Source organism: Labeo rohita, chromosome 19, assembly GCF_022985175.1.
Source record: "Labeo rohita strain BAU-BD-2019 chromosome 19, IGBB_LRoh.1.0, whole genome shotgun sequence".
NCBI lineage: Eukaryota > Metazoa > Chordata > Actinopteri > Cypriniformes > Cyprinidae > Labeo > Labeo rohita.
In genome coordinates this window covers 26,564,027-26,636,115 of record NC_066887.1, presented here as the reverse complement: position 1 = coordinate 26,636,115, position 72,089 = coordinate 26,564,027, and the positions used below count along the sequence as shown (strand labels likewise).

General features: G+C 35.3%; 3 protein-coding genes and 1 long non-coding RNA gene across 9 annotated transcripts; 3 read left to right on the top strand and 1 right to left on the bottom strand.

The window, feature by feature from the left end:
- Positions 1 to 5,606: 5,606 nt before the first annotated feature.
- LOC127181394 (uncharacterized) lies at positions 5,607 to 7,970 on the bottom strand. Its single transcript, XR_007829772.1, has 4 exons — positions 7,900 to 7,970; positions 7,640 to 7,726; positions 6,268 to 6,308; positions 5,607 to 6,013 (listed from the first exon to the last, which is right to left on the bottom strand). It is a non-coding gene; the product is annotated as an uncharacterized LOC127181394 (long non-coding RNA).
- Positions 7,971 to 16,399: 8,429 nt separating this feature from the next.
- On the top strand, positions 16,400 to 34,241 carry tuft1b (tuftelin 1b). Of its 2 annotated transcripts, none has more exons than XM_051136118.1 (11): positions 16,400 to 16,458; positions 23,770 to 23,865; positions 26,819 to 26,951; positions 27,036 to 27,107; positions 27,259 to 27,348; positions 29,760 to 29,864; positions 29,969 to 30,189; positions 30,588 to 30,693; positions 33,030 to 33,113; positions 33,198 to 33,289; positions 33,440 to 34,241. In XM_051136118.1, the coding sequence occupies exons 3-11, from the start codon at positions 26,919 to 26,921 to the stop codon at positions 33,510 to 33,512; spliced, it is 876 nt and encodes a 291-aa protein (XP_050992075.1). In that variant the 5' UTR covers positions 16,400 to 16,458; positions 23,770 to 23,865; positions 26,819 to 26,918; the 3' UTR covers positions 33,513 to 34,241. The 2 variants fall into 2 exon arrangements, with proteins under 2 accessions (XP_050992075.1, XP_050992074.1); XM_051136117.1 differs by having other exon boundaries at positions 29,754 to 29,864.
- Positions 34,242 to 36,454: 2,213 nt separating this feature from the next.
- ubap2l (ubiquitin associated protein 2-like) lies at positions 36,455 to 62,926 on the top strand. 5 transcript variants are annotated; one of them, XM_051136062.1, is made up of 30 exons: positions 36,455 to 36,505; positions 38,254 to 38,391; positions 40,071 to 40,148; positions 40,583 to 40,693; positions 41,152 to 41,326; positions 42,130 to 42,225; positions 42,307 to 42,352; positions 45,083 to 45,127; positions 45,472 to 45,578; positions 45,718 to 45,777; positions 45,864 to 45,916; positions 45,994 to 46,079; positions 47,249 to 47,429; positions 47,712 to 47,913; positions 47,997 to 48,322; positions 48,420 to 48,598; positions 50,161 to 50,281; positions 50,381 to 50,420; positions 50,858 to 51,053; positions 51,137 to 51,203; positions 51,773 to 52,109; positions 53,881 to 53,969; positions 54,111 to 54,164; positions 54,247 to 54,328; positions 54,433 to 54,653; positions 56,950 to 57,055; positions 58,180 to 58,326; positions 60,486 to 60,553; positions 60,634 to 60,828; positions 61,853 to 62,926. In XM_051136062.1, exons 2-30 carry the CDS (start codon positions 38,296 to 38,298, stop codon positions 61,946 to 61,948), a joined length of 3,660 nt encoding a protein of 1,219 aa, XP_050992019.1. In that variant the 5' UTR covers positions 36,455 to 36,505; positions 38,254 to 38,295; the 3' UTR covers positions 61,949 to 62,926. The 5 variants fall into 5 exon arrangements, with proteins under 5 accessions (XP_050992019.1, XP_050992018.1, XP_050992020.1 ...); XM_051136061.1 differs by lacking the exon at positions 36,455 to 36,505 and adding an exon at positions 36,516 to 36,686; XM_051136063.1 differs by lacking the exons at positions 36,455 to 36,505; positions 45,083 to 45,127 and adding an exon at positions 36,516 to 36,686.
- Positions 62,927 to 65,052: 2,126 nt separating this feature from the next.
- Positions 65,053 to 71,577, top strand: hax1 (HCLS1 associated protein X-1). The gene is given in 8 exon segments (XM_051136115.1): positions 65,053 to 65,224; positions 66,972 to 67,231; positions 67,380 to 67,522; positions 67,524 to 67,601; positions 67,680 to 67,743; positions 69,854 to 69,975; positions 70,119 to 70,236; positions 71,452 to 71,577. Coding segments are annotated over 8 exon segments (915 nt in total). The 5' UTR covers positions 65,053 to 65,153; the 3' UTR covers positions 71,511 to 71,577.
- Positions 71,578 to 72,089: the final 512 nt, after the last annotated feature.

Genomic DNA, 72,089 nt, shown 5'->3' with positions numbered 1-72,089 from the left:
AGCCATTTCTTGCTGGAGGAAAGGATCAGCACAGTGGAACAGAGCAGTGATCAAATCTAGTGGATGGATGCCCTCCTGATTATCGTTAAGATGTCTAGATGCCTCTGATATTGATGCTATTCTCTTCACATGTTTCAGAGTTACAGTTTGAAGCACATTTTATAATTCTGGCTGATGAATTGACCATCATGAGCTTTCTGAGAAAAAGCCACGGCAAAGATCTAAAACTGTGTGCAGTTTCAACCTCATCTGTGGGTTTCCTCAATTCCAACACAGACTTTAAAGTCAGTTTATTCTTCAGGTAGTTTTGTAGCCCCAGATCTCTTAACAAAGATTCCATATTTATGTCTGCAATGAAAAGTTATACAGTTTATATATCTGCTTCAAATCATGATAAGAAATTATTGTGTCAAATGATTCTTTCTCTGCTGAAAAAGACCAGCATTGTATATATGCTTACTAGCTAGTTTTCTTTTTAAATTCACATGCATTCAGTCCTACTTATTTGACACATTCATTTTCTTGGGGATTGAAAAAGATATTTTGAATATCTTAGTATTAAACTGTCTCTCTACCTAGCTAAACCAGCAAACCAACCAAGATTATATGGATGTTCATTTGCTGGTTTTTACATCATTCAAGGTCATACTGGTCTTTTCAGCATTTGTAAGCAACAACAAAAAAATAACTCACTTGTGCGATGTGTGATTTTTGCAGGAGTGCTCTCAGTTTTGTACCATTCAACTACAGTCCAGACAGAGAAGGAATATTCTGTTCCTGGTTTTAAACTTAAAACATTAATTTCTGTTTCATCTGTAAAAAATGATTCTGTTGTATTGTCTTCATTACTGTAGACCACCTGGAATTTGTGATTGATATTGTGAACAGTGTTGGGATTCAGTCCATTTCAGATAAACTGAAGTTGCACCAATATTTTTGTCTGCAGGTTTTCAGGTGGGAGTGGCTCTGTGGAGTAATAAAGCACCATATTGTTTTGTCTATAATAAATGAATTTCTATATTAATATATATCAATATTATGACAATGTATTAGCTATAAATGAGAAGGCATCTAAAGCAGCCACTTACTTGTATAGATGATTAAAGCAGCTGGTTCACTTAGTTTGTCATTATTCAGTTTTGTGTTTAATACAGCTAAGTACTCAGTGGCAGGAAGAAAAGTGGCGTCCAATTTAATGATACAGATGTTGGGTCCTCTGAGACATATTTAAAATTCTCAGGCACCGGAATATCTTTAGGGAAAAATAATGAGTCAACTCAATATAAATAATTCTATTCATGCAGTTCTCGGCTGAATATCTAGAGTCAGTTTTCATTTTTACATTCTCACCCAAGTTGGAAGTCTTAAAGAACTTTTTCACAAACTAAAATTATAGTGTTCAGCCTGACAACAACCCAAATTGCGTTTTGCATGGGCAAGGACCACTCACATTTCCTTTAGAAAATGTAAAACTCTAGTTTTAGAAGCGGTTTAAAATTAGCCATTTTGATCTGTCACTAAGTTTTAAAGCTGTTAAGCTTAATGTATACAAATATGTATAGTGTACATTAGTTTAGTTAGGATAAGTGTACATTGAGTAGGAAAAGTTCTTGCTCCCTGATTAAAGCAGAGTGCAGTAAAGTACTATTCAGACTTGTGATCTGCCCCTATTATGCTATTTTTAAGGTTCCTAATATGTGACCCTGGATCACAAAACCAGTCATAACGGTCAATTTTTTTAAAATTGAGATTTATACATCATGTGAATGCTGAATAAATAAGCTTTCCATTGTTGTATGGTTTGTTAGGATAGGACGATATTTGGTCGAGAAACAACTATTTGAAAACCTGGAATCTGAGGGTGCCAAAAAATCTAAATATTGAGAAAATTGCCTTTAAAGTTGTCCAAATAAAATTCTTAACAATGTATATTACTAATCAAAAATTAAGTTTTCATATATTTACAGTAGGAATTTTACAAAATATCTTCATGGAACATGATCTTTACTTAATTTCCTAATGATTTTTGCCATAAAAGAAAAATCTATAATTTTGACCCATACAATGTATTTTTGGCTATTGCTACAAATATACAGCGACTTAAGACTGGTTGTGTGGTCCACACTGAAAAAAATAAAAAACACAATTTGTTGAGTCAGCTTAAAATAATTTGTTACCCTGCTGCCTTAAAATTTTAAGTACTAAAATAAGTTTAGTCAACTTGAAATGTTAAGTTGTACTAAGTAACAACTTAAATATTTGTGTTTGCTAAACTTAACACATGGGTAAGTAACCCAGCTGCCTTAAAATATTAAGTTGATTCAACTCAAATATCTAAGTTGTCACTTAGTATAATTTAACATTTGAAGTTGAATAAACTTTTTTTGAGGTTGAAGGCAGCCAGGTTACAAATTATTTTAAGTTGACTCAACAAATTGTTTTCACAGTGCAGGGTCACATATTGTTTTGGGAGTCTCCAATGATCTATGTGCATGAAAGGTAAAAAAAAAAAATGCCTTTGATTTCTTAAAATATGCATTAAATATCACCTCATTTTCCAATGATTCTCAAACGATTTGTTCGAAGTGGGGCTGCAACGATTACTCGATTCTATTCAAGTATTCGATTTAAAAAAAAAATCCATTCAACATATTAAACCCATTTAAAAATCATAAAAATGCATAATGCTATTAAGAATTCACAAGCACTACGATTTAATTAAATGAATATAATATATGCGCTTTAATTATAAACATGCGTGTAGGTATGTCAGAGCTGCTCCGTTCACAGTAAATGCTGCTATACAAACTCATTTACATGGAGCGTCTCAAACTCCATCTCTGCATATTGTTGTGAGCTTGAGTTTATTATAAAGTTCATCTGGGAACACAACATGCGTTATTTTATCAGATTTGTAAGGTAAATCATTTATAAACCTACACAAACATAGAATACATCATTATTATTATTAGCATATCCCAATATGCTAAATGTATATCGCGATTTCAAAATAAAAGTTTAAACCCTTACTCTGAGTTTACACGATCTGATGTTCACAAATTTAAGAAATTACAGTGGCTGTAGCCAATTTTCTATCATAAAGAAATGGCCAAATATTAAAGAAGTCCACTTCCAGATCAAAAATTTACAGATAATTTACTCACCGTTTGTCATCAAAGACGTTCATGTCTTTCTTTCTTCAGTCGTAAAGAAAGTATGTTTTTTGAGCAAAAAATTTCATGAATGTTCTCCACTATATGGAGAAAAATCCTGAAATGTTTGCCTCAAAAAAAAAACAATTTCTTTACGACTGAAGAAAGAACATCTTTGATAATAAAGGGGGGTGAGTAAATTATCTATACATTTTTGTTCTGGAACTTCTCCTTCAAAGATTAAATGCTGTTCAGTCAATATTAGATTGATATTAGATTGTGCAGTAAAGTGTAAAAACAGTCGTCAGACCGTTGGCGCCCTCTGCAGGCGTTTGTTATAATGCATAATGCACTTTAGTCTATTGTTTAATAAAACCATATGATTACTTGCTGTTGATTCTTTATTTGAACTAATTATTATTGCCTCATTGCTATTATATATGCAGGGTTGCCAACTCTCATGCTCTCACTCTGCCCATGTAAATCTCACGCAAAATTGGTAACCCCGCTTGCGATTTGAAACAAAGTCTCAGCTTTCAAATGTTGTAAGTTTTACTAAATTTGTAAATTGTAAAATGTAGCGCTTCAGTCAAAGCCAGAGCCTTTGAATATCAGAGTTGCCACAAGCTTTGATGTCACCGCCACAAGGCCATGTGGTTCATTTAACTCTTCAAACAAAGCAGTTTAAGTAGGATAGACGACAGCTTCGCCATACAGGCAGCAATTTTTAGTAAACATTACAGCATATTATGCATTTATTATTACGTGGATGACATTTACAGTATCATTTTATTCTGGAGAATAAAATCTCACACCAAGCTGAATTTAAAAGTTGGCAACCCTGTTGCTATTATATATGTATTTTAAGTCATTTTAAAGGCTATTACTCATCTAGGTCTATTTTTATTACTACAAAAAATGAATGATAATTATCCAATTACTCAAATAATCGTCAGAATAATCAGCAGATTACTTGATTACCAAAATAATAGTTGAAGAGTTCAGATGCAAAACCAGCTAAAAGCCATCTTGGCCAAAAATGAGATAATGATACTGAGTGAATGCTCCTGACACATAGTTTACGTCCATCAAATACTTTAGACTTGCTAAATTCCAGCCTCAGCCCAATCAGAAGTACAAGTACTTGCATAGAAACCTATACAAAGTATCCAGAAAGAAATGCTCATTTTAAAGAAAAATGTCAGATGGATTTAGAGGCTTTTGCATCTGAACTCTTCAGTTAGTGACAGCCCTAGTTCAAAGCAGTTCAAAGATTCAGTCTTGCTAAACCCCTCCTATCCGTGAGCCTTCTCTGCTCTGATTGGTCAGATGGCTCAGTCTGTTCTGATTGGTCTACTGCGTATAACGGTCATCATCATAAATCTTTGAACGTTTTTCATATTTTGATTTTTTTTTTTTTTTAATGTATGCACTTTTATAGCACTATACTTTGTATTATATCACATTTTCATCAAGTTGTTCCCTCTTCTGACTGCCGATATCAGTCTTTTTCATTTTTTTCCTTTGATTGAAAGTCGTGAAAACACTATCGTGGAGTTTTTCTTTTGCTATTTGAGCAAATGTAAAAAAATATATTTGTGGTACTCTCCTATTCACTGCTCTCTGATTGTACCTAAATATGACAACTTCCGCTATGAGAAACCCGGAAATGTGAGAAAGGTCCATATGCCTATTGCCATAGTTATGTATTTTGAAGGCTCAATAGAAAATACAAACTTCTATTATGTATCATTTTAACAGCTTGTGATTCAGTGGAGTCAGCTGGTTCAAAAGAACTGGTTACTGAGCCATCTTTCAAGAGTAAGTAAAATAACCGTCAGTAAAATAACCGGAACACAAAAAATATTGGGGCTATACTGCTGTGGTAGAAAAACAAGAATTTTAACCACTGATTCTTTGCAGCCTCCTCTTTCAGAAGTAAAAATAAAACAAATTTACTTTCACAGCGGATAATACACTATGATCTCGACATTATAGGTGTGTTCGACTTGGTTGCGCAGATCGACTGGTGTATGACATCAAAGTTTCAAGTAGAACACACCTTATGTTTACCACACAAATAAGCCACATAGGCCGGCATTAAACATAGGCGGGCATTAAATAAATGTATTACACCGTGATGTGTAGCCATCACGGAAGCGGGATTCGAATTACTAACAGCTCATTTCGGCTGTTCAGAGTTGATTCTTTCTTTTGGGAGACTAATTTTATTTATTGTGTACTTTGCAGATTTTTTACATTCACATACAGCTACACTGCATATTGCATGAAAGGGGCATAATAGGGGCACTTTAAAAACACACTTCTAAAACTCACCCATAAAGATATTTGAAGAATGAGAAACACAAGTCATTGTATATCTTTTCATCATATTTGTTTACTTATTATGCTAATTTAGGGATCAATGCATCACATTTTCTTCTGCTGTCAATTTACTTTTAATTAATTTAGATATGCTGCTTTTTGTAATGCTCTTATATACTGATGTTTTACTTTTGGTACCAAGGAGTCATTGAAGAAAATGGCTAAATTTGATCATATATCATATATTTTGAACATAATATAATGTAAATGAGCAGTATTAGCAGCAATAATTTTACCTGTACACACAGATTCAGAGAAACACTTGTTGTCCTCAGTTCCCACAACTGTGATGTTATATGTTGTGCAAGGTGAGAGATTTGTTATCTCATAATTATTTGCTTTTGTTGTGTAAGAATAAGTTACTACTGCAGACTTCCATCTGATTTTGTATGCTTGTTGTCCACACATGTCCACAGCTGGTTCTCCCCATTCTAAGCGCACAGAGTATGGGCCAACATGAGTAAATCTAATATGACCTGAAGGAGGGGAAAAAATGGAGAAGAGTTTATTTGTTAAAGCTGAAGTGTGTAATTCTCCACTTTATTAAACAAGCTGCACAGATTGAGTTTATAATCTAATTATCAATTAATAAAAACAGCAGGTATTCACTGGTGGCTGCTGAAATATTTATATCTTCGTAGCATTTTTGAGCTTTGGCAATGAGCCTTTTGAAGAGAAAGGATGTTTACTGTATGAATACATGTAAATTACACAAATAATGTTTCCATACCTTCAGTTCTTTCTTCATGTGTATGTACATATCTTGTTTCCCTGTTATTTTTACACAACACACACACTTTGTCAAAACTTGTCCATTCACAGTAAATTATTAAATAATAATAATAAAATAATAATAAATATAGCTGCAAGCAGTGATTACTGGGGTTAAATCACTTAAAGCATTTAAGCATATATGGAAAAAAAAAACATTATATATTATAGCAAGACTGTACTCACCTAAACGAATTTTTAAAAAGCAATTTTGGCAAATCCAGGTAATTTACCATAGAATAGGGTGACCAGACATGCCACTTCCTGGGGACACGTTCAGCACCGAAAATAGCTAGGTGCTGGTTGTTGGTGCCGATTGGTTGTTGTACAACATCAAAGTACCTAGAGAGCAGAGCAGATGGTTCCATGCTTTTGAATCGCTCTCACGGTTCTTTGATGTCAACACCTGGTTATTTTAGGCAATTTAGAAATCCTGGAAGTGGCACATCTGGTCACCCTACCAGAAATATGATGTTTTTTAATGTTTATGACTGTTATAGCACCAGCTGTGGTCCGATCTCCTTAAAACTTTGCATGCTTGTTTAGAATCACCTGTTGCATGTGCTCAGCAGATTTTGTGAAGTTTTGAGCTTTCCTTTAGGCTTTATAGAATTTTGGGTAAATTTGGACAGGCCCCTTTTCTAAATCAACCCCATTATAGTTTCCCAAAGGGTAAATTTCAACATTTTTTTTTTTTTATAATTATTAGCCTAGAGAGTCCAGAAAATTGCACTGCAGTGTTTTTTCCAGATTGAGTGAAAAACCTAGGACTAGTTGACAAAAGTAAGTTTTTTTTTTTTTACTTCTCAATCATTTAACAAACAATTTGATTGACAGCAGTGGTTCCAGGGGCAAAGTTGTCTGGAATGAGAAAAATCTTTCCTGTATGACAACATAATGCGTATGTGCAAAAAACTGCATGACTTACAATCGTTTATGACCTTGAAAAATGCTAAATCAACCCCCAGTGGTTGATTTATTTCAAATTTCTCTTAGACTTTTGGGGCCATGAGTCGAACAGGCCCACAGAGTTTCGTTACGATTGGCATCCGTTAACCTTTTTGAACAGGTGCTCAAAATTTGTCTGCCAATGGTGGCCATTTTTTTTTTAAATATGCAAATGTCCTTGTAGGCACCGTGCGCACCAATTTTCATATTAATAGGACAAATGGTTACGCAGTTATAGCCATTTTTATGCTTTTTTCCTACTTATAGTACCAAAAACTAGTTTGCAAAAGTATGTTTTTTAAAGAATCCGAAATACCTAGACTCAGCACTATGTGCTTGAACCCCTACAAATTCTTTCCATGAGAGAGTATATTCTCATTTACCTTTCATCTGGGTCCTCCATGTCTTTCTTCAGAGCCTGGCAGTTTTCTTTGAGGTGATGGTAATGATAAGTTTAAGACTTATATTCTCTATAAACATCATATAAATTACATTCAGTGTATTCAATTTACAAAAGAATCTTTTGAAACTAAATATTTAGATAACATTAAGAACATGGTTACATTTTAAATATAAAAAATAGTACATACATTTTTAAAATGTTCAGAAACACTGATAAATTCTAATAAATTATAATACTCACACGATGATTCATGTATTGTAGCTTATAAGAGATGCATCTACCTGAGACTTAACAGACAAAATGATTTAGTCCATTCCCATGCACTAAACAAGAGTTAAAGGAATACTTTCACTTGTGAGTACATATGTCTAATTCCTGTCATGGGTGGTGAGCGAAATGACGTTTTTTTTTTTTTTTTTGACTGTTTTGAAAAACACATTTAAAGTACAAAATTAATACGTTCACACTGAGATTATTTGTTGTTGTTCTTAGTGCACAGTAAATTGTGGTTAAAGAATGTGCTCTTACAACAGTTTATCAGGGCTGTATTCATCTGTTGGACTCACCTGGGTTGTCTCAGTGACGTGTGGTGTTTTACTGAGTAATGAGGTAAATCAGATTCATTTGAGGTTATATTTAATGTTTGGTGTTGGTTGTTGTGATGATGGACAGAAGGAAAGCAGAGGTACTGCCCACTTGCCTAATTTTATACTCTAGAGAAGCACTTGAAAGAGATGTACCAGAGAGTTGTTTTCATTTAACAAGGAAATTACGTTTTCAGCATGGTTCACTTTCTTGAAATGCTTGAAAGAATTTTCTTTGTCATTTATCATTAGGCTGTGATTAAAACCCTTTTGTTACAGTTTGAATGTTAGCTATGAGTAAAGTGTACATCTTGGGAAAGAAGGGTAAGATTAAAATTAATTAGGAAACAAACAAACAAAAGAGTCATGCAAGAGCATTTTAGGCTGATGCAGAGCAGTTCTGGCATGAACACACAGTGAAAAAGACAGTGTAATTTCGTAACCTGAACACGTTTAGGTTGCAAAACACGTTTAGGTGTGTCCTGACTTGATAAACACTGACAGGCATTTCCCAAAATTAACCAAAAGTGACCCTCTCTCAGTGATCAACAATAATATTGTGGTGACTAAAACAAAATTTGGGGAGATTTTATGATACGCAATATATGCAATATTGACACAATTTATGCGAAGGACTTGGGGTTGATGCAGGAACTGCGCACGGTGACTGACTTTGCTCCGTGAGTGACAAAGGTCACGGCGTGTCGCTCGGTCAGGTGATGTCCACCATTGTGGTCCAGGAGCACCATCTCTGGCTGAACCTAGCTGAGATGCATGCAAGTTTGCTTTCTCAAAGCCCCCGTCTCCCAGGCCATCCTCTTCAGCAACACTGTCGAGGACTTTCCTCAGCAGTTCTTGGCTGTCCAGAAGCAGATGGAAGCCCTTAAACTCCGAACACCAAGTCGCAGAGGGCCAGGTCTTCTTCTGCCCATTGCCGAGGGCGCCCCTCTGCGGCTACAACACCTGCTCCGCCCACCCAGGAAACATCCAAGGAGGTAATCTCTCAGCAGGGGCATCAAGCTGGCCGCAGGAAGGGGGTGCAGCCTGCTTCTCAGTGCACCATCAAGTCTCCTAGGAAGACTGCAAAGTGTTCCTGAGATGAGCGACCCAGAGATGACAGGATTTGTTCTTCGGGGGACGTGGCATCTGCGGGCCTTCTCCTAAAAAATTACTAAAATCACCTCTCAACACTGTGGAGTTGCAGGACGCACTGCTTCCTCGCACTCCTCCAGTTGCTTCACCGCAGGATCGGGAGGATCAGGTAAGTGCTGCTTCCAGCAGCTTGTCTCTACTTCGGGACACTATGCTTCCCGGGTTGAGCCGCTTTTTAAGCGATTCATTCCGCCAGGCGCTTTCCCAGGCTTATGGGCATTCTCTTTACATCTTACATACAAAGATGCCTCTGTCCTCTGTGCAAAGATTGCAGTCCTCTTGGCAAAGGACGCAATAGAACCTGTCCCTCCGGCCAAGATGAATTTTGGTTTCTACAGTCCCTATTTCATTGTACTCAAGAAGAGCGGTGGGTTACGTCCAATCCTGCATCTACTAGTCTTGAATCGCTCGCTGCACCATTTTCCATTCCAGATGCTGACAGAGAAGTGCGTTCTTTCTTGCGTCCGACACCGGGATTGGTTTGCAGCTATCGACCTGAAGGATGCATACTTTCATGTCTCGATTCTGCCTCAACAGAGACTGTTTCTTCGGTTTGCCTTTGAGGGTCGAGCGTATAAGTTCTTCCCTTCGGGCTGTCCCTGTCTCCCCACAGTTTTAAAAAGCTAGCGGAGCGTGGCCTAGTTCCGCTTTGCGAGAAGGGAATCCGGATCCTCAACTATCTCGACGACTAGCTTGTATTAGCTCACTCGCGAGATCTGTTGTGCGTGCACAGGGATCTGGTGCTTCAACACCTCAGCCATCTGGGGCTTCGGTTCAACTGGAAAAAGACCAAGCTCTCCCCTGTGCAGAGCATCTCTTTTCTCGTTTTGGAGCTGGATTCGGTCAGCATGACAGTGTATCTCATAAATGCGCATGCACAGTTAGTGCTGAACAGCCTGAATTCCTTCAGGGGGAAGACAGTGGTGCCTCTAAAACTATTTCAGAGGCGCATTTGAAATTCTATTGAACACACTTTTGAAAAGCATCAGCTGTGCTTACTTCTCACATTTTCTGGCTAATGTGATTACTGTGCTCTCCTTCCCAACATGCTGTCTACATTTTCTTCAGAAATACATTTACAGTGGGTACGGAAAGTATTCAGACCCCCTTAAATTTTTCACTCTTTGTTATATTGCAGCCATTTGCTAAAATCATTTAAGTTCATTTTTTTTCCTCATTAATGTACACTCAGCACCCCATATTGACAGAAAAACACAGAATTGTTGACATTTTTGCAGATTTATTAAAAAAGAAAAACTGAAATATCACATGGTCCTAAGTATTCAGACCCTTTGCTGTGACACTCATATATTTAACTCAGGTGCTGTCCATTTCTTCTGATCATTCTTGAGATGGTTCTACACCTTCATTTGAGTCCAGCTGTGTTTGATTATACTGATTGGACTTGATTAGGAAAGCCACACACCTGTCTATATAAGACCTTACAGCTCACAGTGCATGTCAGAGCAAATGAGAATCATGAGGTCAAAGGAACTGCCTGAAGAGCTCAGAGACAGAATTGTGGCAAGGCACAGATCTGGCCAAGGTTACAAAAAAAATTCTGCTGCACTTAAGGTTCCTAAGAGCACAGTGGCCTCCATAATCCTTAAATGGAAGATGTTTGGGATGACCAGAACCCTTCCTAGAGCTGGCCGTCCGGCCAAACTGAGCTATCGGGGGAGAAGAGCCTTGGTGAGAGAGGTAAAGAAGAACCCAAAGATCACTGTGGCTGAGCTCCAGAGATGCAGTTGGGAGATGGGAGAAAGTTGTAGAAAGTCAACCATCACTGCAGCCCTCCACCAGTCGGGGCTTTATGGCAGAGTGGCCTGACGGAAGCCTCTCCTCAGTGCAAGACACATGAAAGCCCGTATGGAGTTTGCTAAAAAACACCTGAAGGACTCCAAGATGGTGAGAAATAAGATTCTCTGGTCTGATGAGACCAAGATAGAACTTTTTGGCCTTAATTCTAAGCAGTATGTGTGGAGAAAACCAAACACTGCTCATCACCTGTCCAATACAGTCCCAACAGTGAAGCATGGTGGTGGCAGCATCATGCTGTGGGGGTGTTTTTCAGCTGCAGGGACAGGACAACTGGTTGCAATCGAGGGAAAGATGAATGCGGCCAAGTACAGGGATATCCTGGACGAAAACCTTCTCCGGAGTTCTCAGGACCTCAGACTGGGCTGAAGGTTTACCTTCCAACAAGACAATGACCCTAAGCACACAGCTAAAATAATGAAGGAGTGGCTTCACAACAACTCTGTGACTGTTCTTGAATGGCCCAGCCAGAGCCCTGACTTAAACCCAATTGAGCATCTATGGAGACACCTAAAAATGGCTGTCCACCAACGTTTACCATCCAACCTGACAGAACTGGAGAAGATCTGCAAGGAGGAATGGCAGAGGATCCCCAAATCCAGGTGTGAAAAACTTGTTGCATTTTTCCCAAAAAGACTCATGGCTGTATTAGATCAAAAGGGTGCTTCTACTAAATACTGAGCAAAGGGTCTGAATACTTAGGACCATGTGATATTTCAGTTTTTCTTTTTTAATAAATCTGCAAAAATGTCAACAATTCTGTGTTTTTCTGTCAATATGGGGTGCTGAGTGTACATTAATGAGGAAAAAAAATGAACTTAAATGATTTTAGCAAATGGCTGCAATATAACAAAGAGTGAAAAATTTAAGGGGGTCTGAATACTTTCCGTACCCACTGTACATATGAACAGGTATTACACATAAGTTCTCTTGTGACTTTCTTGGAATGTGCCACAGATATTTTTCCATTTAACAACCTTAAACAGGTCAGACTAACACAGGACCAAATACCAAAGATTGCCAAGAATTCATTATTGAATTTAGTCATATCAAACGCTATTTGTTTCTGAATGTAAAAATATAGTCATCAGTACTGTGTTAGATGTAACAGGTCTGTTCCTTTGTTTGTTTTTTTTTCTTTTCAGAGGTGTGACCACCATCCAGTTCCACTTCATTCTCAAGAAAAGTCGTATTGAATACCGTGACCTGATGAATACAGTCTTGGCCTGTCCTGCATTGTCTGTGTGACTTGTTTTAATATTTATTGTTACATTATTTACATTACACTAAAATTCATTGTTTGATTTTAATGCATTATATAACTTCCAGGGCCTGAATGAAACCAAAAATGTGAGGTGCTTACAATATCTGAAAGGAGTTTTAATCAAAATGATGTCTTTTCAACTTTTATTAGTCACAAAGTTCATCTATTGGATCACTAAATCAGGAACCAATAACTTTAATAAAAATATTAACTTGTGGAATGTGGAAAGTTAATAGTGCAAAAGCCAGGTATTAAAGGTCAGAGAACACGGACAAATGTAGAGCACTGTGAATTTGTTTTTCTAGCTATTATTTTCAATAATAAACAAGAAGGAAATAATTAAATCAGTGAGGTATGGTGTTCTGAAAAGTCCTCACCTAAATACATTGTTCTTAAATGTATTTCTTGTAATGTTTTTGTAATACTACACTTCCAGATTTCTTGATGATGCAAAATTCCTTGTCACTGACCTGCATTCCTTACCAGTAATGGTAATGAGTCATAACTAATTAAGAAAACTTCAGTCTAGACCAAGATAAGTCAAATCGAAGTAAACTCTGTTCAATTCAGACTATTTCTAAGCAAGCAAATGCAAATAAAAGAGCAGATTTTGTTGCACTATAAAGTACAGAAGGATATTTTACCCTTTTACTTTGGCCTTTACCCAAATCTACAATTTTTATATAGTATATTAATGAATTAGTTTTCATTCTTATTAACTGAATTAATTGGAAACAATACTGTTTGAACTATTTGCAACTTAGAGGACTTCATCATCTGAAATGGTAAAGTTCACTAACACAAACTCTCAAATTTTACATGTATAAACTCATTTTACCGAGCTTGTGGAGACAAGATGGATTAATTGCGGAAATTATGACTTTGTAACTGGAGGACAACTGAGGTCACTGGAAACTTCACAGATCTTTGGATACACAATATAACTTGTCACATAAATTTTTTTTAATACTGTGCAACTTTTAATACTGAGCATTTTGAGTTTTTTATTGATAGTAGCTGTAGTTGTGCCAATGCCAATCTGTATGAGACAAACATTTTAAGTTAGACCAGTCTTTCTCAGTAGATACTTCTCTCAGGTCTTAAGTTAATTTAAGTTAATCATTTTTTGTTAAGACTATCATGTAACTGGGCAGTAGTCTTTGCATGGGACTGCATTATATAGGAGAGTAATTGTAAAATAATTTGTTAGTGTCTAATGTTTAGTTATGATTGAGATTTCTAATATGTTTTTGAGTTTTGTCCTATGAATGGCACTTGTGGCTGTGGGAAACTGCATAATACCAATGAGCTGTGTTACTTTACTCACTGAGCAATAACTGTGCTAAAGCCATGATGTAACATAGATATAGTTGTCTTTAACATCATCTAGTTATTATCTAACACTAAAATCTATTGAGTTGGTTCAACAAAACATTATTTGTTTAAATGAACTTGTCTTAGTCTTGTTGTACATATGTAAATCAATTGTATAGAAAAGTTTCCTTTATTTAGGTTTACAGAACGAATTGTATATTGTGAGAAGTTGTTACATTATTGCAGTTCTGAATAATAAACATCAGTCAGTTATATTCAACTCGAACAAACCTAACAAAAAGGAGCACTAATCATGATAATATTATCATCATAATCATAATAAATAAAAAGAAAACATCACAAACACTAAATAGGTGTTTTATCCTCTAATTATAAATGTACATAATTCTTGTAAATAAATGTACATAAATCTTTATTCTCGTGTTTTGGGCAAAAATACAACAATTAATGATTTGAATGCAAGGGATTCAGTCATAATCTGTAGTTCTGAAAATAAATAAATAAATAAATAAATATAAAATCTACCACTTCAGCAGAAATTTGCAAACCACATTTGCAGACATCTGGTGCCCACTCTTCACAAAGACTCTTCACTCAGCTAATCAAAACAATTTTTCTTTTTAAAACCATTGCAGCATGCAAATGTTCTGCCATGATACTGATTTAAGGATTAAGCAGTCAAGTTGTGTTATTATTACACATTCTGGAAGTGTCAGTAACACTGCATTAATATTTCATGCTTGGTAGATCCTGTCACAGAACAGTAATAATCACTGTTCCATAACCTACGGAGCTACACAGCAGTCACGCATAATGTTGTTTTTCAGCGTTCCAGGCATGAGCTTTATGAATCTCTGAATAAATGTAACTATTTGCTAAACACCAGGCTGGTGGGAATTGCTGGTCAAAACTGTGTACAGTTGAGGTCAAAAGTTTACATCCCCCTTTCAGAATCTGCAAAATGTTAATTATTTTACCAAAATAAGAGGGATCATACAAAGTGCATGTTATTGTTTATTTAGTACTGACCTGAATAAGATTTTCACATAAAAGATGTTTACATATAGTCCACAAGAGAAAATATAGCTGAATTTATGAAAATGACCCCGTTCGAAAGTTTACATCCCCTTGATTCTTAATACTGTGTTGTTACCTGAATGATCCACAGCTGTTTGTTTAGTGATAGTTGTTCATGAGTCCGTTGTTTGTCCTGAACAGTTAAACTGCCTGCTGTTAACCCTGTCCAACAATGACTGTATGATTTTGAGATCCGTCTTTTCACACTGAGGACAACTGAGGGACTCATATGCAACTATTACAGAAGGTTCAAACACTCACTGATTCTTCAGAAGGAAACACGATGCATTAAGAGCTAGGGGGGTAAAAACTTTTGAACAGAATAGAGATGCGTACATTTTGCTTAAATATCATATTTTTTTCATTTAGTACTGCCCTTCAGAGGCTACAGAAGACAGTTACATGTTTCCCAGAAGACAAAATAAATTAAATTTACCCTGATCTTCAAATGTAAAAAGTTTTCAACCCCAGCTTTTAATGCATTGTGTTTCCTTCTGGAGCATCAGTGAGTGTTTGAACCTTCTGTAATAGTTGCATATGAGTCCCTCAGTTGTCCTCAGTGTGAAAAGATGGATCACAAAATCATACAGTTACAGAAAGGGTTCAAATACACAAAAACTCTTCAGGACAAACAACGGACTCATTATCAACTATCACTAAATGATAAAACACAGATGTGGATCATTCAGGTAACAACTATTAAGAAGGGGATGTAAACGTTTGAATGGGGTCATTTTTATCAATTCAGCTATTATTTTCTCGTGGACTATATGTAAACATCTGTTATGTGAAATATCTTATTCAGGTCAGTACTAAACAAACAATAACATGCATTTTGTATGATCCCTCTTATTTTGCAGATTCTGAAAGGAGGATGTAAACTTTTGACTTCAATTGTAAATGCAGCCCAAAAATGTATAATGCCACCTTTTAGAAAGCGATTGCAAATGTTTTTATGAAAGTGTAATCTATTAAATGTAATCTACAAATATCTGAATACCTTTACATATTAAAAGTTCTGTAAAAATCGTGCTTTATTAATGTGTAGGGCTTTACAGGGTTTTATGTGTTATTAGGCAGGGTTTGGCAAACTAGGTCAATTAAGCAATAAGTATCAATCATCTTTTTGCATTATATGAAAATTAGAAGCTTAAATGCGCCAAACACTACCAGATGGTGGACAAGAGTAGTAAAGCATTAAAACAGGCTAAAGTATTTTTGTATCATGTACAGAGTTTCTGCTATGTAGATCGTTAAAATGCTTTCGGTCACTTTCAGTGTACAATAACACAATAAAGGAGCTGTTATTAATTGTTCTGACACTTAACCAATTAATTTCGAGAGAAAAAGTTATTTCCTGATGCATTTGCAATTCCCATGGTGCACACGCTGAATATGTCCTGTAGGGAGCGCTGTCGAGTGAAGGCTGAGGGAGGGAGGATCAGGGCAGGACCGCCGGAGACTCATCCCTGCCTTCTTTGGCAAAACCCTGCCTTATTATTAAATGAGTCACCAGAACAACGCATGCAGCAAGAGCAGAGCAGACAGTCTGCGTGTATCTTCAGCAAGGTAAGCTGGAACGCCTTTTGTTTGGATTCCTGTCTGTCGTTGAGCGGTATTTATGATAAACTACAAATACGGAGATTTTAATTATTGTTTAATTAAACATTAATATTTGTTACTTTCTTATTTAATTGGGAAATTACGATTTTGATACTTTTCATCCTTGAGAGTGGAAGATGGTTGTGATAGTTTGTTTAAACGCTGTTTGCATTTGGCTTTATTTGGAGTAGTTTACTTCAATGGAAGTATTTCTGGAAAAGAGTTTTTATTGTATTAGCATTCAACATTACACTGTAAGAGTGTCACAAAAATGTTTGTGGCTTCTCTGCGTTCCGTCCTAACCAATAAGTGTTAGCTGTGCTAGGACAGGAAAACCAGACGTTTCCATGTAATTATATTTTTAACATGTGTTTACTGTTGTGTTTAGTGTATATTTCGGGCTATATTCATTATTTATGTTTGTGTGATTTTTAGGAAGATCAACTACAAAGCACTGAAACTTTATGACTGGCCATGTGACAGGGTTTGGTGATAATAGTGATAATGGTTATAATATATTTGATTATATGTGGTATCAGATGCCATCTGTGTTTGCTCATATCCTCTGAGTGGAAGATGCAACATGCTGACTCATTAGTTTCCTTCTTAGTGGCCTTGGAGTAGATTTCTTCACTGAAAACTGGAAATATAAAATCTCAATGGCATTTAAAATGCATTGAGTTTTAATATTATACAGTAATTTATGATCATGACATGATTAAAGGTTTAAGACTGTGTGTGCAAAATATATGTGTGAATATCATAAGCAGTTTTGCTTCTAGCAAATTCTGCAGGTTGTTGTCCAGAGCATCAACATTATGTCATTTCCAAAGAGTAACAGCCTAAGACTGATGATTTGAACTTAAAATTTGACCCATTCTGGCCAGTATTATCTAATAGCTTAGTTGACTCACTGAGTTCTGTTAGCTCATGTCTTTGACCAAACAATGCGCAAGGTGAGGTAATTTCTTTTAATAAAAAGGTTAAATGAGGTAGTTGGTAACCTCACCTATGAATTTAATCACCTTTTTATGTCTTTGATGTCTCAGGTAGACATTCAGAATAAGACGTATGTGTGAAATCTAGCAGTCTTCCCAATGTCAATACAAATTCACACGCACGAAGAATCTGTCTCTTTATATTAATGCATCACATTTGTGAAAGTTTTGCAGGTTTCTGTTAAAAGCATGAGGCCAAGATATTTGCCAGTCTTACAATGAACACATTGGCTTTGGGGTGCTATTCAAGTGAAATATAGCGGGTGGTTTTTGATAGAATGGTTCATAATGTTTAAGAAGTTAGTTAACCAAAAAAATGAAATATTGTCATCATTAACTCGCTCTCATGATGTTCCAAACCTTTGGGTCTTTGTTTAAAATGAAGTATTATGGTAGAAATAAAGGCTTCCTGAGAATTTTGCATTTTATAGCATCTCTTCTCCATACTGATACGTTACACCTTTGATACTTGGAAATATGCAAATCATAAAAGGAATTTGCTACATGAAACCTTAATTGTTAGCCACATGCGCTGACAGAAATCTCCAAGGTAAATGTACACAATCATTTGTGTTTCCACTTCAATAATAAGCTTGTGTTGTTTTTGGATTCATGCCAATTGATAAACGGGTTTCTCATTACCAACAAAGTTGCGCAACACAACTTTGAGAAAGCTACGGTAATAAATTGGCATTCCGAATGAACAAAGGCTGAACGGGTTTTGCATAAGAGAGCTTAATAACATTGCATGAGAAGAGGCTGGATATCAGAATGAGATGACGCAGATGTACAGATTTTATTGGGCTGACTGTAATCTTCTGTAAACTTCAGTTACGCACATGATAGGTGTACGGAAGGATGAGTGTGTTAGTACATGCTTATCAAGTGAAGTATGGAAAATTAACTTTGGAAGTTAAATCTTTAATTATTCCCACCACTTCTGTTCACTTATGAATCATGTTTGTCTTTACACAGTGGGGCTCTAAAGATTTAAAACACATTTATGTTAATATTATAAATTAAGTAATCAAATTTAACAGTTTGAGTGAAAAATTAAGCATGCAAAATTAACATGTATTTCAGAATTTCTTCGTATTTGGTTTGATTCCAATGTCACCAATTACTGTATTTAATTACTTAAATTCCTAGTTTAGATTCCCAGATTTTTTTGGAACCCACTGTTTTTAGTACCATCCATCTGTTTTTAGTCTGTAAACGCTCTGAAGCTGATGTGCCAGACGTGCTTGTTTGAAAACTAACAGCAAGTGCATGTACGCTTCTAGCAAATTCCTCTAGATCAGAACTTGAAGCAACACATAACACAGCATTGGCACACATTGAACAAAATTAAAGTGGCCACGAATCTCTTCAGTCCTTTGCAGTGGCCGTAACAGTTCCAGACGGGCACACAATATTCTCAGTTGAATATTTTGAAATGCATACTTGACCTTGTATCCACATCAGTTGTTTATAGTACTTTATCATTTTAAGTGTCCACGCATTTACAGTAAACAAGCTACATTATAGCCCAGCCTGGTCAGAACTTGTCCGTGTTTTGGCATATCAAGTTTTCCAAAGCAAGCTGCAGGGCTTTTCGCACATTTCTTATCTCCATGGCTTATGTAATGGGACACCTCTGGACAGATTTAATGCCGTGGAGGCTACCGTACAGGCTGTGGAATGAAGCCTGCAGGTTGGACTCACTACAAAGAGTCTGTTTAAAAGCTCATGCTGTTCTCTTCGCCATTCAGAATGGTTATTTTGTAATTTACTTGAGTAGTCAGTGAATGTAGAGATACAGGTCAATTCAGCATTGCAGCAATTCCTGGTCAAAATGCCTAAAACTGCTTATATATGCAAATAGGAGCTTGGTGTGAAGAGCCTTCCTTCCTTATTCATAAACGCCTGATGTTAAAGGCAGAATTGATTGTGCTTGTTTGGAACTGCACGCTCTTGTCTTGCCTTGAGGGTATCTAAGGACAAAGTCGGATCTAATGGTGCCAAGAGTAAACCATTAGGCTACAAGCTGTTAACCAAATACAGAATCAATGATGACGGCAAATGCAAAGTGATGTATGACAGATGTACGAGTTAATGAGGGTGTGTGCACTCAATAAGAGAACATTAAGTTTTGTTTGCGAAGTGCACGGGGTGTGGCGGAGCTCTTTTAGAACTCTCTTTTTTCCCCAGAATGCACCTTTTTCTCTGTTGATTGTCAGGCTGCATGTTTTTCTGTCAAGTTTGCACTGTTCTTTTCAAAACCACTGTACTCTTGAGTATTTATGTGCTGTGAGTGTCAGTTTGCAGATTCACCCTGAGGCTGTTGTTCTTTCTCTGATCTTGCACACGTCCCCTTCACTCTGCCTGCAAGGATAAAACATGACAGGGCTGATGATTTTTCAGCGCGACTTCTAAAGATTTTCCGCATATGCACTTAAGTCCCGCTTTTCATGAGGCACGCAAAGAAATACAGAGGCAAGAATACTTGCTAATTACATATCATAGGAATGAAAGTTTTGGATAATTAAGGCAGTTGCATGGTCAAAATGAGTCATAATTCATTATAAAAGAAAAAAAACAGCAAACTGCAAAACTTGCTTAGCCATAAATGGTCACTAGGTTATAGTAAGATATATTAAATTGCATGGGATAATGTTTTACAGTGGGGCATACTTTTCTTTTAGAACTAATTAAATGCCCCTAGAAATTAAAGTGAAAAAGAATTTTTTTAAATATATGAAACAATAAATTAAGTACATTTAAATATTTAATTTAATATTATAAATTTAATATGTAATTTAATACATTGTGGTTTTTTTTTCAAAATAAAATAGTCAAATTATTTTGTATATCAGAAATATTCTTTTTAAAAGTTTAAAAGAGGTTTAAAAAGTTTAAAAACTCTTTTCTATTTTAATTTTTCAAATGTAACTTTATTCCTGTGATGGGAAAGCATCATTACTGTTTTCAGTGTCACGTGATCTTTCGGAAGTCATTCTAATCATTCTCAAGAAACAGTTCATATTATCACCAATGTGCTGCTTAATATTTTTTTGGAAACTGTGAAGCTGATTTATTTTTCAGGATTTTTTTGATTAATGGTATTTTTTGATTCAAAAGAACAGCATTTATTTGAAATTGAAAACTCTTCAACATTTTATAAAACTACTAGTTCCAGTTAAGGCTGTGTATTGCCAAGAATCTGGTGATACGATACAGGGGTTGCGATACGATATGTTGCGATACTGTAAACAAGGCGATATGTTGGGATATTTCTTATTTTATGAATAGGACATAATTTTAGGAAAGCTGTAATTAAGAACACACCACCATATTCTTCACACACCAAGTTCTTGCAGGATTCCTGAAGAAAACAAAATAATTGTAAAACAATAAAATAAATACAGATATTGGACATTCTGAGAACCTTTTTGTTCTGAGAATTTTGCAAGTTTTTTAGTTTGTAATTATGCTCCGCGTGGAATTGCCGAGACCGCGACGCGAGCACCTCCTCAACTGCAAAAAACAGCCCCACCACGAGAGAAAGCGGCGGGCGCCACCTCGGCTATACGGGGCGCTTCTGCTGCACAGACAGGTGGCGGCCGCTCGATTACTAATACACAGTAATTTGTAGCGCAATTGTTTTAGCGTTTATTGCACTTTATGCATGTCACACATCAGACGTGAATCGCTGTGCTGTGGCCAATGAACTGAAGTCTGCAAAAATACAAGTCTTTCTTTACAAGAAAATGGAATTTAACACCAGAATATATATAGAATATATTGAAATAAATTAGGTTAAATATTTCAAACGGGTTACCAATGGGTATGTTAAGGGTTAGGAGTCGGTTAGGACAATAATTAAGTGTATACAATTAAACAACTACATATTTCTTTAAAATATAATAATATACAGAATTGAATAGCAAGCGCTATTAAATAGTATGAGACACTAATACATGCATATATACAATAAATAAATAAAATAAAATAATACAAAAAAACTATAGGGTCCTAGAAATGCGGTCTTAGAGATGCGGTCCTGAAACTGCAGCCTCCGGTTGTGCAGGAACATCCTTCTCCGTCCTGGAGCGAACGATACCTCAAAAGCCGATATGACGCCACACTTTACACCGAGGTGGGAGCAGGAACTATTCTTTCATCCTCCGTTAACGCTAACATTAGTGGCGTATGCTAGTATTTCCTGTCATTGTTTAAGTTCAGAGATAAGAAGACTCCAATCTAGCGGTCAGGATATACGCTCAAAACGAAGCAACTGTCATGAATCTTGTAAGTTTTATTTATTTATTTTTTTTAATATATCGATATTCCATTTTTGAGAGTCGATACAATGTCGTGTATCGATATTTTCTTACACCCTTAGTTCCAGTCCTTGATTCTGATTGGTCAGCAGCTGTATTTTATTCACGACAAAGCAGGGCTGTGAGTGATTCACCCAAAGACTCTGTGTATCACTGTGCAACACCCTTGGCAACAGACCTTAGCAACATAATCAATTATATAGCCTCAAAACTGTGCCAGTACAGTTGAGGTCAAAAGGTTACATACACGTTGCTAAATCTGCTAAATGTAATCGTTTCTCCCTTCTGGAGCATCAGTGAGTGTTTGAACCTCAGTTGTCCTCAGTGTAAAAAGATGGATCTCAAAATCATACAGTCATTGTGGAAAGGGTTCAAATACACAAAAATGCTGAAAAAACAAAGAATTTGTGAAACCTAAAGGATTTTTCTGAAGAACAGCAGGCAGTTTAACTGTTCAGGACAAACAAGAGACTCATGAACAACTATCACTAAACAAAAAACACAGCTGTAGTTCATTCAGGTAACAACACAGTATGAAGAATCAAGCGTATGCAAACTTTGACTGGGGTCATTTTTATAAATTCAACTATTGTTTTCTCTTGTAAACTATATGTAAACATCTTATATGTAAAATATCTTATTCAGGTCAGTACTAAATAATAAAAATCACATGCATTTTGTATGATCCCTCTTATTATGGTAAATTAATTAACTTTTTGCAGATCCTGTGAGGTGTATGTAAACTTTTGACCTTAGTTTTAACTTTAATTTATATTCAGCATATAATTTGGTTGACCTGTAGTGTGTTATTACATTGGTGCTGTGTGTTTAACTTTTCTGGTATTTGACACACAGCAGTGACCCAGACGGCGGTGACACACTATCATAAGCGCTGCACTTAGATGCTAATCCTTAAAAGGTGTTCTTATCTCTTGTATCATAAAATTCACAGAGGTAGCTCATACCAACCTGATAAAGCCACACACAGCCACCTACACCTTCTTTCATAATTGACTACCATATAAGGTTTGCCATCTGTTTATACAGACGCTCTCCAGCACACCTCCACCCTTTGCTGGTATTCGGCGTAGCTGGAATTGGAGTGAATCAGCAGTCTGCCCGAGTGATCTCACTTTTATTCAGTATCTCATTCTGTTGTCTGTGGTCACATCCCAAAGGATCAAACCCCATTCTTCTCATGTTCTCATGCACGGACATGTTGACTCTTTTAGATCTTGACTGTACAGAACGGATTTTACTTGATGGTTTGCAGAAACTAGTTTATTTGTAGTAAACCACATATTTAATACATTAATAGACCTTTGTTTGCAATTGTGAATGCTTTGTCATGACTCATAAATCATTTTTGTCATTTTGAAAGGGAGACGGTTTAATATGTATTGAGCTGTTCAAAAATAATGACTTTTGTATGTTTCCATACAGGTTACCCAAACACTTCTTCTGTCTATCATTGGTTGGACAAACAGATAGTGTTGTCTTAAAACTAGTGTCATTTGTTGAGCCACTGATGTTTAGGGCTGGTTGTGTTGCTCAGTCCTTTTTTGGAGAAATCAACCTGCTTATTAAGCTTGGGTATCAAAAAGCTATTTAGCATGGAAAAAAATGACATCACTTTTAAATTGCTGGTTTAACTGCTCAGTTATGTAATGTTTTTCCCCTTTTTTTTTTTTAAGCTTTCACTTGTCCATCTTAGACGTCATAGCCTTAAAGTAGGATTTTCAGATGCCATAGAAATAAAGGTGTACATATGTGTCCATTATGCTCGTTACATGAGACTGCTTGCTGTGGACATTATATAATCATAATTGGGCTTTTTATTTAGTCCTTCTTCTGGTGTCTTATGGGAACTTGTCTCCCTCCTAATCTCATTTTCTCTCATTTCTGTTCATTCTCACCCTATATTCTTGGATCTCATTCTTGTCTCTTTTTGCACTTAGACCGCAGCAGCCACTACACAAACAGAAAGATCGTGGAAGTCACTGTACAACTACATCTAGAATCTGATCGTCGAGACGTCGTTGAAAATCTTACAGGTATATACTTTTTCTTCTGTATACAGTGTTTCTTCAACTACGAGGGCACTTGTATATCCAGATTAATTATCAAAGTGTTTTCATTGTTGTTTATGTGTAGGTCCCATTAAACCATCCACATCCATTTTTTGTTGCTTTTCAGCTGCCTTTGTTTTAGAGATTTTATTGATTATGAAACTATGAAAATTGGTTATTAAAATATTATTTTTATAAATCTATTATAGCTAATCTTAAACCATTACAGTACGTCACAAAAAAATATTGGGGGTCAAGACTTTTTTTTTTTAAGCAATTCATATTTTTATTCAGCATGGATGCATTAAATTGTATAAGATTTTTATTTCAAATAAAAGTTGTTTTCTGAATTTTTTCAAGAATCCTGAAAAATATATATCAGTTTCTACAGGAATTTTAAGCAGCGCAAACTTTATATTAATAACTGTTTCCTAAATCAAATAGGAATGATTCTTATTTAAATAAGAAAGATTCTTAAAAACAAATTACTGTAGAATGATTTATAAAGGACCATGTGACACGTAAGACTGAAGTAAATTCAGCTTTGCCATAACAGGAGTACATTTCATTTTTATATTCAAATAGACAGTAGTTATTTTACATTGTAGTTATATTTCACAATATTACAGTTTTTACTGTTTTAAATCTAGTAAATTCAAGCTTGGTGAGCCAAAGAGAATTCTTTCAAAACATTTATTGTGTACTTCCAATCACACTGTATTTTATTATTTTCCCCCCCAAATTTTGCAAAGTATAAAAATGTATTATAGTTAAATATTTATTTAAATAAATATTATATATAATATTTTGAATTTAGGATATATAAAACGGGGGATATGACAGTTGACATTTAACATTTAACATTTACAGTTTACATTTACATTTATTCATTTAGAAGACACTTTTATCCAATACTGCAAGAGTCATGAGAATACAGGGCCATATGATATCCATTTTATTTTTTTCCCAAATTCTGTTTTTTTCCATTTAAATTTTTCTGGATTCCATTTTTTTTTCAGTTTTAACTTAACTTAAAAAATATCAATCAAAAAGCATGTCTAATTAATTTAAATCATGTAACTTACACAATTTAACAGCAATTCATTAAAGTTTTAACCACAATTATATTTTTAAGCCCCTATGAAGTATTTTTTTTTCTCCTCTAAAATTTAGTTTTAATTTGACCAAATTCTGTGTTTTCCATTAATTTTTCTTCATTCCATTTTAATGGTTTCATTAAATTTTAATAACCAAATCATCTCGATTTAGTTGATTTTATTAAAAAGAAAATTAAATAAAAATGTTTTTTTTTTTTTTTTTTTTTCTGTTAAAAAATTCTGGTCAATAATTGTCATCGTAAATATTCCTTAAAAATAATGTTGTAATAATAATTTTATTAGTAGTCACAGTTTTTTCAAGTTGAACTGAACTTTTATTTTGATGGTTTGCCATGAAGACCTTTAAATTTCTGTTTGTATCTGACATTATGATGATAGTTTTCAAAAGAAACTGTAAAATGCTCATGAAGTGACTGTTAGAGCAGTTATAGAGATTATGTTTATGTGTTCATGTACTGGTATATTGAGGCAGCAGAGGCTGAAAAAACACTGCCTGCGTAGTAAACAAAACTGTGCATCTGAGACACGCAAAACATGCAGGATTCATTTTTTTATTTATATGTGATCCATAACTTCAGATGTGCTAGCAGTGACATTCACTCTTAAAAATAAAGGTGCTTTACGATGCCATAGAAGAACCATTTTTGGTTCCAAAAGGAATCATTCAGTCAAAGGTTCTTTAAAGAACCATCTCTTTCTTACCTTTATTTTTAAAGGAGAAGTCCACTTCCAAAACAAAGATTCACAGATAATGTACTCACCCCGTTGTCATCCAAGATGTTCATGTCTTTCTTTCTTCAGTTGTAAAGAAATTATGTTGTTTGAGGAAAACATTTCAGCATTTTTCTCCATATAGTGGACTGACATGGTGCCCCGATTTTGAACTTCCAAAATACAGTTTAAATGCAGCTTCAAACGATCCCAAATGTGGTTGTAAACGATCCCAGCCGAGAGAAAAGGGTCTTATCTAGCGAAACGATTGGTTATTTTCATAAAAATAATACAATTTATATACTTTTTAATGTCAAACGCTTGTCTTGTCTTACTCTGCCTGAACTGTTTTTTCTGGTTCAAGACAGTTAGGGTATGTCGAAAAACTCCCATCTCATGTTTTCCCTCAACTTCAAACTCATCCTATATCGCTGTTTTACCTTTTTTGTTCAGGGTGTTTGATCTTCTTTGCATATTTACATTGCAAAGACTGTGACGGTACTTCTGCAGCGATGTAGGATGATTTTGAAATGATTTTTGAAGTTGAGAGACAAAATACGATTGGAGTTTTTCGACAGACCCTAACTGTCTTGAACCAGAATACACAGAGTTCAGTGAGAGCAAGGCAAGATGAGCGTTTAAGAATAAAAAGTATTTTTTCAATTGTATTTTTTTATGAAAATAACCAATCGTTTCTCTAGATGAGAAACTTTTTCCTCTGCTGGGATTGTTTACAACCGCACTGGGATCGTTTGAAGCCGCATTTAAACTGTATTTTGGAAGTTCAAAATCGGGGCACGATGTCAGTCCATTATATGAAGAAAAATGCTGAAATGTTTTCCTCAAAAAACATAATTTCTTTACGACTGAAGAAAGAAAAACATGAACATCTTGGATGACAAGGGGGTGAGTACATTATACGCAAATCTTTGTTTTGGAAGCGGACTTCTCCTTTAAGAGTGTCGGTTGGTTCAGAAACAATAAAAATAAACATCTACTCAACTCTGTCTTGTAAAATCCCGCCAGACTCCTTGAATTTAAAAACAAAGCCTTTACACTGAGCGACAGTTTAAAAATGAATCTTACGATACCTTTGTTTGTTTTACCAGCTATTGTAAGTGAAATACCAAATCCACTCCGGACGTAATACAGCCCAGAGGATCAACTGTTGTAGACATCTGTAAAGAGGGAAAGCATAATCGTGTCAAGATGTTGACTGATGAGGCTGCACAGGTGCAAGAGGTCAGTGTTTTCACCACCCACACATTAACCTTGAAAAATGTGAGCGATTTGTGTGCGTTTATAATCTGTGTTGTTTGTCATCAGGTGAGATACTGCCTGAAGACTCTGAGAGAGCAAATGGCAGCTAGACAAAACAATAACAACAACAACATTAAGGTACATTTTTTACATGGTTTTACGAATCATTATACACGCCTTAGTAGGTGTCAATTATTTCCTTGCTGTAATATGTATTTTCCCCATTACATATTTCTTCAAATTACTACTAAGCTTTCTCATTTGTACAGTAATCTGTCTTCTGCCCTAGATTCCATCCAATGGGTATAAAGTTGACGTACTTGTCAGCAAAGCCAGTGGCTCCAATGGATATGTGAACGGCTCTTACTCCAAACGTCCGGTAAACATTTGTCATACGAAGATTATTCACTTCAGCCATTAGACACGCACACCTAAGTAGCAAGAATGTATAGACTACTCTCAAACACAAACAAACAGAGGCACTCCCTTAGAAAGACAGCGAAAGCTTTCAGTCCACTCGCTATATCACATTTCACTTGTTTTGGACGGAATTGAATGGCGTATTGTGAGTAAAATAGCCCCTTTCCTCCATTAAAGGTATTTCTCATTCAATCTCAAGTACGCCTCGCTAAAACCCTTGAAACGCAAATGAATAACTTCTCTGTTTGAAAATGTCCTGTTCTCCCAAATAATGATGATTGACACAAAAAGTGGCAAATGTAGTTCAGCTTCTTTAATGAAGATACGATTACGTTCATAGAGAAATAATTTGGCCAAAAACATTACCACAGATTTGATCATTCATGTTTTTGTCGTAATGTGCTTTTGTCGAGAAGTTGCAGATATGTGGGAGCATACGCACGCTAACCTTTTGCTTCTGCTTGTGAAAAGTCACACCTATGACATTATGCCTTTGGGAGCAGCAATTGCCAAACTTGTGCCTGCTCAGTAAACAAGCCATCATTCTGTCTTTAACTACACGCCTACAATGCCTCCCATGCACACGCGACATCATTTTTCACTTCTTCTTTTTAAATGCTTTTTACACATTTTTAAATACGTTTTTATTTTACCCTTGTCCCAGATCTTACACTATGAAAATGCATCATGAAAATATTGTGTTTATAAATCTGTTACATTAAATAATTAAACATTAAATAATTATATATATTTTTAAATATATACGAAGTATATAAAAATGTGCTCAAGAATATATGAAGAGTTCATTTGCAAAAACAGATAACCCATTTTTAAACAATTTTCAAAAATTATGTTTTTTTCATTGTGTATTCCAGTTAATCTCAATCAAACTGCATTGGGGTTATTTTGGTTAGGTAAAAAAAAGCTAAAAAACACAATAAAATGCAGTAAAAACAAAAAACATGATTTTTGAAAATGTAAAAAACTGAGTTATCTGTTTTTGCAAATAAACTCTTCATATGATTTTAAATATATGATTTTAAATATATATATATATATATATATACTGAATAAATATAATCATAAACTTTTTTTCCCAATAAATATAATATGGTGGATCAAAAATAGATCAAATCAAAATAATAAATAAAATCAAAAATATCAATGTAAATCAAAATAAATAAATGTAATAATTGGACAATAAATAAAGGAATACATTATTTGATTAAACAATTACATTTCATTTGTAATCAAATTTAATCCTAAATTCATTACCTTTTTCTTTATTTATTATTTTCTGTATTCATTTTTTTTTAAATATATGAATAAAAAATAGTAACTTTTTCCCTACAAACTAGAGTAAGAATTGAAAGAATATGCTATGTAAAAGATATTCTATAGAAACATTTATGATAAGACAAATATAATATGGAGGGTGAAACATGCAGAAATTAAAAAAATAAATACCTATTATTACATGTAATAATAGGACAATAAATAAAGGAATCATTTTTTTGATAAAACAAATACAATTCATTTGTAATAAAATTTAATCCTGAATTTTTTAATGACCTTTTTTTTTTTTTACTTTATTATTTTCTGTATTTATTTTTAAATATAAATAAATAAATAAATAAATAAATATAGTAACTTTTCCCCCTACAAACTAGAGTAAGAATTAAAAAGAATAAGCTATATGAAAAATATACTATAGAAAAATTTACCATGCAACAAGTATAATATGGAGGATCAAACCTGCATTAAATAAATTAAAATAAAATAAAATAAAATAAATGTACTAATAGGACAATAAATAAAGGCATAAATCATTTTATAAAACAAAAGCAATTCATTTATAATAAAATTTTATTTTTATATTTATTTTTTATTACCTTTATTCTATATTTATTATTTTCTGTATTTATTTTTTTTACACTTAGTTTCATTCTTTTTGACTGTTATTTACTCTCATTTATTCTTTCATGTTTTTGTATTTATTTATTTATTGCAAATAAATAACATTTGTTTTATTAAATCGTTTATTCCTTTATTTATTTTCTTATTATATTACATTACATTACATTTGTTTATTTATTTATAATTTCTGCAGGTTTGGTCCTCTATAAAAAAGGAGTATGTACTAAATATAAGTATATATGTACAGTATATCAAACTAAGTGATCACTTTGATCACTATATTCATACATTATGGTACTTAAGTAGCTACTTTAAAGAACACTGTGGTATATGCAAATACCTGTACCATGCCATTACAGTAATAATCATGGTAATGTTTTTTCAGGTTAACAATGTAAAAGAAATACATTAAATATATGCAATTTTAACACGTTTTCTTTTGCAAAGGACCAGGAGGATGATGAAAGCTCTTTTGCCTTAAAAGAAGTCACCAAACATCTGTACACTCGTCTGCAAGAGATGGAGAGGAGACACCAGGAAGAGAAAGACAGACTACAGGTCAGAATCATCATAAAAAAAACAGGAAAATGTGTATAATTGTAATATGATGTGTCTTACCTTTTCTAAACTGAGCACCTTTTTGTTTTTTAAACCCCCGTTAGGCAGAAAACACTGAATATCAGCAGCGGTTTCTGGAGGAGCATAACTCTCGCATACACAAGGCAGAAACCAAGGCGGAGGAACAGGGCAAAATGATGGAAGAGATGCAGAAGCTTATGCATGGCTTGCAGCTGGAAAATGCCACACTACATGAAAAGTTGGCTGCTAGTGAGGCTGAGCTTGAGAAACTGCGAGGACTGAAGAAAACGGAGAGCGTTGACAGGTGGGGCCTTTTATTTGGCTGACCCGAATTTATACATAATGCATTGTTGTTTAACTGTTTCCTTGGCTACATTAAATATTTTCCTCTTGCAGTTTAGTAAGATGTACATAATGCTTTTCTCTCAAATGTTTATTGTTTCTGTGACTACGTTAAATATTTTCCACCTGCAGTTTAGTAAACAAGTATGTTGCCCTAATTACAAGTCTATTAGCTGCATTGTGCTGCCACAGAAGCTTATCTTTCAGAGAAACGCCTCTCACATGGAATTCGACTTTGACTCATTCTCGTACGTTAGATGTGGACTCACCCTCAATGTTGCTAATGCGATTGTTTCTGTGCTATATGCGAGTGTCATTTGTAACTGTTCACGTGTAACATACAGGTTTTCTGTACTGCAGGTCTGAACAACTGGAGAAGGAGCTGGCAACCCTGAAGGATAAGAACCATAACTTAGATGACATGCTCAAAAGTCAACAAAGGAAAGTCAGAAACATGATCGAACAGGTAATAATTACAGCGCACAGGATAGTTGGAGAAACACCCAATCACAGAGACAAATCATTAAATGACGTGCAGTTAATCTATGTTATGTGATGGATTTTTACTTATATTCAATGATGATTCATTTTGGGGCAGGAGTTGATTTAAATCAACATTAAAACATTTAGATAGATAGATAGATAGATAGTACTTTTTTTAATTATTATAAATAAATTAGTAATTTTAGAGAAGTTAGATTTAATTTACATTTTTAAAAACATTTAAATTTATTACATCTAAATTTATGTATATGCATACTTTTAAATATTTAATATTTAAATACATTTTTTGATAGATAGATAGTACCTTTAAATTATTATTAAAAAATGAAACAATAATTTTAAGACATTTACTTGATTTACATTTTTAAAAACATTTCATTTAATGTCTAATTTTATGTATATACGTACTTTTAAATATTTAAATTTGATATATATGACGATTCTATAAAGCAGTACTAAGACAGATTGATTGATAGAGAGATTGTACTTAAATTAATATTAATAAATTAAATAATTTTAAGAAATGAGATTTAATTTACATTTTTAAAAACATTTTAATTACATCTAATTTTATGTATATGCATACTTTTAAATATTTAATATTTAAATACATTTTTGATAGATAGATAGATAGATAGATAGATAGTACCTTTAAATTATTATTAAAAAAATAAACAATAATTTTATATACTTTTAAATATATACATTTTATATATATAACAATTCTATAAAGCAGCATTAGATAGATAAATAGATAGTACTTTTAAAGCATTATTAATAAATTAAATAATAATTGTAAGAAATTTAATTTGATTTACATTTTTAAAAGCATTTAATTTATTGTCTAATTTTTATGTAAATACATACTTTTTATATTTTAAATTTTATATATACGACACTTCTATAAAGCAGGGATAGGATAGATAGATAGTACTTTTAAATTATTAATGAATTACATTTTTTAAGAAATGTGATTTACATTTTTAAAAACATTTAAATTATTGTCTATTTTTATGTATATACATACTTTTAAATAATTAATTTTTATATATATGACAATTCTATAAAACAGTACTAGATAGATAGTACTTAAATTATTATTAATAAATTAATAATTTTAAGAAATTAGATTTAATTAACATTTTTAAAAACATTTTAATTTATTACATCTAATTTTATGTATATACATACTTTTAAATATTAAAATTTTATATGATAATTCTATAAAGCAGTGATAGACTTTTAAATTATTATTAATAGATTAAACAATAATTTTAAGAAATTTTATTTGATTTACATTTTTAAAAACATTTAATTTGTCTAATTTTATGTACATACATACTTTTAAATATTTAAATGTTATATATATAACAGTTTTGCTATAAAGCAGTACTAGATGGGTAGATAGATTAAATCATTTTAAATAATTTTAAGAAATTTGATTTTTTTTTTTTTTTTTTTTTAATTTTTGAAAACATTTTAATTTATTACATCTAATTTTATGTATATACATACTTTTAAATATTAAAATTTTATATGATAATTCTATAAAGCAGTGATAGACTTTTAAATTATTATTAATAGATTAAACAATAATTTTAAGAAATTTTATTTGATTTACATTTTTAAAAACATTTAATTTGTCTAATTTTATGTACATACATACTTTTAAATATTTAAATGTTATATATATAACAGTTTTGCTATAAAGCAGTACTAGATGGGTAGATAGATTAAATCATTTTAAATAATTTTAAGAAATTTGATTTTTTTTTTTTTTTTTAATTTTTGAAAACATTTTAATTTATTACATCTAATTTTATGTATATGCATACTTTTTAAATATTTGCATTTTTATGTATATATATATATGACAATTCTGCTATAAAGCAGAAACAGATCAATCTTTTTATTTATTTATTTATTTTTTTTTTTATTTTCTCAAAAACAGACAGGTTGTGTATTATATAGAGTATTTGCTTGGAGATGAGAAGTGAAACTCAACCTCAGTCGTAAATAAAAGATGGCGTCATTTCCCTGCTGCTCAGCCTCTGTGCACTTTAGATCTCATGTTACATGTAATGGCTTCATCCAGGAACACTGAAATCACAAATGCAAACAGATCATAATGCTTCAGAAACCCAGCTCCGTTTAATTAGATTATTCGAGTAGATTATTCAAATTTTCTCTTAGTAATGACTCCTGATTAACTTATTACATCCTTCAATACATTTAAACTCACTGTGAATGTGATACATCCTTGCATTCATTCATTTATATCTCCAAATATGTTAACAGGTGCAAAATGCACGAACCATGATGGACCAAAGAGACCGGCTGATCAATGACCTAAAAGAGAAGGTGGCTTTCCTCGAAGCTGAGGTCAGCATTTGTGTTTCAAAAAGCCTCTTTATTAATTTTTTTATAGTCACTGTGTGACTGTAACATACCAAATGTGTCCTACAGAATAGAGAGATCCATGACCGGATGGAATTTTATTTGGGCAACAGAGTGTCTAATCCATACAACTCAGACATGGGGTCCAAGGTTGTCTACAGGTACTACTTTCTTATAATAAATACTTACAATATATCTCTCCATTTATACAGTCTCATTTTCTTTTTCCATGAAAAATATTGCAAAAGCATAAAAGCATTCTGAACAAGGTGTTTGTTTATTCAAAAAATATTTTACATTTTACATTATAGCAAACCTCTGATGCCAACAAGCCCTGGAAACAAGTCTATGCCGTTCATTAAAGTGGTCGAGATCAAGTCCTGAACAACAGATGAAGACAAATGATGGAAGTGATTGAGTAAGAAGTAACTGTAGAAGAAGTAACAAGCATTTCTCCTCTCTCAGCATTTATGCAACATCCCTCTGTTTGGCACATGAGTAGCACTTGGTTTCTTTTTTATATATATATTCACTGCTTTGTATATAGGACTTTAAGTAAAATGTCACATGTATATTAGATTTGCAGATCATACACTGCATTTTATGCCTTAATGCCTTAACTTTATTAATGGTAGTAGATATAAGTGGTGATATTCATATTTCCTACAGATCTGTCAATATGTTCTTTTTAGCATGTATAGAATCTAATAATGCAGCCATTGTATAAATATTGTGACTGACAGCCAGTTTTAATAATCTGATAAAGCCAAAACTGATCAGTTTTTTCACATATATGCATAACAAACAATATTTCTCTGCTACTTCTGTATCTTTGTATGTATATATACTCTAATATACATTTCTGAATTTACTGTATTTACTTGCAAAGTTGTGTTTTCCCTTTGGGAACTGTAATTGTATTATGTTATTTTTTTTTTTTTTTTGTTCTTTGCTCAACTCTACCTTTCCATCCATCTCTTATTAAATGTGAAAAATGTGTTACTGTAGATGGAATTGTAGTGCTATGCACATTTCTCTGGTATTGTATTTTACCTGGTATATGTATTTATCTTAAGGGCTAATCAGTAAAATAAAGTATTTAAGATTGGTCAATATGTGCAAGACAATGTTACTTTTTCTTATATAACTGTGATTATGGTGAATGACACCTGAATACCGAAGCTTGTTTTTATTACACATTCATTTTTTTTAAAACTGTATGTTGGAATATAGATGAAATGTTGTCATTGTATACTGTAGCACTAAGATTTTTCGTCGATGAAATCACTGAAGTAACCTGTTAATTAGAAATAGGCGTGTGTGCACATACTTTTGGTCATGTAGTACCCATCCTATCATTATCGGTTTGTGTCCCGCACTTGGAAAAATTCAGAGCAGACCAATAGCGACATCTAGTGATGTAACGCTATACTCAAATAAATGCTAATGTCTTTTATGTAATATTCGAACAGGTTCCTGAAAACATGAGCAAAGGTCGACATTCACTACAGCTCAAAGGTTTTTAAACAGTAAGATTTTTTATGTTTTTTAAAGACGTCTCTTCTGCTTACCAAGCCCGCATTTATTTGATTCTAAATACAGCAAAAGCACTAATATTGTGAAATATTTTACTGTTTAAAATAACTGCTTTCTATTTGAATATATTTTAAAGTGTAATTTATTCCTGTGATCAAAGCTAAATTTTTAGTATCATTACTCCAGTCTTTAATGTCACATGATCCTTCAGAAATCATTCTAATATGCTGATTTGCTGCTCAAGAAACATTTTTGGGAAAGAAATTGTAGAAATAAATACTTTTATTTAGCAAGGACACCTTAATATTTATAGTGTTACAAAAGTGTCTATTTCAGATTAATTCTGTTCTTCTGATCTTTCTATTCATCAAAGAAACCTGAAAAAAATCTACTCCGCTGTTATAATAAAAATAATAAATGTTTTCTGAGCAGCAAATCAGAATATTAGAATGAAATGTGACTGAAGTAATGATGCTAAATATTCAGCTTTGAAATCTCAGGAATAAATAACATTTTCAAATATTTTCAAATAGTCAAATATTAAATATTTTGTAAAGATTTTGAACAAATTTGTACTGTTTTTGCTGTACTTTGGATCAAATAAAAAACATTAAACGTTGAAAAACATTAAAAATCTTACTGTTCAAAAATGTTTGACTGTTAGTGTAGTTGGTAAAGCAAAGCCACTTTAAATTCAGTGTAAATGTTTGGTGTTATGATCAAATCTCTGTCATTTAAAAAAAACTAACAAACAAACAAACAAAAAAAAACTATTAACTAATACAATCAATGATGAGTGAGAAACAAATAAATGTTCCTTGAGTGTTCTTTCAGTCCAGTTATTCTTACATTTACTTTAGGAATTAATTATGCATTTTACTGCAAAATGACACATGTACCAAAAAAACAAAAAACAAACAAACAAAAAAAAACAAACAAAAAAATTATTTAAGTATTGTCTAAAATACTTAAAAAATAAAATGACTATATTTATTGCAAAAAATGAACTCAAAATAGGTTGGAAATTAGTATTTATTAATATGTTTAGTAAATGAACATTTTTTAAGTTACAACGCATATTTGTTAAGTAACATTTATTATTATCTACTAAGTTAAATAATGATTTTTTTTTAAATTGCTTATTAATAAATGTTCAACTTTTTATTATTTACAACCATAGCCATAGCATATATATATATATATATATATATATATATATATATATGTACACACACACTAATACCTTAGCAAACCTTTTAATTCAAATAATTAAATAATTACATTCAAACTCATTCTAGGAGTACAGTACACTTTGGGATATTTTTAAATATATAAACTGTGTGTGAACTGTTAGATATAGTTAAATAAACCAGCGTTTATGCAACCTAATATTACAAGTAGCTAGTTTTAAACAAAATTTAGTATGTAAATGGTGACTATGTCTAAAACTAATAATTCTAATGACATACAGCTAAATTTGCAACAATTTTTCTTATTCTGTTCTAAAACATTTGTCTATTTGTTTAAAGATTATTGAAAAAAAAAAAAAAAAAAAAAACTTTTTGGTTAGTTTCAAGGTCCTATTGTATAGCTTTTTCACAAAATATGTATGTCAAATGTATTGGTGACATAAGTATCAATGATTAGGTGGGTTTTAGCATAACAAATACCCAACTTCAACTAAAGGGTGACAGATTATATATTGCATAATTGTGTTCAAGTTGTTATATATACACTTACGTACGTTGTCATCACGTGGTTGAGCTCTGCGCGTGAAGCCGCAGTGGCTGTGATAAACCACGTGACGCGGTGATCCGGGTGTCAGTGTGGAAGAGAAACAGGTAAATTTTGAGTCTCTCGCTTATTGTCTGCGCGAGTCGGTTCGGCCTTGTTGTCAGCGTTGGGGAATCGATTTAGGACGCGAAGAGTTCGTGTTTTGTTTCCGTCTGATTAGGAGGTCGATATTAAAGCCTCCGTCGGTCGGCGTTATCTCTACATTTCTGACATCCAGCCGGGTCTTTGGTTAGTACCTCGCCTGTTGTTCATTTTGATCATTCGGGGCCTGTAGGCCTCGGTGAAGCCTCGGTGTCGAGTATACAGGTGAACCGACGGGAGTGCGCCTCACCCCGGGGGGCGTGTGCCTTCCACTTTTGCAAACGCAAAATATTATCATGTCGATTAATCTAACGAACAATTTACCCAAATAATCTTTGAGAAATGCTGAGAGAACATATAGCTGATTAGCAACCGGAAAAGTTTAATTTTTGGCCAGCAGCAGCATCATGATGCCCGATAACCGGCCATGAGGTTATTAAACGCGAACAGAGCGGAAGCCACCCATCATCCAAATCTCGTCTATGTTATTTAACATATCAACAAGCTATTGAGAATATTAAAAACGGCATGTATGTGTTCATATCGTATCGATAGATCTGCATGTTTGAGTTTATACCGAGTTGCTTTTCCAAGGCCCATCGCCTGGACTTATCAGTCATACTCCATCTCAAAAGATTTTTTTCTATTATTAACTAAGTTTAATAGCTTACAGTTTTGCTTACTTTTTACCCGGTAAGTTAAAAATGAGATTCCCAGAATGTAGATCTAATGTAGAGCACCACAGGTAATGTAGGTTACCTGTTGGATGCTTATTTTACAGTTTGATTGGATGCTTTCCGGTAATTTTTTATGTTCTAATGCATGGAAATGAATGCCTTGTATGTGCTTCTGTTGCTAGATATTTCCTTGTTGTTCATCTGCGTAGTTACGTTATCTACGTTTTATTTACTGTAAGGAATAGTGTGAGTACTCAAGAAATATGAAATGACGTCCTGACACTTGCACCATGGACTGTGTGATTGTGTTCACGTCTCCAACATGGTCTCAGTTGACAGCTGGCTTACATCCTCGCCCTCTCCCCGTTCAAAGGCCGTTAAAGGGGAAGCTTTGTCCCTTAAAGCACGGTTTTCCCGCGGCTGGTCCCGCGTGTTTCTGTCACGCTGGCTGATTCTGTGCGCGTTATAAAGTGCGCAGTTGCTTTCGGCCACCACATGCCCTGCATTTCCTCATGCGCAGAGCTGCTAAGGTGGGCTGTTTGGCATAACCACACATGCAATATTTCACAACTTGCATCAGGTGGATAGCTTTTGTTGTCGTTTTGTCGAAATATCAAGCAGTGCGGTGTTCTGTTCGTGTGTGTTTTTTTTTTTTTTTTTTTATTTTGAGAAATACGATAAACTAAGAATGTTGAGCCCCGGAAGCGCATACATGGTTGACCTGTTGCAGCTGGACTTGTAAACAGCACTTGCTCATGTTAATATATTTGCGCAAAGCTTTCGAAATTCCTAGAATTTAATTTCTGTGGGTGTTCTGGTAAACTTGTGCCGTCGTTGTATGGCCAGTGCGTCAGGCATGTGACGTTGTTTACTTCCAGTTTTGGCTCATCAAAATGGCTACACAAGGTGTCGCGTGTTTGTTTGCATGCATGTTTTACGTAAATTTACTTGTCAAGACCATGTGATGTTTTTTTGGTTTCTTGTTTATTTTTGGCACGTTGTCAGTAACATTTCTCTTATCTGTTTCTCTTTTAAAGGCGTTATTCCTTTGTAAATACTGTTATTTGTATATACTGTAAATGATGACTTCAGTGGGCGGAAGCCGGACCCGGGGCAACTGGGAGCAGACGCAGGGTCAGACACAGAGCCAGTCACAGCACAAGCAGAGGCCCCAGGTAAGTTCTTAAACATTAGGGTGTATTGATTAATTGTAGTGATTGGATATGTTTTGACACACCTTTTAACCCACACCTTTTAACCCACACCTCAAAAAACTGGCTACACATCACCACCTAAAAACTTGGTTGAAATAGTTGGGCCAGAAACTGTAAACAGCATAAGTGATAGTTTAAAAAAAAACAGTAGTGTAGTGTTATAAAAACTAGATCTTAAAGGGATAGTTAACCCAAAAATGACAATTCTGTCATTATTTGCTCACCTTCATGTCGTTCCGAACACGTAACACCTTCGTTAATTTTCGGAAATTAATGTATTTTAGATGAAATTTGAGAGCTTTCTGACCCTGCATAGACAGCAGTGCAACTGTCACGTTCAAGGCTCAGAAACGTGGTAAGGACATGTGTAAAACGGTCCATTTGACATCACTGGTTGACAAAAAAAATTCATGTAGCTTAGTAAAGTTACGGTCGAACCACTGATGTCACATGGACCGTTTTAACAATGTCCTTAAATAGCGTTTGGATGTTAAAATGTGTTCTTAAAACTAAAAATAAGTCAAATCGGTTATGTGACTTTAAGTGGCAAGTGATGTCATTGCATAGTCAGTTATTTTCTCGACTTGTTTGCAGTTTTGCTGGCCACCATTTCCATCAGTGGCATCCGTCAGTCTGAGACGCTTGTTCTGAGTCACCGCAGTCTGTCACTCGTTCTTATGAATTAAATTACGGGCTTTAGGAATAAATCATAAATCTATGCCCAAGCAAATGCTAAGCCTGACCTATTTCTCCTCTGCTGTATTCTGGCCTGCTCGGGTGGGAGGGGGGGCAGACACAATTTTGTTTAAAAACATCTTACACAGAGAAGGCTTAAGCTTGGTCCCAGACTGTCTTGACCATGAAAATTTCAGTGCTGTTGATTTGCATTAAGATGCACACCAGCAATTATTTATTCTAAGGCACGTTTAAAAGACCGATTTAAATGTTCTAATTTACCGTATGCCTAATCCTGGCTTAATCTAAGCCCTACCTGTGAAAATAGACATAAAAGTCTTAATTTAGCCTTAAATGCAACTGCAACAGGCAGTTGTATTAGAATTGATCATATTGGAATATATACAAGATGCCAGCTCATTGGTAAATATTCACATTTGTTCTGTGAACAAGTGCAACAAACACAAGCTAACCAACTACCGTCATACACATTCATTTAAAATGTATAGCTATTTGAAAACATATGTTTTTATCTTAAGGAGTTAAGGGCCAGATTTACTAAATGGCATGTTAGCATGAGAGACCAATTCCAGAAAAGCACTGATGGGAGTGGATAGTTCTGCAAGTGATTTACTGACAGTGCATGAGTTAAAGAACAGACGCTGCCAGTGCATTTCCATAATGACAAGTAAACTGACTACCACTAACCTTGGTAAATCACTCTGTATGATTAATTTAAATACTCTCCTTTCAGAAGTTTTGCGTATGCAAGAATGTTAGCTGCAAAAATGAGTTTGTCCTCACTTTTTCTTTATAATGTTTTACTGCAAGAGTGTTTGTGCTTGTGCTAGCTGTTAATAGATCTGGCTTTGGGATTGTGTTATACTCCTAATTGATGCTGACATTCATTGCTGTATGTTTCGCAACTGTTATGGAATCAGACCATTTTCTCTTTGTTTATTCAGGCCACCGCTGAGCAGATCCGACTCGCGCAGATGATCTCGGACCATAATGATGCAGACTTTGAAGAGAAGGTCAAACAGGTGAGTAGGGATGTCAAAAGTTAACTCACAAGAAAATAATGTCAGGTTCTGCTTTACCTCCACCAAATAGTCCCTTCAGTAAAGAGAAATTCTTTGTTTTGGCGAATGGTTTGATTAGCTTCAGTTGCACTTCCGATGTGCTTCTACCTGCAGTTTCATTCTGGGTCACTTACACTCGGTGCACACACAGTTTCCCTCACTGCTTTCTCTGTAGCTCTGACGGGGACCATCTGTGCCAGAGTACAGTTTGAGCTGCTACCGGATGCTCTTTCTCAGTCGCACTCTGAGATAGACAGCAACATAAAGCTCAGACACTTCATAGGTCACTCAGTGTTTCCATCAGCCACTTCTGTTTTATCTTGTTGCCTTCTAAATATATGGCATATATTTGCAGGATTTTACATGCTTCTTGTTGCTCCTTTTCTCTTTTACAGCTGGTTGACATCACAGGAAAGGATCAGGATGAGTCCATGATAGCGCTTCACGACTGCAATGGAGACGTCAACAGAGCCATCAATGTCCTGTTGGAGGGCAGCCCTGACACTGTGAGTTCAGGCTTGAGTTTAGAGGTGGAAAGGTTTGTGTTTGTAAGAGAAATTGCAAAGCCCAAATATATAGTATTTATATACTATATAATATTTAGAATATATTTTGAAATGGCTTTCTGTTCAGCTCTCATTTCAATTTGTTTTAGTGTTTCTATTAACTTTTATTTTATGTTGGTTATGCTTCTGTTACACTTATAGATTTAGACTAGGTTTAGTACTTCAACCTCATGTTTTTAAGGTTGAAGTACTAAACCTAATGTGTTGTTGGTTGTTTTTTTTTTTTTTTTTTTTTTTTGTTTTTTTTTCAGTTATTAAAAACTATTTTTAATATAATTATAACAATAGTGTTTTAAACTGTTTATCGAAATGTTTAGTCAGACCTAGTTCACTCTTCTTTCTCAAATCTGTTTTTTCCATCCATCTTTTTAATGTTATATTTGCCCTTTGCTTTGCAGGACTCATGGGAGATGGTTGGAAAGAAGAAAGGAGTTTCAGGTCAGAAGGAAAGCGCACAGACAGATGGAGGAGATGAAGGGAAGGAGAACCGAGAGAAAGGAGGAGAAAGAGATGTGGCACGTCGCAGAGGAGGGGCCCCGCGGAGGGGCCGTGGAGCCAGCCGTGGGCGAGAGTGTGAGTGGAGATATTACTTATGCTTTTGTTGATGCTACTTATTTTAATCTGAAACACTTCATGCGACTGTTTTTCTATTAAATGAAGCATTTAATTTTTTAAAAATGCAAAATTTCCTTGGGCCTTTTAGGAGAACTGTACTTTCTTAGTCTGCAGACAGCTTTTTCTCTGCCTGAGGACAGATTGCAGCACACCACAATCCCTTCACTGCTCTCTCTGTAGTGGTGAAGGGACAGTGTGTGCCACAGGAAAGTTTGAGCTACTACCGGATACTCTCTCTCAGCCACAGTCTGAGGTAGAGAGCAACATAAGGCTCATACACTTGTGACTCGAGACTCAAGTCTTGTGGTTATATTTATAATCTAACTTTGAGAACTGTTAGTCTTCCTTCGATCTACAAAGTTTGTTTCACTTGTACGTTTAAATCAGAAACTTGGGCTGCCCAGTCAAAGTAAGGTAATGAGAATGCACAGTAGTACTAATCATAACGTGTAAGTTTGCCAAGCATTTTGTTGCTCTTGGCTCTGGGTAATCAATTTTCTGATGCTTTTACAGTGGAGGCTGCTTTTACCCTTCCTCAATATAAAGCTTGCATATCCCTAATGCAGCTATTTCTGTGCTTTATGTGTTGAGACTTCTGGGAAGTCACATGGCTTCTCAACATGGGCTTTTCTTTCTAGGAGTGGGTTTTATTAGTAGTCCTAATGCAGTCTTAAAGGGACAGTGTTTACATTTATTCCCTCTCTCCTGTCTTGTGTATTTTATCTTTCTTGTGTATCCATTCTTTGCTTTCTTCTCTTTAGTCCGTGGACAGGAAAATGGGTTGGATGGGGCCAAGGCAGGTGGAGTTGCAGGCAGAGGAACGGAGCGAGGCCGTCGGGGAAGAGGTAGAGGAAGAGGTAAGTACTACTGTTGATAGTGATTAACTAAAATGAAAATGCTTGGTGCTTTTGATTTGGCTTCATCTTTCTGTCCTGCAGGTGGAGCTGGAAGACGAGGAGGGAGGTTTTCAGCTCAGGGCATGGGGTAAGTTTGTGTGCCTCAGTTCAGGTTTTTTCTCTTTTTGCATGTTTTCTAGAGACATCCCAGAATGCCAGATTCTGGGAAATGCTAATCGTATCCAGCTATCTATAATTCATAATCCTGCGCTTCAAAAACTGTTGAAGGTATGGCGCAAGTTTTTAACAGAGAAAGCTGTTCTGTTGAGTCCAACCTGCTGGGTTTAAGGCCTGCTGCTGTGCTTATCTTGAGACTGTGTGTGCAATTATAATGTGCAAACCTTAAAGATTTCAATGTGTTTTCTATGCAAAAATTTAACCAGGTAAGTAAGAGCTATTGTGGGTGTATTTGCTGCTTTTTGGTGCTATGCCTTTTTGGCTTGTCGATGATGGAGTTCACTAAATTGATGGCAACTAGGGGTGGGCGGTAGAAATACAGGTAGAAAGGTCAACCTCTACAAATTTGAGTCATTTGTATTGCAGTTATCAAAATGCCACCTCAGAGTGTAGGGAATGTCTGTTGCTCTCACTTTATGCTTAGAAAAAAAGCAAGCTTGTTAAAACGGTATGATGTGGAAGTGAAGCTCTCAAGTTTTATACCTGCAGCTTCACTTCCATTGTAAACATGTAACGAGAAGTGGACTGAATTACCTCAGGAATAGAGTACTGCCATTCAAAAGTTTGAAGTGTAGATTCTCAACTTTTATTCAGCAAGAATGCTCTAAAATGGTCCTAAAACAGTATGGTTTCCGCAAAAATATGAAGCAGCTTAACATCAATAATAAATGGTTCTTTAGCAACAAATCCGCATATTAGCATAATGGAAATGCATTAAAATTCGAAAAAATTATTTTAGGGTGTGTTCACATTTGTCATGTTTGGTTCGATTAAAACAAACTCTGGTGCGATTGCTCTGTTAGTGCGGTTTATTTGACTAAGTGTGAACACTGCCATCCGAACCCTGGTGCGCACTTAAGCGGACCGAAACCGCTAAAAAGATGGGTCTCGGTCTGCTTTTCTGTACTAACTCTGGTGCGGTTCGAATGAAATATGAATGCAACACGGACCAAATACTTCTGAACAAACCAAAAACAGAAAGTAATGACAAGATGTGACCCTATGCAACATGATTTCACGAAGGGAACAAGCAGTGTATCCAAAACAAAATGAGTAGAGGGCAAATGTGGGGCAACGAGGAGGTAAAGTGCCTTTTATGAGCTCTTTGTGAGTTTGCAGGTGGTGAAAATAAAATTATATACATGTAACATAGAGTGCGCTTAGTCCAGCAGATGGCATTAGGTGTATTCGACTTGAAGCAGGGCTGAACAGACTGATCACTGAATGGGTACCTTGATGTCATACACCCGCAGTGCCGCTTTAATTCAAATGCAGCTTTTCCTTTGGTTTGGGGTTTTCGGTGAGTTCCCGTCACAAAATATACGCCATTCAACCTGACCAATCAGGTTGTGAATGTATCACTATGCCTTTAGGTTCACTGACAAAAATGCCAGTGTGAACGCTAAGTGGACCAGGACCAGACGTATAATTTTCCTTTTTGGTCCAGACAAAATGAACCAAATGATCTGAACTACAAGTGTGAACACACCCTTAAATTGTATTAGTGTTGTTTGTTTTTTTTTTTTTTTGTTTTTTTTGTATAACTGTATTTTTGATTAAATAGACTTATAAATGAGCATAAGTCTTTTCAGAAACAACAAATGACTGTTTTTACTGTTTTATGATAGTTGTTTTATTGCTGTGTGTGTGTGTGTGTGTGTGTGTGTGACACCCAGGACCACAAAACCAGTCATAAGGGTAAAGTTTTTTGAAATTGAGATAATAAATAAGCTTTTTAATAACGTATGTTTTGTTAGGTTAGGACAGTATTTGGACGAGATACAACTACAATTTGAAAATCAAAATATTGAGAAAATCGCCTTTAAAGTTGCCCAAATGAAGTTCTTAGCAATGCCCATTACCAAGCAAAAACTAAGTGCTATTTCTGCAATTATATCCGTGCTATGACTGGTTTTGTGGTCCAGGGTTGCATTAGAGTGAATAGATTTGTGATTACTCAGGGTTTTTTTCCACTATTTATTAAGGGAATAACTTTGGACCATTCTTTTAAGAGGTTTTTTTCCCCCCCTCAAAGTGTATATATGTGATTGTCATTTAGTAAAAATAAAGGTATAGATTTTCTGTGTAGATTTGTTGCCTGCCCCTGACAGTAACCATGATGCATTTATATATTTTCTTCACCCCCCCCCCCCCAAATATCATTGTAAGCCTCTAGTTTAGTTTTTTTACTGCAATATTCAGTAGTCTATCATCTAGTCATATCACACCCCTGGACTGGTTTTCTGTTACTGTCAAGGCCGTCTGGTCCCTTTTCTTTGACTTGCAGTCAGGCTTCTTAACTGGCCTCTTTCGCTTGTTTGGTTTGAAGTGTGCTTTTGGATTTTGCATGTTTGGTTTTCAGTTCTTGGCCTCTGAACCTGCGGAGTACCAGTTGAGCCTAGTTCGAGTTGGCAAGTCACACCACTAGCTTAGCTGTTCTGTTTCATTCCAAAGCATTGTCTTATGCTTTTCCGCCTGTAGAGCAGGTGGGGTGGTTTGACCAGTAATAGACGTGAGCATGATGGTTGCCATCGCTCTGTCTCGCGCATACACTCGAGCACATGTTTGTGTACACCATGCACGCCCGTCTTTCTGCTTGTGTTGAGTTGCTTGTAATTCTCCCTGTTGTGTCTCCCTAAAGCCAGATTGATAAGGGCCCCAGATATGATTTGTCAGGAGATGAGAGGTGAGTTAAAATACATTTGAGTGTGTTGGTTTTGTTTGTGTAGGATGAAAGGGTTTATAGCGATTAGTTAGTTATTGAAGAACGCATCAGAGTTTGAGCTTCACATGTTTAGTTTCCAGTGGTTTGGATTCCGGGTTTGAGAGTGACTCAAAAACACATTTGCGTGTTTGGAATAATTGCATTTAGAGCATTATGACATAGGAGTGTTTTTTTTTTTTAGGACGTAGTGGAACTGTTGGAGTGATTTTTGCACATTGTTACTGATGGCTGCTGACATTATTTCTTGCCTCCCTCATTCACTCAATGTTCCCTCAAATTAAAATGTTTTTTTTTTTTTTTTTTAGTACGTTTAACCCAGCGGACTACACTGAGCCAGCCCAAACAGAGGAAAGCTACTCAAGCGGCAGCACTTGGAGTAACACAGGCAACCTGGAACCCGAGGATGGAAACAGTGAGTGATACCATAAGTGTCTTTTGTAAACCCCTCCTCCAGTTCCTGACAGTGTTGGCACTTCTTCAGGGTGAAGTACACAGTCCATTTAAAAAGCATATGTAGGAGTTGGTGTTCTGACATGAATCTTTTTCCGCAGGGCTGGAGTTTACAGGTGGAGAGGGAACAAACTATCCTCGAAAATTTGACTCGGCCCCTGGTGAGTTTTACACTGGCTATTTTGTGAAGGATTTGTGTGCTAAGCACCTGTGTTCATTGTAAGTGAGATAAATGTGTGTGTAACAGGTGCTTGGAGAACTGCCACAGAAGAGTGGGGCATGGAGGACTGGAATGAGGATGTGAGTATTTGAACAGAGACCACAAACCTGCTTTTCAATGTAAGGCTCAGCAAATCTAACTCTTGTTTTCTATTTAGTTGTCAGAGACCAAGATATTCACTGCCTCCAGTGTGGCGTCCATGCCCATTCCACAGGAGAATGTCACCATTACTGCTGGACAGAGGTATGCCAATGGCTAATTTAAAGGGATAGTTGACCCAAAAATTAAAATTCTGTCATTACTCGCCCTCATGTTGTTTCAAACCTGTAAGACCTTTTTTCATCTTCGGAATGCAATTTAGGATATTTATGATGAAATTCGAGAGCTTTCTGACCCTGCATAGACAGCAACGCAACTATCACATTCAAGGCCCAAACCACTGTCTCTTGCATCAGCAGCACCACACATGTTGTGAAACTCGTGAACTGACACCAAAGAGACGAACTTGAAGTCATTAGTTTTGTTTTCTTTGCACAAAGTATTCTTTTAGCTTCATAAAATTACGGTTTATCCACTGATGTCATATGGACTATTTTAACAATGTCCTTGCTACCTTTCTGGCCCTTGAACGTGGTAGATGCGTTGCTGTCTATGCAGGGTGGGAAAGTTCTTCGATTTCATCAAAAATATCTGAATTTGTTTTCTGAAGATGAACTTGGTTCTTACTGGTTTGGAACGACATGATGACACCGTTTTCTTTTTTAGGTGACCTGCCCCTTTAAATATAATTCGAAATGTAGTTTATTCATAGTGAATATGCTGAATTTTTAGCAACCATTACTCCCATCTTCAGTGTCACATGAAGTCATTCTAATGCCTATTTGTTTAAGAAATGTTTCTGTTTTGTTGAACAGCTGTACTGCTTCATTAAATTATTTATTGTTTGAATATGAGTGGCAAAAGAAAACAGCATTTATTTGAATGGAATTTTAAATCTTGTAACAAATGAATTTGCTGTCACATTTTGATCAGTTATATGCATCCTTGCTGAATAAGTGTTCAAAAAAAAAAAAAAAAAAAAAAAAAAAAAAAAAAAAATAAAAAAAAAATATTTGAACACTCACCACTATCAAGTTTCTTTTTATATATATATATATATATATATATATATATATAAATATATATAAAATATATATATATATATATATATATATATATATATATATATATATACCTATACCTATACCTATACCTATACCTATACCTAGAAGGAATGCAAATTCAACACTGCAGGTTCATACCACAATGCTGTGGTGTGTCTAGTTTTTCACAACCTAATTCTGAATGTCTGTTCATGTGCAGCAGTCGTGGCATATGAGAACTTAATTGACATTTGAATGTTTGATGTTCAGGATTGATCTGGCGGTGTTGCTGGGGAAGACGCCTCCCACCTCTTCCTCAGAGGCAGAGCCTGCTTCGCTTGAAGGCTCACAGCCGCCATCTCTGTCTCAGTCTCTGGTGTTCAGCAACTCCAAGCAGACAGCATCACTGTCCCAGTCCTCCTCCAGTGCTCCTTACAGTCAGCACAGCATGGTGAGCAAAATGTTAAATGAAGTCACATAGGTCATTTCATAGCAGTTTTATGTCCATATTTTATACAGTTTAAGTTTAACTTAATACATTTTGGATTGAATTAAATATTTTTACAGTGTATGTCACCTTTTGGTGTTTATTTTTATTTTTTTTGCTCCAAGCCTTTGAGTAATTTCCAATTACTGTCCAGTCAGCATCCAGATACAGCCAATCAGCTTCCAGAACTGGAATTTGGTTTTAAATTAAACATTACCCTACCTAAACTAATTGTCCTTTCCTCAGGTGAGCATGCTCAGTAAGGGTTTTGGTGATGTTGGCGATCCAAAAGGAACCACTGGAGGCTCCACGACTGGTTCTCAATTCCTGGAGCAGTTTAAGACGGCCCAGGCTTTGGCCCAGCTAGCAGCCCAGCACTCACACAGTGGCCCGCCCAATGCTGGTCCTTCTACATGGGATACCAGCCCCACTTCCCTGGGGCAATACGGTATAAGGGCTGACATGGTTTGAATCGGTTCTATGATCTTGCAAGCCTCTTTGTGAAGTTTTATTCTTTCTCTGTGTCTGCAGATATGAAACCTCAAACGGAGCCTGTACACAGTCCCTTCACCAAACGGCAGCCCTACCAGCCCACCTCCACTTCCTCTTCCATGATGGACGCCTTCTTGCAGGACAAAGCCACACCTGCTTCTGCCACCTCCACCCTGCCTCTTCAGTCCACCCCATCATCATCATCATTGCCCCAGGCAGTTACCACCCCTGTCTCCAAACCCTCGGGACCCACACCAGGTCAGCAGAACTCTTCCAGCCCTGCTGACCCACAGGCATCCAGCCCACTCCCCCTGCAGCAGCACAAGCTCAAACAGCAGAAGAAGAGGGCTTCCATCACAACCAAGGTCATAATTGTTCTAGTTTGTTGTGGTCTGCATTGCTTTTTGGGGGAATAATAGGACTGATCAACTTTGTTTACTCAAATGTTGTTGTGATTTGCAGATTCCAGCCCTAGCAGTGGAGATGCCAGGCTCTGCGGATATATCCGGGCTCAACCTGCAGTTTGGAGCATTACAGTTCGGCTCTGAACCGGTGCTTCCTGAGTACGATGCCTCGGCAGCTGTTGCCACAACGACACCAGGCAACCAAGGCCAGAACAGCCTTTATACAAGTGCTAGCAAGTGAGTATCTCTGAGTAAGGTTGCCAGACTAAAGCTTTTATCTTAAAGGAGAAGTTCACTTCCAGAACAAAAATTTGCAGATAAATTACTCCCCCGCTGTCATCCAAGATGTGCATGTCTTTTTCTCTTCAGTTGTAAAGAAATTGTTTTTTTAAAGAAAAACCTGGTGCACCCAAGTTTAAACTTCCAAAATGCAGTTTAAATGCAGCTTCAAAGGGCTCTAAACAGTTCCAGTCGAGGAAGAAGGGTCTTATCTAGCGACGTGATTGGTCTTTTTCTAAAAAAAAAAAATCTAATTTTCTTCAACTTCAAAATCATCCTACATCATTGTTTTACCTTTTTTGTAAAGAGAGTTTGGTCATCTTTGAATGTTCACTTTGTAAACACTGGGTCTGTACTTCTGCAGCAATGTAGGATGATTTTGAAGTTGGAGGAGAAAAGGAAATAGGATTTTTTCGACCTACCCTAACTGTCTTGAACCAGAATACACCGTTCACACAGAGCTAGATGATGATGAGCATTTGAGGTTAAAAAGTATATAAATTGTCAATTTGTTTAGAAAATGATTAGTCATTTCGATAGATGAGACCCTTCTTCCTCGGCTGGGATTGTTTAGAGCCCTTTGAAGCTGCATTTAAACTGCTTTTTGGAAGTTTAAACTCACAGGCACCATTGAAGTCCACTATATGGAGAGAAATCCTGACATGGTTTCCTCAAAACCATTTCTTATCGACTGCAAAAAAAAAAAAGACATGAACATCTTGGATGACAAGGGGGTGAGTAAATTACCTGTAATTTTTTTTTTTTTTTTTTTTTTTTTTTTTTTTTTTTTTTTTGTCCTGGAAGTGGACTTCTCCTTTAATGCATTCATAGTTTCAAGCACAGGATAAAATTGGCCCAGTAACTGGGGCTGCACATAATTTTTTTTTTTTTTTTTTTTTTTTTTTCTTTTTTTTTTTTTTTTTTTTTTATTGTTTTATTTTAATAAAAGCACCAGGTTTTGTGTTCTGTTATTTGGCCAAAATGTGCAATTGTATATCGATATTATATTAATAACAATAATAACAACAATTAAAAACTGCAATAATAAAATATTAATTAAAATTTTAAAAATAAAAATATTAAACAAAATGCAGTTGACAAATTGTATTTTAATACTACTTTAAAATATATTTTAATATTTATGTTTGCTTTTTCCCTCCATTTTTAATGTTAAACGGTTTTTTTTTTTTTTTTTTTTTTTTGGTGGAAAACTGCAGGAATCTCTTAAAGATTCTTAGTATGACAGCAAGGGTTTTATAATTTGAGAAGATGGTTGCTGCATGTTGCTTTCCATAAATGTACAGGGATATGAGCTGCGTTGAGGTTCTCCTGTCTGAAACAAAGCATACAGCTCATTTATTTAATTACATATCCTTCTTTGAAATCATGATATGGCTTAGCGCAATGAAGTCACAGATTTATTTGGATTAAACATGCCGCCCTAACAGTAACACAATCATAGATTGTTGATTTTTATGTATTTATTTATTTATTTATTTATTTTTCTGGTTTGTCCACAGTGAGCAAGCAACGGCCCTGTCCAACCCCAGTCAGATGGAGCTTTATGAGCCAAGAGCCAGCCAGACACGGCGCTACCCTCCTTCTGTGTCGTCCTCACCACAGAAGGACATTCAGTCCAAGGTGAGAGTCAGTCTAAACACAGTCAGTGCGGAGTCATTTATCAGTGTACTCTTTTGTGAAAACAATGCTGCTTTTAAGCAAAACATTTTCTCTTTACAGAATGGGTTCAGTTCGATGCAGACGTCACAATCTCTGGAAGGTATAAGTTTCAAGTTTTATTAATCAGAATCCACCTAGCTTTAAAGAGCTTGAGCATCTAAAGCGAAAGATGACATTACTACAGCACGTGTTTATAATAAACCAAATGTGTTTTTTTTTTTTTTTTTTTTTTTTTTTTTTTTTTTTAAATCGGTGTGGACACTATTATAGTTTATAACTCTTCTTATAAACAAGCTGCATAAATCATGCAAATAAAATGTTGGTAACTCTTTACAATAAGGTTCCATTAGTTTATGTTCATTAATGTGATAACTAACATGAACAAACAATGAACAAACAATGCATTTATTACAGTATTTATTCATCTTTGTTAATGTAAGCTAATGAAAATAATTGTTCATTGTAGTTAACATAAGTAGTTAACTAATGACAACTAATGAATCTTCTTGTAAAGTGTTACCACATTATCGTTCTTAGCTGCAGCAGGCTCTGCAGTGCCTGTGAAACCGGCGTCCGAATCGGTTGTCCCGCCATCGGTTTCCAACATATCCTCATTGGCTGACCCCTCATCAGGTCCTACGTCCCTGCTGACTACATCCAATCAGACGCCTCTCAGTGCTCTCGGACACGAAGACGCCTCGCCAAGCTCACTGGCTCCTCCTCAGCACAATAAGTACTGCATTTTGTTTTTGCATTACTTCAGTTTAGTCTGTCTGGATAAGAGAGATGCTAATAATACTGCATGTTTCCCGTCAGCTCCCTCCCGACACAGCAGAGCAGTTTGGCACCTTCTTCAGTTCGCACTTCAAACACAGGTTTGCTGGTGAGTTTGCAACTAAATGTACAGTGCGAAGGCAATGTGAAATCAGTATTGACTGCTTCCATAATGCATAGTTTTGTTTTGCATGACTTTTTGTGAAAATATAATTAGTTGATATGTCTCTAATGACTTTTGGTCATTTAAAATTAAAGGAATAGTTCACCCAAAAATTGTTCCAAACCCATAAGACCTTTGTTCATCTTCAGAACAGTGTGTGTTTTTTTTTTTTTTTTTTTTTAATTTAATGTTGTATTGTATCGTATATAATTAATATTACTGTATTTTTGATGAAATCCAAGAGCTTTCTGACCCTGCATAGACTGCAACGCAACTACCACATTCAAGGCAAAGTCAGAAAGCTTTCGGGTTTCATCAAAAACGGTCTTACGGATTTGGAATGACATGAGGATGAGTAATTAATGACACAAATTTTATTTTTGGGTGAACAGTCCTGTTAAGTCTTTAAGATTTATTCTTCAAAAAATTGTCTGTTTATATAATTATTTTGTATTTAATTAGTTTCTCTCTCGTTTGCTCACTGTGATCTCTTCCCTTGTCACTGTGCCTCCCAGCACCCAAGTGTGGATGGCGATTCCAGCTTGCACTCATCATCATTCTCGTCGGTCTCTGCTGTGGCTCCTTCTTCAGTTCCCCCACCATCTTCAGCTACTTCAGCGGCCCCTGTTTCCCATACCGGGCCCGTTGCCCCCTCTTCATCTGTCAGTTCGGTCTCTGCGCAGTCTGCACTGGGCCCGGTCAGCAGTCTGACTATGGGATTGAACAGTGGTGCTGGTGTGGTTTCAATGGCCCCTCCTACAGCCGCTGCGTCATCATCATCATCATCATCTGCTGCGCTGGCCACTGCAGCACCTTCATCTGCCTCGTCGTCACGCAGCACAGCTGCCTCAGGTAAGAATACGGTGATGTAAAAAATTACTCTTGAGCAAATTACTGAGGAAGTGTGCATTGGGTGCAGTCAGAAGTAGAGGTTTTCATGGGTCCACTTTGATCTGAAAACCCAAACCCCAGCCCAAGATCCGAGCGGGTTCGGATTCAAAACTTCGAGTCACTCGGACACGAGTAGGGTTTGGTATTAGCTAATTAATTAATATAAATGAGCTTTTTCTGAATGGGCCCGACAAAACCTGAATTCTTTTAAACTGTCCCGGATCCATAGCCTCGTTTTGCGTTTGTCTTAAGTTCATTTTTGAGAAATGCACGTAGACCTGATGAAATTAGAAGTTTTCCTTTTCTGTCCCATGTTGGGTTTATCTTTTAAAAAAAATAATGCACGTCCGGTTTGGGCAAGAAGTGATTCGGGTCAGGTACAGTTTTTATGACCCGAGAAGACCTCTAGTCAGAAGTGCTAAAGTTTTCTAGTACATTTTAGTGTTGGGCGATATGCTCAATTTTCATATCGTCCTATTGTCAGCCTGTGAGATCACAGATACACGATAATATTGTGCTAATTTATTTAATTATTTACTTACTTAGTTTTGTTGCTGGCAAATAAACCAACACCAGCAAAAGGCTAAAAGCAGCCTAATGTTTTCAATATGACATTGTGTTTAACATGACAATTTAATAGAAACTTTGTAAGTTACTAATGCTTACATTTCCTTAGTTATTTAAAGAGCAGCTACAGAAAATGAGCAAAGAACAATTACGTTATCAATGAACATCATCACTGACGAGCCTAGCCTAGTCTAGTGTGAGTTTATGCACTTTAAAATTCACTCATGGTACCATAAGTGAATACAATAGTTAAATCACTGTATGATGAATCAATCTCACCCCTTATTTACACTGCACACGTCTGTGGTGTGAGGGGGGGGGCGGTCCCCCCTAAAACGAGATGCTGTGCCCCCCTTTTCCATTCTCTCCCCTCATTGCTGAACGGTATCGATTTCAAAAGTGAAAGTAAAACTGGAAAAACAGCGCGCATAAGAAAGCGATTGCACACTTTTGCAAGCGTCAGCAGCTGCACGCAATTACAGAGTGCATGCTTCCTACCCGAAACACCCCCTCCCGCTCACCGTGATTTGTGCGTTTGTGTTTATACCATCCACTTCTCGGCAAGTTTCTGAAGTGCCCCAGAAGCGGCTCTCTGCACTGCATCGCTAACGTTAGGCGCCTAGTCTATTTTTGATGGATAATAACAATAATTGTCGTGCTATCATCAAAGGCATCAGCAACTGGCGATAACTCTGGTCATTGTCGATACACAATACTATTGGCACAACCCTAGTACATTCACATTATTATTTTTTAAATATAATTGTTTGAGAAATGTTCATCCAATGCTTGAAGGAAACCTGTGGTCAGGGTACTGCACAACAGGTTCACTAAACACCTTGCAGCTGTTCTGTATTTGCACCAGTTATCATAGACAAAACGTTTACAACAATCTATGGGCATAAATGCTTATTTCCAACCCACAAAGTGATATTAATTTCCAGTAACACATAGGTGTTGCTGATTTTGCAGAATGTCTAGAAAAATCTAGAAAAAAGTGCTGTTTCTTGTAATAAACTGATGCTGAACATAATTTTCAGGATGTACAGACATGTTCAGCATCCCTTTCCTTTTCATAGAGATGTGTAAAACAACTTGTGAAATGCTTAATGCAAGGGGATAAAACCACTTCATAATTTGATTGTATGCTGCTTCCTCCAAACAGGGAAAGCACCTCCAAACTTGCCTCCTGGAGTGCCTCCCTTGCTGCCCAACCCTTACATTATGGCTCCTGGCCTTCTTCACCCATACCCAGTGAGTGTTTTGTCCTGTTTGTCATTTTTTTTTTAATTGTTTTGTTTTTTTTTTTTTTCTGAAGTTGTCACTTCTGTTCTCTTGAAGCATGTTAGTCGTGTATATTGTTTTAGCTCACAAACCTTTTTTTATGTCCTGCAGCCTCAAGTGTATGGCTATGATGACTTACAGATGCTGCAGACCAGGATACCACTGGTGAGGGGTTGTTCCTGTTTGATTAGCTAAAAGCAACAGTGCTCGATTTGTTTGTGGCATATGTTTGTTTCTCTTTCTGCAGGACTATTATAGCATCCCATTTGCTACTCCAACCACAGCGCTGACTGGCAGGGAAGGAAGTTTGACAAGCAACCCTTATTCTGGTAAGATGCACTCAGGTTTGTTTCCATGTCTGTTCAGGGGAACCTTAAAGGTTTTGAGCCAAATGCTGCATTTTCTGAAATGCTGTTTCAACTCTTTGTCTTAGCTGGCGACTTGTCGAAGTTCGGCCGTGGTGACGCCTCGTCTCCTGCCCCAGCCACAACACTGGCCCAGCCCCAGCAGACCCAGACACAAACGCACCACACCACCCAGCAGCCCTTCCTCAACCCAGCCCTTCCACCTGGATACAGCTACACCAGCCTGCCCTATTACACTGGTGTCCCCGGTCTGCCCAACACCTTCCAGTATGGCCCTGCCATGTTTCCGGTAAGAGTTTGTGTTTTTTTACACAGCAGCTCTGTGCCTGCTCAAAATTCAGTGTAAAGGCAAAGCGCAGCTTAAAAGTCAGACTAAATTATGCCTCCTTTGACCATGGGTTAGGGTTAGGGACCCTAGTGTCAAAGTATACATTTGTTATAGCAGTGTGAATAAATTTTTATGGGACCTCTAAGAAGCATTAAACAGTCTGCATAAAGACTGCCACTTCAGAAGCTCTTCTGTGCCACCATTGTAGTGTAAATTTGGCATTAGATGACCTAACATGGACATATTTCTGCCTAGTCATATTAATTCAAGTTTAATGTCTGTCAACACAATGTCTGATCCTAAACTTCCTCACTGAGTGGGCATGGAAAATGCATTTGCTTTTTGCATCTAGAATAGAACATTCCCAGCCTGAAGGCTTTTAAGTTAGAATTAGGTTTTCTAACTCAAATTTGTCTTAACATTATTGGCGAAAAAATGTAAATTCACACCTTTTGTCCTTTTTTTTTTTTTTTTTTTTTTTTAAATCAGTGTTAACTAGTCAACAACTGGTCCCTGTCATACTTTTTTCTTTTAGAATCCATTATATTTGAATGCATGTCACAATACAGTAAAAAAAAAATGTCATGATGACTCCGTTTTGCCAAGTCCATGGTTTTCCTGTGGAATTTGGCTACCTTTACACTGTTGCTGTAGGTTAACCTTGCTGTGACTTTAAACAGGGTTCTTATAAGGTGCTTAAAGTACTTGAATTTGACTTTTTGAAATTTAAGGCCTATAATCCCCTTAAAAATAGCAATATTGCTGAAGAGGTGCTTGAAAAGTGCTTATAAATGTTGAAAAAAAAAAAAGTAAACAAGCACATCTTTTTTTACGCAAAATTAAAAAAAACATAACTTTTAACAAATATTTATTTATTTTTTTTTTTTGCTTATTTCAGTTAATGTCAGAAAACAATCTGTAGTAGTAGTAGTGGTGGCGGCGGCGGCGGGTTTCATGAATCATTTCACATTTGAATGTTTCCACTCAAACGATTTGCGATCATGCGATTTGAAGTCCTGATATAAATCAAATGATTTGCGATACTAGCAAAAACCAGATCAAATTAAAAGAACTCATTTTTGAATTTCAGCGTCACTTGTAATTTTAAAAAGCACACAGTGATGGGTGAAATTGAGCTTTTCAAAACTCTGAATCACTTAAACAGTGAATTTTGCAATGGTTTCGAAGTGTTCCAATCGGATAGCGCATCACAAATCATTTGTTTCAGAGCGGGATTTCAAATCGTGTATCATGAATCATTTGATTCAGGTTGGTACTTTGGAGCATGTATCGCAAACCATTTGATTTAGATCGGAACGGGTTTGTGAATCATTTCCTGTATTGAATTATACAAATTAAATGATATGCGATGCGCAAGATTCCGATCTAAGTCAAATGATTCACAATGTGTGATCTGAGTCCTGATCTGAAATGATGGTTTGTGAATCTTTTGCTTTATATTGAAACTTCAGAGCGTGGATCGCAAATTGTTTGCTTAAGACTCGAACTTTGGAGTGCGAGTTGTGAATCATTTGATTCAGATCGGGACTTTGGTGCAGGTTCGCGAATCACTTGTTTCAGATTAGGATTTTGGAGGGAGTTTTGTGAATCTTTTTGTTTATTTATTTATTTATTTTTTTTTTTTGTGTTTTTGTTTTGTGGTGTTTTTGTTTTGTTTTTGTCCCCCCTTAAATGGTAGTAAACATTAAACCATTAAGGCTGTACAGTTATTAAAGAAAAAAGTATACACAAGTACAAATCCCTCAAGAAAATTAGTCGTATTACTATAGTAAAAATGTAATATACTTTGTAATGCTTTAGTAGTAATACTTTGCAAGTGCTTTACTTTATTTTTGCCATTTTGTTTTATTAGTATATTTTTATTTATCCATTTAACTTTTTTTGATAAGTGAGCTCTCTGATTGAAGTCTTTGAAAATCAGAAAAGTAGTGCTCAAGTTCTGGAATTTAATTTTACAGTTTCCGTAAGAACCCTGATTATTGGCAAAAAATGTAAATTCACCTTGCCTTTGTCTGTAATTTAATTAATGTTAACTAGATCTTCCTGTGAAAATTATCACAGACACATCTCAAATGGGTCGCCGTCCTACTTTTTTCTTCTATAATCCATTACATTTGGATGCGTTTGGTCACAATACAGTAGAAAAGTTGTCACTGCTTCTGTTTCATCATGACTCAAGTGTTGCCAAGTCAACCTTGCAGTGACTTTAAAGGACTGTTTCTGAATGTTCCTCCAGGTGGCTCCTACCTCCTCCAAACAGCACGGTGTGAATGTTGGTGTCAATGCGTCAGCAACGGCCTTCCAGCAAGCTAGCGGTTATGGATCACATGGATACAGCACTGGTAATGCGTTTTCTTACGTTCATGCAGCATTTGCAGTAAAAACGGTCAGATGCATTGATATTCTTGCAGCTGAGTCTTCCTAAAATAAGTCTACCTGTTAGCTGAAGTGGTTTAAAAACGCACTCTAGTAACTAGTAGGTCTCGTAGCAATCTTGTGTCTTATAGCTGAGTTTTCAAGCCACGTGTAACTAAACTAGCTCAGTCACCTCTAAACCCTGTGTTGGCCAAGTCTTTTATTTTTCTTGTCTGTGAAGTTGAAACATGACACAATGCATTTTATGGTAAAGGTGTAATCCATAGTACTGCATCTTGGAAGTTTGGTTTTGCAAAACAAGATGACATTGGCAATCACAACTGTACTGCATGGAATTGTTTTGTCTTATTTGTGGGGTAGTTTTAACAAGTGAGAACTGGAGTGTCCTGGACTGAATTCAATCTGCAGCATCAAGAATATGGCCAACTTTGAACATTTTAAGAAAATATGATGGCCAATCATCTGTTATTTAGTGAATCCAACTCTGACATTTAAACAATCCAAGGTTTGTACACAGATAGGCTTAAGCAAGCACTTCAAAGTGCCGCCAATGGGTGGGTTTCTGTGGAACCAGTGATGTAAGGAGAATGAGGTGGGAGGGAGGTCGCTTGGTTGAGGGTGGTGGGTTCACACATGCTTTCCACACGCTGCTTGCTTTTAATCTTCCACCACTTTTGAGCACTGTTTGTTTTACCCTTCCATCCCTTTGCTCTTATGCTCTTATTTAGTCTCTTAAAGTCTCATTCTTCAGATTCTTCATGTCCTTATTTTTCTTCTTTCTTTTCTACCATATTAACTTTCATTCCATCTTTTCATGGTTACTTTTTCCATTCTTACGTTGATGTTTTCCAGCTTCATCTTCGTCAGTCCTAATGTTCTGTTTTATTTCCATCACTTGATTTCCATTACCTTCTCTTCTTTGAAATTCTTAAATCACCAGAATTCTTTTCTGATTAGGCCCCTCCCCCAGCTTGCAGCATCCCCGCCTCCATCCCTATGCCCCGCCCCTTCACTCCTCCTCCCCTCTGGCCCTGCCTGGTGTGTGTCTAATGCTGTGGGGCTGTGGCTGTGTGTGTCTGACCGTTTGCAGGCTATGAGGATTTGGGCCAGGCTTCGGCAGGGAGCGGGGATTTCTGTAAGGGCGGCTACGGCACCGCCGTTGCCGCAGCCGCTGCTGCCGCCGCCGCTGCTTCTGCGCAAAACAAGCCCGCCAGCTCCGTCACCGGGCCCGGAGTGGGTGAGTGCAGCCTCACGCAAAAACCCCCATTTTCCTCCTCCCTTTTTCTTTCTTAAGCTCTCTCTCTCTCCCCTCATTTGCTCCTAACTTACTACTGGTCAAGCTTGACGAAGTCGTCACATGCCGTCTGGTCTCAGATGGAAGGAGATCGGGAAACGGTGTATCACTAGGAAGGGTGGAGGACATGGAAGTCTCTCTTTCCTTGGGGTGGAACTTTGGGGTTTTTACTCCTGTGATTTGAAACACCAACATGGTGACGGTCTTCAACACTTTCAAAAAGAGTTTCTTAATGGATGCAAACTGCCCAAACACTGCATAGATTAGTGGAATCGTTGGAATTTCCCCTCAGTATTTTGAGCCATTTAATTTTTGGGTAGCAGTTTTTGTTTTTCTGAAATGGACTAGTTTTACTCTTAATGAGGTAAAACATCAGTTTAAATGAGAGCAGTGGTGGTCTCTTAGATTTGTCTATTCATCTCAAAGAAAATGTTATGCATCATTTTGTGTTAATAGGTTTTTCATCTTGTGAACATTTTGGCAGCTTGATGATTTTGGGCTACATTTGTGTTTTACAGTACTTGTGGCAGTCTGTGCTTTTTTTTTTTTTTTTTTTTTTTTTTTTTTTTTTTTTAAATAAATGTAAGCAAACTAGGGCTGGGCAGTAAATCGATAATGATAATTATTGCACAATCTAAACTTCCTCGATTTAACAATATGTTTAAGTGTTTGATATAATGTTTATGCGGCAAAGGCAGAACAAAAGAGCGCTGGTCATTTGAAGCGTGCCATTTGGAACGTTTATCCACTCGGCTCAAAGTTCAAACTATGTGTTTACTGATTGCCGGCTTGAATTCAGCAAGGAGCACAAATAACATTTATAGCCGTACAGTGCTGACAAACTGGAGGGACACTATGTGCAATTATACAGTCAGAAGGCTGTGTATGTGTGTATGTATGGTAGCACTAACTGCAACATGGTATTGTGTCAGAAATGTGGGTATTTGTGTCTAATTTTCTATGTATTAAATGTATTGGGGTGGTAATAGAATATAAAATTATAATTTTTTTTTTTTTTTTTTTTTTTTTTTTAATACATTTCAGGATTTAAAAGTATGCTATTACGGAAGACAAATGGTTAAAGGAAAAAAAAAACCCTCAAACAGTCGGAATAATTAAATTTCACCATATAAAAATGAGGTTGCTTTTTTATAATATAATATAATATAATAAATAAATAAATAAAAATACAAGTAAGGTATGACTGGAAAAATGCAAAGGATTCAGAAACTAATAAAGAATAGTTTTATTAAAGAATAGTTTAAAACTTTCACATTTGAGCAAAAATCTGCCTTTAAACTTGAAATAAATAAAAATTTGACTTATCGTGATAATTATCGAAATTAACTTGCATGAGAGAAATTAATTACCTTCCCCTCTATATGGCCTAGCCCTAAAGCAAATTGTGTGTACGTGCCCTTTTATTTTAAATTGCATATATTAATTGAATATGATTTGCTTAAACCAAGTTAGACTACTTTGAAACCCTTATCGGGAATATTGTGACGACAAATAATGTTGCTGTAATATGCCTAATGTCCTATGAAGCCCATATTTGGTATCTGCTTTTAAATGGTCTTGTGGTTTATTGCAGAGCATTGTTTTTTTTAATGCATCAATTTTCTCATCCTCTCTGACTCTTCAGTCTTTTTGGTGTTTCTTCAGACACTTTTTCAGTCTAAAAACCCTTAACTCATTTGGGTTAGTTCAGTGATTAGTTTTAAGTTTTATTTTTTTATTATTGCTTGTGTACCATTTTGTGCCTCATGCGGATTGCATGATGTGTTGTCTGTGTGTGGATTTTCTTTTAGTTTTTGCCTTGAATTAGCCTTGAACTTGCTCTACTTTCACCATTTTGTGTCAGAATGTGGAGCCACAGTTAATGAGCCTTTTTTAAACGTGAGTCTTCTCAAAAACCTTTATACGGGGAAAACATTTCTGAGCTTCTGTCTTTTAAATATGCGTTCATTTATTGGATTTATCAGTTTTATACTTGCAATCATATGAAAGTCAGCTTTATAGGGTCAGTCTGTCTTAAGCTAACTGATGTTTTTCTGCTTTCAGCAATCACCATTTTGTGTTTTTTGACTTTTCTGCTTTAGGTGTCTCTGTGACATCAAGCAACACGGGAGTCCCTGACATTTCAGGGTCTGTTTACACAAAGACGCAGGTGAGCATGCTTGTCAAAATTTAGATGTTTTTCGTTGTTTGATTAACTTCACCAAAAGTGTCTTGATCTGACCTCCACAGTCTTTTGAGAAGCAGGGTTTCCACACAGGAACCCCCAGCGCTTCCTTCAGTTTGCCCTCAGCACTTGGGAGCGGTGGCCCCATCAACCCTCCGGCTGCGGCGGGTTATGCTCCAGCCCCTTACATGCACATCCTGACCCCACATCAGCAGCCCCACTCTCAGATGCTCCACCACCATCTGCAGCAGGACGGACAGGTGAGCTTGCACCATGTCAGGTCCAGGAAATAAAAAGCTTGTTTCATTTTAAATATCTTAATTAATTACATAATAATAATAATAATAATAATAATAATAATAATAATAATAATAATAATAATAATAATAATAATAATAATAATAATAATAATAATAATAATAATAATAGTAATAGTTGTTGTTGTTTCCCTTTCCTAATCAAACCTAATTTAGAATGCTTTTGTTTTTTACATTTATTTATTTTATTTTTTTATACAAATCAAAGCTTGTCATGTTGGATTTAGAATGCTTTTTTTTTTTTAATTCTTATTTTTTTAAATTTAAGTGAAATTTGTCTTTTTAATTTTTAAATATTATATATTTTTTAATTATATAAAATTTGAAATGTTAGATTTCCCATTCCAAAGCAGAGTTTAATTTAGAATGTTTTTTTGTTTTTGTGTATTACATTTTTGTTTTATACAAATCAAAGCTTGCATTGTTTGATTTAGAATACCTGTGGTTTTAAAATGTACCTAATTTTTTTAATTAAATATTTAAATGAAAAATAAATATATTTCCAATATAAAAATGTAAATATATAAGTATAAAATGTTGTCTTCCAAATCAAAGCTTAAAAAAAAGCATTCTAAATTATCAAAGCTTGCTGTTTAATTTAGAATATTTTTAGTTTTAAAATTTACCTAATTTAAGTAAATAAATAAAATGTGAGTATTTTAAATATAAAAAATCTAAATATATTTTAAATGCAAGTTTTTAATATTATATTTTCCCTTCCAAATCGAAGCTTAATTTAGAATGTGTGTTTTTTTTTTTTTTTTTTTTTTTTTTTTTTTTTTTTTTTTTAAATAATTAGTATCTTACACAAATCAAAGCTGGTTATGTTTGATTTTAAAATGTACTTATTTTTTTTTTAAATGATTAATAATTATTTTCCCTTCCAAAGCTTGTACAAATGTTAATATGCAATATATTTAATATGCAATATTTTTAGTTTATTCACATTTGAATTTTCCTCTCTTAGAGTGGCTCTGGACAGCGCAGTCAGAACGCCTCCATTCAGCAGAAGTCACAGATCAACAAGTCGGGATACAACAGCTACAACTGGGGAGGCAACTAATACCCTGCACTGCCCCGTCTGGTGTTCCAAAGGCTGGATTAGTGGAACCTTTCCTTTCTCCCCAGATATCTCCCCCTTTTCTCTGTCCTCCACGGCGCTCCCTCTCCTCTCTCTGCACGGTCACCCTGCAGTACCAACCCCATTCCACTGGTGGCGCTGTCCTATGAGAGATATAGCACTGTAAGGCGCCGCATGAAGAAGGGGCACGGGGGGAGAAGTCTTAACGGGGAGCGTGATCTCGCGAATATATGGATAGTTACTTAGGCCTTCTTGATCGGAGTATTGAGTATTTGGAGTTTGTATTGTGTTCGAAATACATAAGCCCCAAACCCCTTTCTTTTTCTTTTCTGGCATATGTAACATAGATCTGTTTTCTAAAAGGACAAATGTTAAGTTTTTTTTCCCCCTCTTCTTTTTCTTTTTACTGATGAATAAAATGAAAAAGAGAGGTTTGTTAGAGGGAGAGAGGGAAGTTTGGTTTTTTTTCTTTCTTACAGTTTTTCCCTTCTTTCTGCTTCTTGCTTGACCAGCACCTGCAATCCAAATGTACATGCACCTCCTCTGTTTCTCCCCTTGCAATGAGTTTTTACCAAATTTTATTTTGGGAAAAGATGATATCACTCTAAATCGGCTAGTGCAGTTGTGAAGTTTATTTTTTACCAAATATAAATAGATATATGAAAAAAAAAAATGTATAGGTGAGTTCACAGGCTTTGGATCTGTACTGCGTGTATGTGCATGTGTGTGCGTTTGCGTTTGGGTTTATTTTGTGTGTGTGTGTGTGAATGAACGAGTTGCATCGTCAGGGTGGCCAGTGAATGAATGTTGTACTTCTAGAATAGGCTTCAATGTGTATTCCTTTTAATTTCTTAATTGGAGCCTTATTGTACTCTCCAGATGTGAGAAGTGCACTGGTCACCTTATACTTAGACTATTATTTTCTACATACTGATGATTTTTTTTTTTTTTTTTTTTTTTTCCCTCTTCATTAACCACCCTTCCTATAGCAGGGAGACTGGATTATGTTAAGGCACGACTGTTGACCTCTACGTTTTGCCATAAGTTTGAAGTTTTTCCTTTGTGATGGGATTATGAGGTCACTTTTCTTCGGCCACCCTGTTTTTTGTTTTTTCCCACAGCTTTTGTCCTCCTGTCATACCTGCAGTCATTCTCCCCCTGAAACGCGCCACCTTCTGTCCCCAAATATATTCTTTTAGTAATATGATTATTAGGAAAGTGCTGATGGACAGAATTGTACTATGGGTATTTTTTTTTTTTTTTTTTTTTTCTTTTGTCAGTGACTTTCTTTTTGTACTGTGCGTTTTAAAAAGATTTAAATGGATAAACTTGTCTTGTACATATATATATAAAAACACAAGTACTGTAGTCTATGTTTGTTTGATGGCTTCTTTTCTCCCCTCTCGAATCCTTACACACAGACTTGTTAGCATTTTTTTTGTTTCATAATGTTTTTTATTTTGTAAAAAAAATATATATAAATATTAAGTAAATAAACAAGAAAAAGACATTTTCATCATTTTTGGATGTGAATGTCTTTTTTAAGAAAACAATGTTTGTGTGCCTTTTACCTGAAGTCTGCTTCTTTGTCTTTTAGTTTTAGGCCTTTTCAATGTTGCTTTGCAAACCGTAAATGAAAGTATGCAAATTCTTTCAAACCCAACATGAGATGGCCAGTTGACAAAGACGACTTTAAAATGCAAAGTTTATGGGTAACTTGATTCCTTATTTTAAAAAAGCCTTTTCAACATGAATCTTGAGGTCTCAAATTATTGTTTTACATAAAATTGATGTCTTGCAAAAGTGATCATTAAAAGTGTTAATTGGGGATTTGAATTTATGTCTTGCAACACATTTAGACGGTCATCCATGAATGGCTTATAAATGCTGTGTTTGTCGAACTTTGCGATCAAGCTTTTTGCTTCATATAGGAGTACTGAAACAATATTTTGTTTAAACGAAACAGTTTACAATACATGAACTGCAATGATGGAGAAATTAATTTACCCTCAAGCTAATTTAATTGTCTATCTGCTGCCTTTTCTCAGGAATCTGTAAATTTTATATTGGCTTTACCACTGGAACTTGAGTGTGAGTGTGAAAAAATTCAAGGTTTGTAAGCAGATGATCTTAAATGATCACATCCTGTTACCATGCTTTTGTGAAGTTTCCAAAGAGTGTTTTTACGGCACGTCATCAATCATACCATATTGGTGGTGCTGAACTGAACGGAACTCGCATATTTTATGAATTATTGCTGCTGAAAATTGTCAATTATGTTTTGGACTGGGAAAACCATTTGGAGTACTATAGACTGCCAAAAGTTGTAACAAATCAAGGAGAAAAGTGCAAAAATTGTCCGAGGAATAAAAGGTGTTTGTGGTTGGCCAAACTGAACCAGGATTTCCAGGGCAAGAACCTTGACCACAGTCCTTCTCTATATGATTTAGCAGCTTCCACGCATCTTTTTAGTGGTTTAGACCGTATAAATCAGCAGAACATTATTTTCAGCAGTACATAAACTATACAATCAATGCTGTTGTTTACATCCGAGTGTCTCCAATATGGCAGCGCATCCGGGTGACTTATTCACGCTATATCGTAATTACCATGGATGTATATGCTATGGTAATTACTCTAATTTTGGGATGACAACACGTGTTCTACTGGGAGCTGTTTACACCCTTGGAATGCTTAAACATAGTGCCTAACGAATCTGAGATGGTTAGCTTTCAGAAAGTTCCCAGTTCACAAGTTGTAATTACCAGTTCTACGAGGAAGTGAAACTTTGGTATCTCAGAATTACGGTAATTACGATATGACATGAACGCACCTATAAGTGCAAACACTCTATTGTAACGTTAGTTATTAAAACCTCTATCTTTTTAGAGATACCACTATTTTCAGCACCTAATGTAAACCCTTCACGTAAATTTATCGTAAAATTTTCATGTTGATAAAACTGTCTATATTTAAAATGCAAATTAAAAATTGTATAGCACATTTTGTAATTTTATTAGTCAACCATAATTGCGATTGCCGCGGTCTTTTATTTTGAAAGGATTTTCCGGAAGCGTCTGGAAAGATCTCGTAGGTTTCCTCACTGTCCTTCCTGTGCTGGATCTCTGATGCAACTGTGTTTGTTATGGTGGCGTTTGGGAAGGATCACTGGATACTGCGTCCTTAAATGAGCGTTTTTGATCTGTTTCGTGGGTTTTTCGGGGTTCCTGGTGGTCATTATCGTGGTGATGGCCGCAGGTGAGTTTGTCCAACAGTTTAAAGTAAATGTCCTCTGACAACAGTAGCTGTTAGACTGAATAACACTTTAATGTAAGAGTTGATCTTGTGTAATTCATACATTATATCATATATAATATTGTGTATAGTGTTGTAAACTTACATGCTTCGTAATATTTATCTTCGTTTTATTTTTGTGGAGGTTTCTGTATTGGTGTCAATGAAAGAAAATGTTTGTTGAATGTATTTGGTAAAGTACCCATAATACTCTATGAAGTTTGTGTGATATTTTAAAGAATTTTCATTTGTCAGTACAGGTATAAATGTGATCGTGCTTGTGTAGTTTTATTCCCTAGTATCATTAATATGTGAAGCCATATGGAATGTAGTATCCACTCTCTTTCAGTTTTACTTTTGACACATCAGGGCATAAATAACAGTGGGCTGGTCCTCAAAATCGTAAATAAACCTATTCATAAATTTGTTCATTATCACAGTTTTGATTATTATTATACTAGAAAGTGAAAAATAGCAATAATGAAGAATGTAATCAACATCAGATGTCATTTTTTCACTATCCCATAATAAAAAGTAAGGCAAAGTATAAACTATGTGAGAAAAGCATGCTTTTATAGAAATCTAAAAGGTACACTACAAGTCGAAAGTTTTTGAACAGTGAGATTTTAAATGTTTTTTAAAGAAATCTCTTCTGCTTACCAAGCCTGCATTTATTTGATCCAGAGTATAGCAAAAAAAGTAACATTTTAAAATAATTTTACCATTTAAAAGAACTGTTCTGTTTGAATGTAGTTTGTAAAATGTAATCTATTCCTGTAATTTCAAAGCTATTTCTTTTAGCATCATTACTTCAGTCACATGCTCCTTCATAAATCAGTCTAATATGCTTATTTACTGCTCAGAAAATATTTATTATTATTATTATTATTATTATGTTGAAAACAACTGAGTAGAATTTTCTTTGATGGAAATAGAGTAGAAAGTTATGAAGAACAGCATTTATCTGAAATAGAAATCTTTTGTAACATTATAAATGTCTTTATCATCACTTTTGATCAATTTAAAGCATCCCTGCTAAATTAAAGTATTAATTTCTGTTTCTAAAAAAATATACTGACTCCAAGCTTTTGAATGATATAGTGTATAATGTTACAAAAAGCTTTTATATTTCAGATAAATGCTGATCTTTGGATCTTTCTGTTCATCAAAGAATCCTGAAAAACATTTACTCAACAGTTTTAAATATTGATGATAATAATAAAATATTTCTTGAGCAGAAAATCAGCATATTTGAACGATTTCTGAAGGATAATGTGACACTGAAGACTGGAGTAATGATGCAAAAAAATTAGCTTGGATCACAGGAATAAATTACAGTTTAAAATATATTCAAATAGAAAACCGCTATTTTAAATAGTAAAAAATATTTCAGACATTTACTGTTTTTGCTGTATGTTGGATCAAATAAATGCAGGCTTGGTGAGCAGAAGAGACGTTTTTAAAAAACATTAAAACTGTTCAAAAACTTTTGGCTGGTAGTGTCTAGTATCTACTTCACTTATTAAAAGCATAACGTTTGGCCATTTGGTGGTCATGAGGATGTTTTTCATTAAATCATGGTTATACTTGAATGTTGACTTTTTTTTTATTTTTATTAAATATTAATCATATATCTAAAGATATGTTACCTTTTACCTGAGGTTAAACATAGATTTAGAGCAGTTTACTAATTTCAAGCTGTTTTAATCAGGGACCCCTTCTTTGATGGGATGATTCATGAAGATGATGATGATGATGAGGACGACGACAGTGACGGTGGATTTTACCACGATGACTTTAATAGGCCCCCTCGAGACCCGTTTGATGATGCCTTCAGATTTGGTTTTAGTTTCGGGCCCGGTGGGACGCGTTTCGAGGAACCTCAGCTGTTCGGCAAGATCTTCAGGGACATGGAGGAGATCTTTGCCGGTCTAGGCCGCTTTGATGAGCGCCATGGCTTTGGACACAGAGGTGCATTTGTTTGCTTTGTTCTGCAATGATTTTTTAAAATTGAATTTAATTTGTTTAATGTATTTCTTCCAAATTCCATGATTGTTCTTTATCCTAATTTAACCTAGTTTAGGTTACTAACTCCCCCTGTTCTTTTCCTACCCAACAGGTGCTCCATCAATAGAAGCTCTGCCTCCTCAGGAAGGTATAGAGAAAGGCAGAGGTCGGGGAGGAAGTAGTAACCCGATTAGAGATTTCATGTTGAAGTCTCCTGACAGTTCACCCTACACACCAGCTCTCCCTCCCCCCCTCTGGGACACCAAAGGACAGGGATTCCTCTTCTCCACAAGATCCCAGCAGCTCCTTTCCTCAGTGGAGACCCTTTTCAAAGGTAAACCAAAAGTTATTCAGTGCTTTTAGAGTCTTTCCATGCTGGGATCTCACCTGATTGTCTTCATTTTATTTTTAGTTTCATGATCTTTGGAAAGATGGCCTATTACGACCAAAGGAGGGAGAGAAAAAAGAGGATGGAGGTAATGCATTTTGCTTTTTTTCAGATTTAAATGCAAGTACAGACAGTAAAAAGTTCTCAAATAACATTTTTTCACTATTCTGAACAATTCTGCAGGCAGTTTTTTTTTTTAAGTGTTAAAAAAGATTGGATATCTTAATGAATTATTAAATATCCAGCCACTTGAAAATTAATTTAGCGTCCAAATAAAAGAATGCCGGATCACTGCAGTATGAAATTTCAGCCTTTATGAGAAAAAAATAATGCAAAGAAATGTGTGGGTTATTTATTTATTTTTTTTTATTTTGTCTATGATTTTTGTGCTGACAATTCAGACTGTATATGGCAAGCTGTTTTAACATTTAATCTATGAAACATACTTGTATTTATTTTCATGCTACTAGTACTTATTTTTTAGATACTAGTATCTTTTCCATTAAGTACTATTACTTATTCCTTGGGTACTAGTTGTTATTTATTAGATTCTAGTACTAATTCATTAGATACTAGTTGTTATTTATTAAACACTAGTGCTTATTCATTAGATACTAATACTCATTCTTCAGATACTAGTACCAATTAAATAGACACTAGTACTTATTCATTAGATACTTGTTGTTATTTATTAGACACTAGTGCTTATTCATTAGATACTAGCACTCATTCTTCAGATACTACTTACTACCTATTAAATAGACACTGGTACTTATTCTTTATATACTAGTACTTATTAGTTGCATACTAGTTCTTATCAGATATTAGTACTCATTAATTAAATACTAGCACTCATTCATTAGAAAGTAATACTTATTCATTAGATACTAGTACTTGTTTCAGTAGTGACTAGTAACTATAATTTTATTACTAGTAACCAGTTTCAAATTTTTGACATTTACTTCTATAAGGATCTGTTACTGAGATTTTTTTGAGAGTTTACTGAGAGTTTTGACTAGTATGTATTTCAGTTGTGAACCAGTATAACTAGTATTTAATAATAGCTACTAGTACACAAAAACTGTGTACTAGTAGCTATTATTAGATACTAGTACTTATTCATTAAATACTAGTACTTATTTATTAGATACTCTTACCTATTAAATAGATACTAGTTATTTATTACGTACTAATAACTTTTCCATTAAGTACTAGTACTTATTAGCTATTACTGCTTATTCTTTAGGTACTAGTACCATTTTAAAAATACTAGTACTTATTCATTAGATACTAGTTCTTAATTGTCAGATACAAGTACTCATTTCAATAACCGGTAACGATTCTTTTGTTACTAATAACAAATTGAACATTTTTGTTATTGACTTCTATTGGGATCTGTCAAATCTGTCAGAAATTTGAGAAATCAGCTATTTTGTTTTGACTAGTACATATTTCAGTTGTTACTAGTACATAATTTTTGGGTACTAGTACTTATTCTTTAGGTACTAGTACTTATTTTTTAGATACTAGTAGTTATTATTAGATAGTAGTACTTAATCATTAGATACTAGTACATATTCATTAGTTCTTCATACCTATTACATAGATACTAGTACTTATTTGTTACATACTAGTACTTATTGAGGAGCTGATTTATTCAATAGGTACTAGTACAGTTCTTTAGATACTAGTACTTATTTGAAATGTTACTAGTATTTTTTTTCTTTTTATTTAATTTTAATTGTAAAAAAATTTAATTGAACTCTACTGTGCCCATTCAGACTAGTCATAACATAAGATGAGTGAAAAAGCAGATCTTACTAATAAGATAAGAATTGTTACTAGTAATTACATAATTACACAATAATTACAAAAGACCTTAGTGTCTAAAAAATTAGTACTAGTACCTAATGAATTACTACTAGTATTTATTAAATGGGTACTAGTAATGAATGCTTACTAGTGATATTAAAAAAGATACTAGTCACTATTGGAATAATTCCTGGTCAGAAATAAATAGATGATGTCAATAACGGAATAACTACTACTACCTTATTTGGAGATATCTTTATGTAAACAGATCATTACATAAACATGAGTACCTCTCAACCGTCCAATCTGAGTTCACATGGTAATACATTGCATTAATGTATGTATATAATTCATCCAGACCTTTTGTTTTCTGGTTCCACCCTCAGATCTGGACTCACAGGTGTCTTCAGGTGGTCTGGATCAGATCTTAACTCCAGTGCCTTCACAGCCAAAGATAAGGTCAACTTTCAAGTCTGTCAGTGTAACCAAGGTGGTCAGACCAGATGGAGTGAGTGATCCTGGATAATTTTGTACTATAGTAAAATTGTAGAGCAACACTCAAAATATACCAAGCTAACAAGCCTAAAAAGTCTATGAAAAAGCTGTTTTTAATTGCAGTAATAGAGATTGTATGTATGTATGTATGTGTAGACGGTAGAAGAAAGACGAACAGTCAGAGACGGTGAAGGTAATGAAGAGACTACGGTTACCATTTCTGGTCCAGGAGGCCGAGATGGGCCGCAAGATCAGTCTGGTCCTCTCATGCCAGGTTAGTGGTTTCTAGACAACTTTTTAACTGTCCCATGCAAAGTATGATCTTAAAAAGGAACACCGGCTAGTAAGACTTGTATGGCTTAACATAAAATAAATGATGTCTCTAAGATTTTTCTTCCTACCTATTAAGACCTTGATTAGCTGGTTCAGGTGTGTTTGATTCAAGGTTGGAGCTAAATTCTGTAGGACACCGGCCCTCCAGGACCGAGTGTGGTGACCCCTGGGTTAAAGAATCCACGTCGTTTTATACATATTTTGGCGAATGGGAGGTGCCATTATTTCGATGGTGCGAAATAGTTGCACTCAGTGAATACACAACTCGGAAAATAAAATACTAATATGATGACCACAGCTACTGAAAGATCTTACAGGTGGTGGTGGATGTAAGCATAGGCTTAAACCAAATGCTGTACCATTGATTTTTTTCCCCACAAGGAGTCTAAACGCCCCCGGATATCGAGTGAAATCCATGCTGAGAAACTGTGGCGTCATGACAGGCGTCGCTTGTTTACATCCTGCCAGAATGGCATCTAGTGTTTCTTATCTCTGCCATTTGTAAACTCTTCAGTAGCTGTGGTCTGTTAACACCTATTAACAAAGGCATCAGGGCTAAAATGGAGAGAATAAAGATGCATGTCTTTACAAAGTTTTGTTTGTCCACAGGCGTCTTCCCATTCTTTTCTCCTCTTCTTATCGTTAGCAAAACAGTGCAGACTTGCATTGCTTCTCTCGTTGCCCTTCGACTGAAAATTACAAACAAAATTCTCACAATGTGGCATCATGTCCGTATTTTATTTTCCGAGTTGTGTTGTGGTAAAAATCGCAACAGCTAGCGCCAGTAGCTCACCGAGTGCAGCCGTTTCACATCATCGAAATAATGGTGCCCCCTACAGTCCAAAATATGTATAAAACATAGTTTTTTAATGCCGTAAATCTTTCTTGGGTTTTCTACAACATGTTTCAGTAAGAGATATCATTTATGTACTATTAAGCTATACAAGTCTTTATACCTGGGGTTCCCTTTAAAGGTATAAGAGGATTTACAGGATTTAAAAAACATTGTCAATTACATGTAAAAGGCTTTTTTTTTTCATTATTTTGTATATTTTAAAATATCATATGTTTTTCAAATATTCCTTAAGCTTCTGCAATGCTTTGGTCTTGCTTTTGCTGAATAATCATTCAGAAATGTATTTTCTGCTCCTTTCAGGTGACATGCAGGATGATTTCTCAATGTTTTCTAAGTTCTTCAGAGGGTTTCGAGGGTGAAGAAGCTCTGGACACAAACAAAAGGACAATCTCTTTTCATCCTTTCTCGCAAACCCACAAACGGCAAGCTACAATAATTATTGGTTGATTTTACATTATTCAGTGTGAGTGTGGAGGTCCAGTCTTAATTATATGATTAAAGAACAATTATTTGCTGCCGCAAAATGACCCTAATAACGCAGCCTACTCTTTTTCTTTGCAAAGAAATGTTATTAGGAATAGTTCAAGAATTATATATTGGGTTAGTTGTTGATACTGCAAAGCTCTTGAAAAGGACTGACTGCCACAATTTTAGTTTGTTGGTAAAGAACAGCAGATTGGATTCACAGATGAGTCTAATATATTTGTAAATTGTATATTCAGTAGTGTTATCACTGTGTAAAATAAAAAAAAAAATAAGATCTGCCTTGTTTTTCTTTTGTTTTCATTTGTTGTGTTGAGTAACATTGTGTGCACAAGACGGGATGCTTTGTAGTTTCATTCTTATGATCTCCTGTGTGTAAAATACTGCTAATAGTTTAAGAAAACAGGTCAGTTTAAAATTGGTGAACAGTTTGTCAGCTTTATATTTTTATGGTG

What these genes read in the sequence shown, in the direction of transcription:
- tuft1b (XM_051136117.1), top strand. Translation starts at nt 26,919, where the DNA reads ATGTTGACTGATGAGGCTGCACAGGTGCAAGAG. An exon ending in AGGCTGCACAGGTGCAAGAG is followed by an intron (nt 26,952 to 27,035) that starts GTCAGTGTTTTC and finishes GTTTGTCATCAG; the next exon opens with GTGAGATACTGCCTGAAGAC. An exon ending in AAAACGGAGAGCGTTGACAG is followed by an intron (nt 30,190 to 30,587) that starts GTGGGGCCTTTT and finishes TCTGTACTGCAG; the next exon opens with GTCTGAACAACTGGAGAAGG.
- ubap2l (XM_051136062.1), top strand. Translation starts at nt 38,296, where the DNA reads ATGATGACTTCAGTGGGCGGAAGCCGGACCCGGGGCAACTGGGAGCAG. An exon ending in ACCATTACTGCTGGACAGAG is followed by an intron (nt 46,080 to 47,248) that starts GTATGCCAATGG and finishes TTTGATGTTCAG; the next exon opens with GATTGATCTGGCGGTGTTGC. An exon ending in ATCTGCAGCAGGACGGACAG is followed by an intron (nt 60,829 to 61,852) that starts GTGAGCTTGCAC and finishes TTCCTCTCTTAG; the next exon opens with AGTGGCTCTGGACAGCGCAG.